The sequence below is a fragment of the Polychytrium aggregatum genome, assembly GCF_025602895.1.
Source record: "Polychytrium aggregatum strain JEL109 chromosome Unknown BJ171scaffold_61, whole genome shotgun sequence".
Classification (NCBI taxonomy): domain Eukaryota; kingdom Fungi; phylum Chytridiomycota; class Chytridiomycetes; order Polychytriales; genus Polychytrium; species Polychytrium aggregatum.
The window spans coordinates 1-50,482 of record NW_026516263.1 but is presented as its reverse complement, the minus strand read 5'-3'; the positions used below and the strand labels follow the sequence as shown (position 1 = coordinate 50,482).

The following is a 50,482-nucleotide window of genomic DNA, read 5'->3' as shown; positions in this document are numbered from 1 at the left end:
CTCAGAGGCTATTGCTTGGCATGCCAACACACCCACCAGCTCCGACCTATTATTTCTCCAAAGCCAAATCGTTTCGTTTGCGCACCGGCTTGCTCCCTATCCTCTGCTCTCTGTTTTTCTTTTCTGATCGCTTGTAACCACCAATCCAGCATGCCACTCAATACACAACTCACAGCCACACTCCATTCAATCGATCCTTGGTTCTTTCGTGAGTCGCCCTCGACACCGCGCTTGATGGTATCATGTGGCGCAGCCTGGTGTGACGCACGTGACTACACAAGCCACCTTCCATCACGGAAACGAGCAAGCCCTGTTTTGGGGAGGTTTGGTCTGTTCTGGATTGACTTTCCCGCCTCGTCGTTGTCAACCCTCCCCCTTCTTCTGGTGTTTGATTGCCCTCCGAGGTCCCTCGGTCAATCGCGCCATCATGTCGGCCGTCACCCCGATCGACCCCACCAATATCATGTGGATCACAACCCACAGCTCGGTCCGCATGAACCCGCAGTGCGCCACAGCCTCGATGTCTGGGCTGCAGGTTGTCACCCAGTCGGGAGACTGGGTCTATGCGACCAACCGCTGCATGTGTCTGCCCTCGACTTCGGGCGAAACTTGCTTCTATTTTTCGCTGTCGACGACCCTAAACACAGTCGATTACATCACCTGCGGCACCGACAACACATGCAAGAGCAACTGTCAAGCCAGCGAATTCTCCATCGCATCCGTCAACCCTTGCGCCAGCAACGGCTTCACGGGAACTTACAGCAAGAATGACTTTACGACATCCGAGTGAGTGCTTGCTCCGTTGAGCCGGATGGGTGAATGCAGAGGGTGCCCACCGCTTTTGGCATAAGCGACCAAGCGAGTGCACACGTCGTGAGTTACAGGGACGGGATATCCAGTCCAAACCATCCAAAGCACACATGGTCGTTGTTTCCCCCAGCCTCTGCCCCCTGGCTCAGCCAGAGACCACTCACCCGCTTTGAATCGGCCGTTTTCCTTGCACACAGCACCTGGGAGTCGGGCTTCAACACGCCGTATTTTTACTACTGGTCCTACAGCTACAATGACCCAACTTGCAAGAACCCTGCCTCTGGCACGAGAATCCCGATGTATCCGACCTGCACCCAGGTGCTGAATGGGGTGTATTCGATAACTATCAACAACACCTTGGGCGGGACCATCGATGCATACGAATGCACCGACTCGACCTGCAGCACCTGCCAATTAGCTTGGGCCCATACCCTCTTTGGAAACGTTTGTCAGTATGACTCGGGATCAAGCGGGACCAATTATTCGACTTATGAAGGGGGTGGAATGCCCAGCACACCCTCTCTGACCTTTAGAACTGCCTTGCCGAGCAAGGGTGCTCCTACCCCAGCCGTCACCGGCGCAAGCTCCACGCCTTCTCCATCCGATGTACAGCCAGCCCAGAGCGGAAGCAATATGCCGTTGATTGTTGGAATGGTTGGCGGGTTTATCGGTAAGCATCGAGGAGCTTAGATTGGACATCCATTGGGGCTCCGATAACACTTGGGTGGGCGATAATGAGTAGTGGGAGTGCGCACGGCCCAGCATATGCTGTGTATGCAGTAATCGAGTCGACCTTGAATAACCGCGACGTTACTTTGCTACCAAAGTTCTGCTCCTAGCGGTCGGCGGTGGTCTCGTCTTTTGGTATCGAGTCAAGATGGCCACCATCAAGAATCAAGCCCCTCCCGCTCCTCCTCCGCCTGATGTGACTCCTGTAGGACCGCCAACCCATTACCAAATCTCAACCGCCAGTAGCGCGGTTCCCGTGGCAGCCCTGACGGTGCCAACCATGCCAGTGTTTCCAGCAGCGGCTCAGGGAGGCAGCAGGGACAGTACTTTGACGGCGGTGCCTCCGCCATACTCAACCCTGTCATATAACACTGAGACTGCATCCTATGCGAACAATCCGAAATATCCACCACCAACCGAATATGGGCAAAAGGTCAATATCATTTGAAGGAACTGTTAAGTCAAGCCCAACCACGATGTCTGGGTAGAAGCTTGTCTGTCTAGTGCAGTTGTGGAAGCATCAGCCATGTCGGATAGAGCCCCCAACCCTACCAGCGATAGTCATTGGTACGGTGACGATCGGAGCAGGGCAGAGAGAGATGTATTCGAGAACAGCAGCGGTACAACTGTGGTGCAAAATAAACAAGGCACCCCCCATTTCAGTGAAATCATTGGGTCGTGAACGCTCGGTGCGGGGCGGACAAGCCACCTGCTCTGCGCAGTGTCCAGCGGAGGAGGCACCTGCATGAGAGGACAGCATCTTTTCGTCGGATCCAGGTCGTTCGCCGCCTTTGTCGTCCTGTTGTTGCACACACTCGGAGATCCACTCGGAGATCCACTCGGAGATCCACTCGGCCAGGCCACCTGTGCCTGAATGTAGGATCTCCTCGAGGTTGCGGGATGCCAAATTGGCTGGCGTCGAGCGACATCACTTGCGATGGGTGTGGGGTGCAGTATGCTGGCTGCTTGCATGTGTTCAGTCTTGCGGCTTGATCATGGAGAGTGGCACTCGGGCGGAACTCGAGGATCAAGGCCACTTGCCGAGATACCTGAGTCTGTTGATGGCCGGATTATATCCATTCTCGGCGGACTTGCGATACCAGAAGATGGCGGTGTCGATGCTCTTGGGGACACCATACCCATTTTGATAGCAGGTACCAAGATTATCCTGTCCGATCCGATTGCTCTGCTCGGCCGACTTGCGATACCACTCGACTGCCTTTGTATAATCCTTGGCGACTCCATATCCATAATAGTAGCACTGGCCAATCATCCACTGTCCATTTGAATTGCCCCGACTAGCCGATTTTCTGAACCACTCGAATGTCTTCGAAGGATCCTGCGATACTCCCCAGCCATAGTGGCAGTATCCGATCCACACCTGGCTGTCGCTGTGACCTTCGCTGGCGAGCTGCTCAAAGATACCGGCTGCTTTCGTCTGGTCCTGGGTGGTTCCGAATCCACGAAACAGACACACAGCCATCAAGTGGCTGCAGAGCCATTCTCGATCAGATCCCAGCTGGCATAGCTGGAAGAACTTGCAGGAGGCAGGCGAGTCGGATGGGGCTGAGTTCCATTGCGCTGCCAGACACTCGTCCTCTCCAAACTTGAAGTCATCCGATTTGTTGTCTCGGATGATCTTGATACCCTTCTGCTTGTCGAGGGGTGTGCCCCGGCCAAGATAGTGCATCCACCCGACCATGTGGGTGGCGATGGGCTTGAGGACCTTGTCATCCGACTTGGTGCTGACTTCCTGCCAGAACCAGAAGGCGCTGCGGTCGTTCTTGGCCATTCCCTCGCCCAGGAATGTGAGCCAGGCCATCTGGAAGGATGCTTCGAGGTTGCCGCGGTCGGCAGCGACCTTATAGAGCTGGATGGCGAGCTTCCAATCCTGGTGGCGGGCAGGGAGACCCTCCGAGACCATCTTGGCGACTTTGAGACAGGCATCGGGATCACCTTGCTTGGCGCGAGAGACGATGGGGCCACGGATGTGGACGACATCATCGATGCCGTCAAACTTGAGCTCGTCGGGTCGACTGGACTGGGGCGGGGGCTGGTTGTCCACGCTGAGAGTGGTGAGATGACCAACAACCTGACTGACGGAAGGGGACTTGGCGGCGGCGGGAGCGGCGAGAGCAGGGATGGCAGGGGCGGCGACACCGTTGTATGGCTGGAGGACGGCAAGGATGTCGGGGAAGGCAGGACGGGCGGCGGGATCTTGGGCCCAGCAGCGTTCGATGAGGGCCCAGATATCGTCGGGGATGCCATCGATCCGTTTGGGACGTCTGCCGTTGCATGAAATGCGTTCAATGGCACGGCCGAGCATGGCTTGTCCGTTGCTGGTGACCCAGACGGGTTTGGCATCGTTGAGTACTTCATACATTGTGATGGCGAAGGCGTAGACGTCGGTCTTCATGGTGGTACCGCTGGGATCATCGTCGTCCAGCATCTCGGGTGCAACATAGCCTTCGGTGCCGCCGGTGCCGCCCTTGGTTCGGTTGCGGTCCAGCGAGGCAGAGGTGTGCTTGGTGCGGGACATGCCAAAGTCGGTGACGATGGCGTTGTTCAAGCCGTCCAGGAGGATGTTCAGGGCCCTGAGATCGCCGTGGATGATGCGGCGGGAATGGAGGTATGCCAGAGCCGATGCAGCTTGGAAGAGGAGACGGAGCTTCTCCTCGAGTGGGACATTGTTGTTGGCAACATGGTTGCGAAGGGTGCCGTTGGGCATGAACGGCGACACCATGAAGGGAGGAATCGGGTTGCCGTCGTCGTCCTGGTCGCAAGCGCCGAGCAGAGGGAGGATGTTGGGGTGGCTGAGTTTCTGCCAGATATTGATTTCATGGTTGTAGTCAGCGAGCTCCCGGTTGTTGTAGTTTCCAAGGAGCTGCTTGATGGCGACCTTGGAGCCAAAGTATGTGCCAGTGAAGACCTCGCCAAAGCCACCGCGGCCGATGGGGTTGGCCGAGCGGTCGGTGATGTCCCTGGGCGAGATGTACCAGGACGGACGCTCGGGAGCGGGGCGGATGATGGCTCTGCTTGCCATGTTGCGAGAGATGGATGCTGGAAGGAATTGGTTGGTGATGACAAGGTCAAATGGACAAGAGACAGGGAGGGAAGCCAAACCCTGGTCAGCCATGCTCTGGCAAGCCAAACACTGGCCATTGTGCACACACACACACACAAGCCTGGCTCGATCCGATGGCTTGCTGGCTGGATTCGTTGTTGCCGCTTATACTGCCACATTCATCGAACATGGAATCGAACATGGAATCGAACATTGTATCGAGTCCCTCGGGCTCGCTATCCAAGCCAAGATGTAACAGCCATTCCATCCAGTTCCACATCGACTGCGACACCCTGGCTCCAGCTTGCTGCACCGAGCACCGCCAGTTCGCCTCCAAGCATCCGTTTCCTCATCGCAACATGCTGACCGTGAGAATCAAACAGGCCATCAGCGAAGATGTCTGCCTCTCCCAACGAATGTTACTTCCCACCCATTGCTTCCGCATACCTGCCGCTTCAGCGGACTGGTATCAGAAACAAAAGTTGAACAGCCATCGTATTGCATCACAAGGATTGGAAATAGTCTCAAATGGGTGTTTACCAGGCTACACCATGCTCCTACCAAGTATCTCCTCGGTGCTCACACTCTTCAACAGTATGGTGCGGGCCGTTAATGTCTCGATCATCAACTCACATTTGCCATTCGAAAGTTCTCAAGCTGGCCCATTCCGGTCTATCCAAGTCTGACAAGGACCAGTGGAAAGCCTTGGTCGATGCCATCCCGGTCCCGCGTCATGGCAAGTGCCCCTCCTTCTGCCACATGGTCCTGACCCAGCTCCGTCAGCGCTATGTCAATGTCGGCACCCGGGTCTTCTCCGACAAGCACTGCATCAGTACCGAGAAGTACGCCTACGACTTCCTCGACGGAATCATCAACGAGTTTGTCGAGAACCTGGCCTCCAATCTCGCCAAGTGCGCGGCCATGAAGGCCCGTGGCGAGAAGACCAAGCACTTCCGCCCCCGCTTTCTCAGCAAGAAGCGACCCACCTCCGAGTTCTGCTACATGAGGAAGCGACTCTGGGGCCCTGTCCAGTCCACCTCCAGCTTCTGGAACCGAGTCAACATTCGCGAGTTCCTCGGCATCGCTCCTCCTGGTGCACAAGACACTCCTGTGCAGCTTCTGCGTCCGCCTCTTCCACAGCCTGTGGATGCTGATGGCGACCCCATGCTGTCCAGAAGCATGAAGAGTGTCAAGAAGCCACCCAAGCACAGCCGGATGGAGAGGAGATTCCTTCCCGCCTCCGTGCCGACGGGACCATCGAGGATCGCCGACTGCAGCTTCCCTTCCTCTGCGAGACTCGCATCATGCGGACCAAGACCGGCAAGTTTTACATTGTGGTCTCGGAGCTACTTGTCCGTCCGGGCGAAAGCCAAGCCCAGGACACGGCCAAGAAAGTCGTCTCTATCGATCGTGGCGTCCGAGACTTCATCACCACATACGACCCTTCCGGCCTTGTCACCGCCTGGGGTGCCTCCAAATCTCACTCGACCAATGGTGGCAGGGACACCAAGAACATCGCTCGCATCTTCAGCCTCAAGAAGTGGTACGACGATCTCCAGTCCCGCATCTCGACCCCGGCGATGAAGGACGGAGAAACCCAATGCTCCTACCGATTCCGCAAGAACAGGATGCGTCGAGCAGCCCTCCGCATCCTCGAGCGCATCCGATGCCTTGTCAACGATCTCCACCGCAAGGCAGCCAACTGGCTCTGCTCGACGTACAACGTCATCTACATCCCCAAGCTCAACTTCCACCAGCTGGCAGCACACTGCTCTGGACGAGTGGTCAACGAGAAGATGGCCATGCTGGCCCACTGTCGCTTTGTCGACACCCTCGTCCACAAGCCCAGGGAGTATGCTGACTGCAGGGTGTGTATTGTTGGGGAAGAGTACACGAGCAAGACATGCACTCGGTGCGGGCACATCAAGCGGGACTTGGGAGCAGCCAAGGTGTATCATTGCAGGGAGTGTGGGTTGATGATAGATCGCGACATCAATGGGGCTCGTAACATTCTGTTGAAGAATGCGAGCTCGGAGGACATTCTTGGCGAGGGCATGGTGTAGCCTCGCAAACACCCCTTTGAAGCCTATTTCCACTTTGTGCATTACGGTGAGCTGTCTTACTTTGTCGCTTTCCCAGTTCGCTGGGGAGGCGGGTAAGGATGTTGTTATCATGAATTCAATATTGGCATATTTGGTACGAAGCGCAAGACCAACCCACGCGAGCGACTTGCACGAAGCAGGACATGATTTGGGGGTGTCGGGCCTGGTACTCCATCGTCCTCGACAGGGGTCATCAGTACTCTCACTTCTCTCGTAATGGCAGGCAAGTGATTGAATTCCCCATTGGGCTTGTACTGCTGGAGCAGCCTGTGTGTCGTCTTGAGCACCACCATGGGGCAGTCGCCGTGATCGGTCGTGAGAGCTGGGATCGCTTTCCTGGCCAATGCAAAGTGTGGGTTCATGCCACTCGGGTGGGCAGGTTGCTTCGAAAAGTCTGCCAGGAAACGATGCGACCATGCTGCCGAGGGCCTTCTTGATGAGACACAGCAGATCCTCCTTGCCACTGAGCATTTTGTCTCCCATCCAGAACAAAACGAATGTCAGGGTGCATGAGGCAAAGATCAAGCACAGGGCCAGGAAATCCAGCAGGTACTCGAGGACATCCATTACACCCCACATTCCCGGACAAGAAGTGCATCACTTTCACCGTGGATGCACAATCGGTATAGTCGTCCAAATATTCTGGCGAGAATGCAAAGGGAAGAGTGGAGGCAAATCTATCACCAGCACGAGCGGGACGGGTCTGCATGGTCATCAAGTCGAGCACGGTGCCATCTTGAATACCACTGAGTTAGTGGCGCTGTTGATCTTCTCCTGGAATCAGGCACTCTTGTGGGAAGGTGTGTTCATATGTCACCACTCATCTGCATGTGTCTTGACGAATCTGCGATACATCGTTGGAGCCAGCATCATCCCCGCACTGCACACCTCGGCAACATGGGGGAGCAACTCCAGGCGATCGCGATAGACTGCCAAGACAGAATGACCAATGCTCTGGAAGGAACGGCAGGGATCGACAAAGATGGCCGTGAATGTCTTGAGATGCGGGGCGATACGCCAAACTCCATTGAAGTGGCAGTACCAGGCACGCTTCTCATCGAGCCCAAAGAGGAGGGGACTTGATCATTGTCCAGCACAACCATGAAGACACTCTCTCGCATCTCGCAATGAAAGCCTCCTCCATTTGGGCGGCCTGGGACGGGGAAGCACCAAAGGGGACACCATCGCTATCGGCGCGGGCCCACAGCGCATAGAGACGTTCGAGCTCGGAGGACATGCTGAGGATGTGGGATGGGTTGGATCTCTGAGCACTGGTGGAGAGAGAGAATGAGATCTGGCCAGGGCATTCGAGGATGCTGCCGCGCCATGATCGATCAGCCCGAACGACCACGAAAGTCGCAGTTTCGAATGCTCAATCGGGGTGAACAGCCCGAAACAGCCCGAAACACTCCACATGGACAGCCGAGAACAACCGAGGAACAAGCTTCGACAGCCGAGCTCACCAACCACACCAGCACCATGAAGAGAGGATGGATGGCCCGTTACTGGCGACAACACATGGAGAGCGGGTATGGGCTGGAGGGTGATCGAAGAGGAATCGAACCTGCGACCACGCCATATCAATCCGGCACCATTGACACTGGCTGGATCCAATTCGATCCAGCACGAGAAACAAGGTTTGCCCAGCCCGATTTGGCATCCGCTGCGCTCGTGTGTCGCGCATCTGACACCTGTATCGCCACCGTGACCCGGGTGGCGAGGCATGTACAGCGCTTCTCCTCCGACTGCCAGGGTCTGGTTTGCTTTCCATAAATCCTCTCGCCGTCTCCCGCCGATCGCCATCGTCATCGCCCACCCGCTTCTCACCTATCCCTGCTGCCTCTCGTATTCAACATGACCAGCTTGAACGAACGTACTTCAACCACGGCATCATCAGCCACCCACCAAAGCCAAGCTGAAGCCAGAGCAACCTCGTCGATGCCCAATATCAACCAGCCCTCGCTCGACCACAGCCCTGACATCTTCACAATCATCTGCTGCAACGAGAGCTTCCAGATTGCCCTCGAACACAGCACCATCAAGACCCTCCTACGAGTGTGCAAACGAGTCCGCCCTCTCCTGAGCTCCAAGCTGGCTCGCTTCCAAAGCTGGTGCCATAAGGCAGGACTATGTCATCCAGACGGACAGCTGCGGATCGGCCTCACACCGAGCGACAAGATTGCCATCTCGCTGCATTTCAAGGATCAGGTCACAGCCGACCGGTCCTGGCTTGAAGATCAAGCCGAAAAGGGCAATGCCGCTGCTTCCTATTTCCTGGCTCGGATGTTGCAATCGGGGATCGACTCAGAAGCGGAAGACGACGATCAAACTGACGATCAAACTGACGATCAAACTGACGATCAAACTGACGATTGGGCTGACGATGACGATGAGCCAGAAGATAATACCAAGCATCAGCGGATATTCCACCATCTGACGAAAGCCGCTGAAGCCCAACATCCAATGGCACAGTTACGCCTGGCCGAGTGCTATCGCAACGGCCATGGTGTCGATCAAGACTTTACTATAGCTGTCGAGATGTATCGCAGGCTTGCAGATCGTGGGATCCCTCAGGCACAAATCTCTCTCGGAAGTTGCTATGAGAATGGCGAAGGTGTTGGACAAGACATTGACTCAGCCATCGAGTGGTACTCCAAGGCTGTAGATCAAGGCAGCGAAGATGGTCGACTCCATATCGTGTTCCTCTGTGGATGGTTCTCGTTCATCGGCCATGGCGTCGAGCAGAACGACACCGACGCCTTTGCTCGCTGGCGGGAGGTCAGCAGCAAGTCGACTGGCTCGGTCCTCAAACCCATCGCCACTCACTTGGTCGGATGGATGCACTACCTCGGCCGAGGTGTCCAGCAGGACAAACATAAGGGAATCAAGATCATCCGAGAAAACAGATCGGACGAGTTCCCACTCGGAGAGCTTGAGTGTCTGGCATCGTACAGATGGGGTGACTCATCCGACTCATCCTCATCTCGCAAGTTCTTCAATCTCTGCCAGCTGGGATCGGATCGAGACTGGTTGTGCAGACATCTCATGGCCGTATGTCTGTTCCATGGATTCGGAACAACAAAGGATCAGCAGAAAGCTGCGAGCATCTTTGAGGTGCTCGCCAACGAGGGCCACAGCGATAGCCAGTTATGGATTGGAGATTGCTACCACCATGGCGATGGAGTATCGGAGGACAACGAGAAGGCATTTGTGTGGTTCAGCAAGTCGGCTGACCAAGGCAACTCATATGGGCAGTGGATTGTTGGTGGGTGCCACTACTCTGGACACGGAGTCACCAAGGATTATACCAAGGCAGTCGAGTGGTATCGCAAGTCGGCCGAGCAGGGCAATCGATACGGACAGTCCAATCTCGGCTATTGCCACCAATATGGCCGTGGTACCCCCGAGGACATCGACACCGCTGTTTTCTGGTACCGCAAGTCTGCCGATCAGAATTCCTGGGCTGCCATCGACAGCCTCAAGTATCTCGGCAAGTGGCCCTGATCCTCGAGTTCCTCCGAGTTCCACTTCCAACCGCCAACCTCGGCAATGAAATGCAAGCAGATCAACCAAGCAAACCGCGCCGCCCACACCCACACCTAACACCGTGATACCAAAGAACGGACTTGCCAAGTGATTCCGATGTTGTGGCAATGGCCGAGTGGTGTTGTATTTGACATCCAATACATCCAATAAATCCAATATACAACAGTGCTGTCCCATATTCATCGTTGATGTTGATCGACCGAGAGAATATCCGATGACTCGATAACGACAGCTCTATCACAACATTCGATACTCGTTCTGCAGCCATAGATGGCGAGCACGACCCAGACCATCCCTCGCCACATGGTACCGAAGAAAGCAGGCAGCAAGCCACCAGCCTTCCCCGGCACCAATACCACCCTCCCTCGATCCGACACCAGGCAGCGTGCCCTGATCAGCATCGATGGACCGACAAATGGATGGCAAAGGCGACGAATGGCCTGGATCCAAATGGGCAGAGGTTCGCCTCTCCAGCCGCCAAAGGAAAGAAAATGGCCACACTGCATCTTGCTGGTCCACCCTCGATTCGACCCAGGGACGCCGGGGCACGCCGGCGTATGTGGTCAGACCATGAGAGGATGAAACCAGTCCACTGCAGTGCAGCCTGGCGACTGAGAGAGGACTCTTTGGGTCCAAGAGTGACAAGTACCACTCCCTCTCGATCCACATCTTCTGCCAGGATACGAGCGTCCTCACGAACGATCTCGTCCGTATCTATGCCCACCTCAATACAGGTGCCCATGACCTTGCCCAGTTCACTGACAAGGCCGATGCCACCATGGGCTATCTATTCGAGTTTCCGGTGTGGAAAGAGCTACGACTCTCAAACATCCTTGGCCGCCTCCTTCGGGACGAAAACCTGGCATTCACCGAGGCACTCCACGCCGCCAAGCGCTTCTACCAGGCCCAAATCGATGCGATCCCACACAGCAATCACTGCTGCCCAGATCGACAAGATCCACTGTGACGTGATCACCAAGGACGGTAGCGGACTCACCAACCACCACTCGTCGTTCAAGACCGTCTTCGCCAAGGATACAAGGCCTTTGTGGGCACCCTGGACACATCGACGGACAGCGTCGTGTTCAGTGATGGCACTCTCATCAACTCCTGGATGGCACACGGCGCATGGCCACGGCAGGGGAAATGTTCACGACGACGCTCGAGGTCCGATACGACCATGCGGCACTGACTGCCGAACGCAACGGCGAAATGATCACATTCCTTGTGGTTGACACCCAGGACGGCAAGTCAATGCGGCTCAATATCATCGAGACCATGCTCAAGGGTTGTTTGTCATTCGATGGCGACAAGCTCCGCAACAATGGAATCGGCTCCACTGGCGACGATGTAACTCACCTCTTCAACAAGCTGATCAGGGCACGCTGTGCGATTGCAAGTGAGATCAAGGGCAGCAGCACCCTGAACCACAAGGCCCTCAAGCAGCTCGCGAGCAACGATTCGATCGAGTATCGCACCCTCTATTCACCGATCTCGGACTACACGCCCATATTCAAGGCGATCGTGGCGACCAACACCATCCCAGAGTTCAGCGCGGAAGCAAAGGCATCGGCGGACATCAGCACCCTCTTTCGCAGGATGATCATCGTCAACTTCCCCATGAAAGTGGTCAATATCCCCGAAAGCCAGCCCTCCGCAAGCGCGAATTGCGCAACGATTCACCGCTGGCAAGGAAGATCAAGACCACGAACTGGATATATGCCATGCTCGGGCTCCTCGTCGACTCCTTCCCGGAAGCTGCCGACAAAACCAAGCCACTCAGCGCCCACGACGACCTCCAGACGCCATCCACAAGTGCACGCAATTCTGCCTCTGCAACTTTGACATTGTGGAGTACCTTGTCACCAAGTGCTTCGACGTGGACCCTGCACAGAAGCAAGGCCGGATGAAACTCAGCGATATCCACACGTGCTACGCCTGGTGTGGATATGAGAGTGCCCGTCGAAACAGGAATAGTTGCCAACACTTCGCTTGAGGTCATTGATCTTGATTGATCTTGGAGTATCCACTGACATTGGGACTCCAGGCTGTGACCAGCCCAGAGGGGTCAAAGGTGGTGATGAAATCGCGCACACCAGGATCGACAGAGACAACCCCGAGATCACCCTGAGGAGCTTGGCTTTCGCTCCTCTTTGGTAGTGGCTCGGCGACGACAATATACACCTTGTTGGTGCGTGTCTTGATCAGGCGGGTGTCATGGGCCAGGGGGAGAGTGAGTTGCTTGCCTCGCTCGACTCGGCCCTCGACATTGAGCTTGAAGGGATTGAGTCTGTTCCAGAAGCTGTCCTCCTTGACGATCTTGCCCCAGTGCTTCTTGAGCAGGACACAGGACTCTTGTTTGGCCCGTTTCTTGCTCGAGAAATGCATGTCGAATGGACTGGGGTTGTTGCCTTGGGCTTGCTGGGACAGGTATCGCTGCTGGTTCGAGAACCAGTTCTTGACAATGTCTCGGACTGCTTCATCGATGAAATCGGCAGCGACACCAGTCTGGCGGATCCAGTGGTCCTTGTCGTAGCAAGACAGGACACCGACGCGCTGTCTCAGGTGCTCCAGGGGGACTGCCTTCTTCTTCTTGGGTGGATGGGGTTTCGGTGGCTCTGGAACCAGGATCTCGCCAAGGCGATTCTTCCACTGCTTGGGATACTGCTTCTGGAGAGCCTTGCGGGCAGCCATGTATGGCTCTCGCTCTCGTTTCCAGACTTGGAGTCGCTCGAGGTCTGCTCGCTGGTGGGATGAACTGACTCTGGCATAGTAGACGACGATCCTGGTTGTGATGGGCTGGGTGAGGCAGAAGACTCGCTCAATGTCCCGCACGTTGTAGAGTCTGTGTCCATTCTCGTTGGGGTGGATGTATCGCACTTTCCCAGCATCGGCCCACTTGGACAGGGTGGATGGGACGAGGCCGAACTGCTTGGTGAGCTTGTGGATGGATATGTATTTTTCATCGCTCATGGCAGACAGGGTTGTTGTCGATGCTGGCCCGTTCTTACCCTTGCCCAAGGAAAAAACAGCCAGAATCAACGCACGTTTTGAACAGGTACTGGCCTGGACGACGAGGATATTCTGCCCCAATTCATGGTGGGCTCATCCTCGTCGTTTCCTCTTGAGCGGCAAGTACAACGGCATCAAGTTCAAGACACACCGCTTCCCCGCGAACCTGCCCCCTCGGTGATGGATGGAGAAACCACTCTGTCAACTATCGAATCAAAAGAATGAAGGAATAGGCATAGTGTGGTGGAAGAGGGCTTCTCACAAAAGGTCGCGAACAGCATCTTTCCACTTTCTCTCACAGACCTCGACCATCTCATGTGCTCTTGGATCTCCGAGCCGATCTGCCATCCTGAACATCATGTACGCCAGCCGGTGCCTGCAAATGGGCTTGGAGTACAATGACATTCCAGTGTCGAACAACGGGGTTGCCATCAGGGCATCATCGTCGCCCATTGAGACCATATTCTGGATGATGGCTTTGTACTCTTGCTCGAATTCAACACCATGCTTTTGAGGGTCCTTCTTGGTGGCTTGAGCCAGGAGCATGAGTCCCTCCTGTCGTTGTCGGACTGACGGATTACTGGCGTTCTTGGCGTCGAGCCAATATTCGTACTCACTCTTGTTGTGGCGAGAGCCTGCCTCTCCATCAATCGCAATCGACACAAGGGGCGAGACAATGAACGTGGTCTGGAGCATGTGAGCGATCGCTCTGCGCATTGGTCTTGGACACACTGACTGAATGGTACTGAACCATTTTCTTGCTTGGCCAGAACCAGTCACATCAAAGTATACTGGATGGCTCTGAAGCCTCCGGATGTGTGCCTCGGATTCTTGGCATCCCAAATCGAGGGCCTTCTTGAACCAGTAGAGGGCGAGAATGGGATTTCGTCGTTTGTTGTTCGGATTGAAGAATGTGACTCCAAGCTTCACCAAGAGATGTCCATTTTGGACCGAATCAAAGAAACGAACTGTGGTTTGCATGTTCTTTCCTAGGTCCAACAGATACATCCCGCAGTCATAGACCACAAAGGGGTCGAGACCTTCGAAGGACACGATAGATACGAGGAATCTCGTGGCGTGGGGGGCAAGTTTCGCATGCATGTACATCTGGGCGAGATCGAGGAGTGCCCTGGAATCGCCATTTGTAGCAGCTCTCCGCATAAAGTAGTGATATCGCAGTCGATCAGAGGCAGTGTAGCGACGTTTGCTCTTCTTGATGGTAAGAGCATGTGCATAGAAGTCGCCAGTGACATCGGGACCAATGTAGGTGGTGTGGTATGCTGGAAAGTGGCTGTGGATGTCCAAGTTGTTCTTGATGATCAAGTCAGATGTAGCGATGCACCCCGTGTCCTCCACTAGACGAACAAGCTCGCCTACTTGTGCCTTGCTGATATCGCCATTCCCATATCCCATACTGGCGTGCGCCATGGTGAGCGACGCAAAGGCGTCGCCTTCACGAGCGAGTTCTTGGATCTCGATACGAACATCGCGATCCTTGGACTGCTTGATGCGAGCAGCGACGCTCCTGGCAAGCAGGCGGAGCTCGGGGCTTTCTTGCTTCTGGATCCTGGTTTGAAGCCAGCGTGCGTTTTCGTGGGCTGGTGGCTTTTGGGGAAACAGGTGGGTGAGCACCTTCTTGGCCTCATGGTCGAACAGCCCAATCTCGAAGGGTTTCCCTACAATGCCAAGGGTGTGTGTCGTGGAAGACGAGGGGAGCACAGCCAGTCCGTTCTTGGCCATCCATCTGCGAAAGGCGATGGTCTTGAAGCTTGCCAGGAAGCAGAACATGTAGCGACAGGTGCGCATGAGCCTGATGATTTCGCGGGGCTCGAGAATCCAGAGCAGGTCTCCTTCCATGACACAGGCGTTCACGATTTCTGCCAGTTGGTCGATGTTGGGCTGGGTGGCCACGAGATCGCTCATGGAAACCTCAGAGCAGTCGAACCCATCGACGTAGCTGATCGTGCGCTTGAGACGCTTGGTGCCTCGGGGAGCAGGGGGCTGCGTGCTGGCTCGCTTGGGCATGGCTTGCTTGGATGTGGGCTGCGAGATGGAGGGGAAAGAGGAAAAGTCCAGCACCTCTCTGTTTGATTCATCCAGCACAGAAAATCCACACAGAACTCCAGACGCAGCGCCAACAAGATGCATCAACGCATTCCACCACCCCAACGCTCGCTCGTCGCAGACCTGATTTGCACTCCCCACAGGGATGGCCAAGCGACTCCATGACCCATTCTGGATCTTTGATCCCGCGATACTCCTGACGAGAGCCGACGAGTTTGTGCCGCGCGCCGAGTTCAACCTGGAAGAGAAGCGCAACTCGATCACCAGGTTTGTCGCCTATGTATGCCGGCCTGTTCCTGGCGACCTACAACCGAAACCTGGGCTATGGCTGTGTGGGCGTGATGGTCCTGATGCTGATCTGCGGAATGTACCTGCGGGTCTACAACATGGACCAGGCCAACGAAGAAGAGCAGCACAACGTCTCGCAGACCGCCCGACTCACATCCTCTGCCGCCGCATCCCAGACCGTCCTCAACATCAACGACCAGATCACGAGTAGTATAGGGGTATATCGGTAACTATACCGTTTTTGCGGGGATGAGGGTGATGACGGGAACGGGGGAAAACGGTATAGCTGGCTAACCTAAAGGAAGAGGGGGTAGACGAGGGGACGGTATAGTTGGCGTGGTAGGGGTAGCCGTGGGGTGGGGCGGTGGAGGACGGTAGGGTTGGCGTAACCTAAGGAAGAGGGGGTAGTCGTAGGGTAGGGTGTATTCGGTGTAGTTGGTGTAGTTGGTTGGGTTGGGGTATGTGGGGTAGCTGGGGTAGTTGGGGTAGTAGGGGTAGTTGGGCTTTATTGGTGTCGTTGGGGTGGTCGGGGTATTTGGGGTATTGGGTGCGGGTTTAGGTTAACTTAGGTTAGGTTAGGTTAGGGTTGTGAGGGGTGGGGTGGGCGTGGGAGTCGGGCTTGGTGGGGTACTTGGGAGTAGTCGGGGTAGTCGTGGGAATTGGAGTACTTGGGTGCACTTGGGGTATTGGGGTACTTGGGTACTTGGGGTACTTGGGGTACTTGGGGTACTTGGGTGTCGTCGGGGTAGGCGTTGTTCTTCGGGTGAGAGTGGGTTTGCTGATGGAGGCGGGGATGCTGCTGCTTTTTATGTTGCTGGGTGAGATGGGGTGTGGCTTGGTTTTCGGGTGCGCAGTGTGGCGGATTACATATCTGGGGTATTTTGGGTATCTGGGATATCTGGGGTGTTCGTTGGGGTTCGGTGTTGTTCGTTGGGTCGGGTGGTATGGTTGGGTTGGTTGGGTTGATGGATCTCGCGTATTCGTGTGGCCGTTGGTGCTGGGGGCTTGGTGGTATCCCTGGTTGCGATGCGCGGGTGGAGAGACTTGCGTTTTGGGTGGTTCGATGCAGGGGCTGGGTTTTGCGTTGTCTCTGTGTTCGCTACAGGCTTGTGGGTTTCCTGCAGTGGTATGGCGAGACTGGGCTCATTGTGTGTCCAGGTAGGCAGCCCTGGTGGTGTGTGTGTGTGTGTGTGTGTGTGGTAGGAATCTCGGCGGAATCTTTCTCATATGAAAAGGAATCTTTTCGGAATCTTTTATTATGTGTTTCATATCAAATGGGAATCTCTGGGGTAAAGTCCTCCCCGGGGAGCCAAATACAAAATGACAAAATGACAAACCGATGTCGTGGCCAATGCGTTGTGACGGGGTTAGGGGTTTTTGTCGTTTTGTCATTTTGTCGTTTTGTTTTTGCCCTCCCTAGGCTCGACTTTTGGTCTATAGATTCCTATTTGATATGAAATACACAATAAAAGATTCCTAAAAGATTCCTATTCATATATAAAAAGATTCCGAGGAGATTCCGTTCGCGTGTGTTGGAGGGCAGCCATGGTCTGGGCCATGGGTGATGGTGGGTTGGGGGTATGCCCCGGTCGCCATACGCGAGTGGCGAGACTCGCATTTTGGGTGGTTCGATGCAGGGGCTGGGTTTTGCGTTGTCTCTGTGATCGCTACAGGCTTGTGAGTATCCAGCAGTGGTATGGCGAGACCATGCTTCTCGCCGGCGTTCGTCGGCTCTTGCTGTGTCCAGGTATCCAGCGCAGCCAGGCGAGGCTCCGCTTTCCGTTTTCCATCTATGGAAGTCTGGTGGTTGTCGTTCGAGCGCGCAGCAAGCGAAGCCCGCATTGGTGTTGCTGTGTTTCACCCCCCATCTGTGTGTTTGTGTTGTCTGTAACCCCTTCATGGTTGGTCCTCGGCTGTTTCGGGCTGTTTCGGGCTGTTGTTTTGCTCCTTAAGTATGTAATCCGGCTGTCTATTATTGAAAAATGCCCTGTTTTCAAAACACCCGAAAAACACATTTTGTTTCTGAATCAAAATTTTGTTTTGCTATGCAAGGACAGCCCCAGGAAAATCCATAATAGACACCCCGGCTACACAAACAATGCGTTTGCAGCTCTATCTCACCTGAGTGGACAGCCCTCAACATCCCATTGGCCGGCTTGGCGCGTTTGTATCACTCGGTTGTGTGGCGGTGCATGGCGTGTGGTTGTTTGGCTTGTGGGCCGCCCACGCTCTCTGTGGTGGCGATTTGCTTACTGCCGTTTGGGGTTACACAAGACACGCCCATTCCGATGCACCGGGTTCGATTCCTGCCCTGCGCCGCTTGGCCCGCCTTGACCGGGATCGGGTGGTTAGCATGTCCCAGGTCGCAGGTTCGATTCCTGCCCCCGCGTGGTTTGGTTCTCATGGTGGTTCTCCCCCGGACTGGGTGGTCGGCGTGCCACAGGTCGTAGGTTCGACCCCTGGTTCCGCCGTTTGGCTCTTCCGTTGCCGCGCCCCCGTAGCCGGCTTCGTTGGGGTGTCGGGGTTGCAGGTTCGATCCCGATGATCTCGCGACCCAGCGCAAAAATGCCGCGGTCGTATGCGCCATAGACATATCGAAGTCCACTGCCTCGTCGGCCAAGATGATACCATTCGTCTGAGTCATGGATTACAGATGCCTTTATTATGGGAAAAGCGAGGTGCATTCGGGTGACGACCACATACAGAAAAATGTTTCCCTTTCGAACGACTACTCAAATCACATATTTTGTGGTGCTGACAAAGCCATCGTAGAAGAGATGAATTTCATGTAGGGGCTGGAGGTCGCGCGTGGAGGGGTCGAACGAGGGTTCCAGCAAAGTGGACAGAGTGTGGTAGAGCAAGTTGGTGCGCCTTTTCCATTCGCCCCGGTCTTGGATATCTTCACCGGTTTGCGAATCGTTCCGTTTGAAGCACCCACGATGCTTGGTCCCGGTCGAGTCGGTATACTGGTCGGGATTGAAGCGAACCATGATCACCTGGCCACAGCCACTATCGCCCCAGAGCTCCTCTTTTCGCTTGGCCTCGCAGGTGTAGCCACGGTGCTGTCTTTCATCGCACTCTAAAATGAGCTGGAATTGAGAGGTCTCATAGAGCCAGTCAGGACGGCGGGCGCTGCATGCACCAGGGAGGGTTTGGTCACGGACGAATGTCAGATGGGGAAATTTGGTCTCGAGGAAGGTGTTGACGTAGTCCTCTTTGAGCTTGAATCGCTTTGGTTTGGTGGAACCGGGGTTGGACGCACAATAGCAGCGGGTACACTGATTTCCGTACTTTTTTCTGTTCGCATAGGTGTCTTTGCACGTTATACATGTTTGCCCATTGACAAGGATCATCGTTTTCTCTGCGCATTTCGCACATGCGCGAGGGGTTATATCATCAACGTATCCGTAGCTGGCACCAGTCTGCAGGCATTTTTGACACGCCCTTGTTTTCAAAATCATTCCAACTTGTTTGCATTTCCCACAATGAGTGGACCCTTTAACCTTCGGGTCTCCAAATACCGCCGTTCGGGTCTCGCACACACAACAGAGGCGCCTTCTGAGGTTTTCCATACCCTTTTTTTTGCATACTTGACAAGCAACCTTCTTTCCTTTGGCTCGATAGCCATAGTACATTGGTTTGCCTGATCGGCACTTACAAAGTTTGACACCGAGATCGATCATCGCCGCTGTCTTGTGTTTCTTGCAAGCAACCATTTTTCCAACCCGGCGGTACCCAAAGGTTGCATAGGTTCCACAGGGACAGACCTTGGATGTACTCACATAGTGCGCCTCGGTGGGTTTGCATTGAAAGCAATGGGTGGCTAGAGGAGTGTTCTTCTTTTTGGTATTCTGGTTCTTTTTCTGGTTCTTTTTCTTCGCCTTCTTGTCATCCAGTAATCCCCACAACTTCATAGCACCGCTGCCACAGGGACACGGTTTGAATTCCCTCATGGCCGCGCTCTTGCAATCATGGCAATGGGTGCGATGTCCGTTATAGCCATAGAGTGCGATTTTTCCACAGACGCAACAATAACACGTCTCGGACTCAACGAACGAGCCCAGCGATTCGAATTCCTGGTCGGTAAGCATGCTGAATGTCCTTGCCGGCAGCTCTATGATACCTTGGTCGACATTATTTTCCTTCAAAATTCACGCAGATATTCCGACCACCCGAGCTTGTACGCCCAGCCCGGTAACCACGGAGCCATGAAGACGGTGGTGGCTGGTGGTGCCGCAGATCACCGTGGATATCCGCCAGAGGCATAGTTAGCCTATGCTTCTTGCGGACGTTGGTATTGCTCAGTTCCGCGGCTAGACCATGCCTCGGCGGTTACCAACAAGCCACAGTAATAACGGAAGCGTGGGAATCAACAACGTCCCTTGCAAAAAGCGAGTCTCGCCAGACACGCAAGGAGAACCAACCAACCCACCATCCACCACCCCATCTACGCCAGCACCTATGGCCCAGGTGGATGCGCGATTTTTGCGCTGGGGCGCGAGACCACGTGAATCGTCCACGTGACCACAGATCTGGTTGGATCCGATCCGATTCGAGCCAACGGGAGCAGGTGACCATGCGCAGCACACCAGGGCCAATCAGGATCCACAGCCAGACCAGATCTCCTCGGCCCATAAACCTCCTTCAACCGCACCCTCGCCCACCACGATCGACAAGCACCGAATCCTTGCCCTCGACACCATGATGCACACAGGTAAGCGGGTCGAGCCGTGTAAGTGGTGCGGGGCATCGCATCCCATCGCCGGCAGAGCCCACCGGCACCCAGCGAACCCGCCAGCGGCAGATCTCTGCTCGAAGATTCCAGATCGTTTAGCCCGCCATCCCACCATCCTCGGAGACCCTGTGGACCCTGAATTGTATGCCGATTCCCATCTCTCTCCCCAGCCTCTCGCTCCAGCAAGCAGCCAATCACGCATTCCCATTCTGCATCTCGCTTCTCGGACAGAGCCACGGACCATGAAGACGCAAGGATTTCCTCTGCGCTGGACCAAGTGGACCACCACCAATGCCAGGGTCTTCTTGCCCCGATCGCAAGATTCACATGTCTCTCCCTTCCATGCGATCTCCCTCAAAACCGCCTGCAAACCGCCCTCGCACTTTCGCTCTCCCTCCCTCTGATCTATCGATTTTACGATGACCGCCCGTTCCTCTGACTCCTTCTCTGACTCTGCCTATGCCACTGGCCATGCCCCCGGCTACGGCTCTGACTCCGAACCCGACTTTTCCCCTGATCCTGATCTCGAGCCCTGCACCGATCGGGACGACGACAGCATGTCGATCGATTTCGATCTCGATTCGATCGATTTCTTTGCCGAAGACACTGCGAATCGCAGCCCCACAGGTGTCGTTAATGGCTTTGTGTGCCTTGCTGACAGCTACATGGTCCATGCCCACTCTGGACACCGCCTTGTCCCCACTCGCTTTGCTGCCCGTCACTCTGGTCTCGCGAAGGACGACTTTGTCGCCCAGATCAACGCCGGCCCGCTCAAGAACGGCCAATGCATCCTCCAAGACCTGGGTGATGCCACCACCGTCGAGGACATCCTCAACGCCCGCAACATCGTCTTTGATCCAGCCATGGGCCTCTACCTGAACAAGCGCAACAAGAGCCCTTCCAGGCGCTTCGTCTGCTATGAGGCGATCCCTCCTGGTGCCCGCACCAAGCTGTACTTTGATGTGGACTGCCACCTCCGTGCACACCGCGATCCCGTCGATGTCCTCCAGTACTGCGACCGAGCCATCAAGGCCGCCTTCCCGCAGGTCCTCTCCATCAAGTATGCCATGTACTTTGGCCCCAAGAAGGGCAAGGATCGCTTCCTCTCGATCCACATCTTCTGTCAGGACACCAGCGTCGTCAAGAGCGACCTCGTCCGCATCTATGCCCACCTTAATGCCAGTGCCCATGACTTTGCCCAGTTCACCGACAAGGCCGATGCCACTATGGTCGACCCCAGTGCCAACACGCACTTCCGTGTGATCTTGTCGGCCAAGACCCTCCAGCGCAATGGAACCTCTGAAGACGACATCCGCCCCTTGGTCCCCGTCGATCCCGCAACCGGTCTTCCCTTGGAGGCCTTTGAGTTTACCGATTACCTCTGCCAGTACCTCACGGGCAACGAGTCCCCGCTTGCCTTCACCGATCCCGGTGTCTCCCCCGCCGCCGTTTCTGGCGCCTATTCCGCCTCTGCCTCGGGACCTGTCCCTCCTGAGCTCCAAGCGGCGATCATTGACATTCTCGCAAAGGAAAAGGGTGCAAACAACTCCTTCTCGCTCAGTGAACTGATCCGCGACCCCGCTTCGGATCTCGACTTCAGCGACTACAGCGTGGTCAGCGATGGACCCACCAGCCAAGGGTTCGTCCGAATCCGATTCGCCACGAAGCGCTGCATGTACAAGGCGATCCGCCTGAACGCGAACCACTATGTTGACCACCAGAGCAACACCAATTATCTCCTCGTCAGCCCCAAGAAGATCCTGGTCCGCTGCTTCGACTCTGAGTGCACAGAATTCTACCGCGAACACCCCAAGTTCTTGCTCCGACTCCAGCCACGCACTCCCCAGCGCCCCAACAAGTACTGGCGCGCTCTGGAGCTTGCTTTTCCGGGCAGCGTCAGTAGCAACACCAATTTGCACATGGCGACTCGTATGCTCCAGCAGCAGCAGGAAGCCACACCCATTCGCCCAGCTGGGCCCCGCGCCGACATTCATGCGGTCAAGCTCGAGTGGCGTGATTTCAAGCACCATCTGGGCCATGAAGCCGGCCACGCCCTTCTCAGATTCCTTTGGAATACGCCGCTGGCCATTCCCCGATTCGCCAGTGTCCCCGTCAAGATGACGATGACGACGGCAAGCATCCTCGAGATCGAGTGTGAGACGTGCACTCAATGCGACCCGGACTCGATGTGTTCCTCCAACAGCACCTTGTACAAGCTCGACTTTGCCACCACCATGAGCTACTCCATCACCTCGAGCTGTCTCCCGGGCCCATTGTGTGATGAGATTCCCGTGGAAATCGCCAATCTCCTCATGCAGCTGCACGAACGCGCCTCGGCCAGCAGCGACCCCGACTCCTCAGCCGCCAGAGCCCGCAACGCGGCCTTGGAGGAGGACTTGAAGCGGGTGGCGGCCCCCTACGCACCCAACGCCGTTATTGAGCGCTTCGGGGTCGAGAACAACACTGGATCAATCGTCGCTACCATTCAGCGCACCTGTCCCTTCTGTTGCTCGGAGGAAGAGCGGGCTCAGACCCAGCTCTCGATGAACCCTGTCGGCCTCACGTTCCAATGCCTTCGCTGTGGCAAGAGCGATCCCGTGCACAAGGGGGAAGCGTACCCGACTTCGACGTTCCTGGCACTAAACCCGCGGACCCCGCTTGCGCAGACGATCAACAACATCACGATCTACTATACGCAGCACATTCACCAGCACATCACTGTCCAAAACGGCGAAGTGAGCAGCAAGGATGCCCACATGCGCGATCCGACCCCGTATTTGGGCCCCATGCCTGCCGAGATTTCGACATCGTTCAAGGAGGCGATCACGAGTACCTACCCCCATACTGCCTGGCCCCAGGTGCTGTTCCATCTGCTCGGCGACAAGTGGATCGGTGAGAACACCACGGTCAACGACTGGTACCACTTCACTGGTGTCTACTGGAAATATCACAAGGGCAATCGCGAGTTCCATGTTGCCATCATCGAGCGAATGTGGGCTCTGATCGACTCGGCTATTGAGTGGTATTCCTTCAAAGGCGGCAAGGACTTGAAGCATGCGCAAAAGACGATCGATGCGCTCAAGACCCTCCGACAGAGGACCCAAGACGATGGCCATCTCAACAAGATCACCGCGATTGCGCACCTGCGCTTTTCGCGATGCCGGGAGGAGTTCGTGGAAAAGAAGGATCGCAAGTCGCACCTGAACGTCAACCGCAGCTGTGTGGTCGATCTCCGCACAATGGAATGCCGCCGCGGCTTCCCCGAGGACTACATGACCGTCTCCTGCAACGCCTTTTTGACGGACCCAGTGACGTCCGAGACCCTTCAAGCCATGGAAGAGATCGAGACGATGATTGGCGATATTTTCACGGATCCGGCGCAGCTCGACTGGAACCAGCGATTCATGGCCAGCCTCCTCGACGGCGACACCACGGAGCAGTTCATGGTGTTCTGCGTCGGTGGAGGATCGAATGGCAAGACGCTGCTTGCAAATCTCATCCAGCGCACCCTGGGCGAGTATTCAAAGAGTCTGCCAAATCGCTTCCTGTACTGCGCACCAGTCTCATCGAGTGCCCCATCCCCCGAGCTCGAGTTCATTGTGGGTGCTCGCTATGTCACCGTCGAGGAGCTTGACGGCTCTGACAACCACACCAAGCTTCGTATGAACGCGTCCCGCATCAAGATGCTGGTCGGTGCGGGCATGTCATCCTTCCGAGGCATGTATGGCAAGCAAACGCAGACGCGCTTCTCATGCAAGTTCATGGTACTGTGCAACTACGAGGACCTCGATTTGAAGGCCTTCAGTGGCTCGGACTCGATCGTTCGACGCATCGTGATCAATCCATTTGGGTCGCACTTCTTCGCCAAAATGGAGGACTACGAAAAGGCCCGTCGTATTGACCCCAACGCACCCAACTTCATGGCCAATGGCGAGTACCTGACCAAAGCCGAACACTCGCAGGCGTGGGTTGATGGTATGTATCGCCTGATGCTCAAGTGGTACCCCAAGTACAAGGAGGGTGGCAAACTGTGCGAGACCATCCCCGTGATCATGAAAGAAGCCACCCATGGGCAGCTCTCCCCTGTGACCTGCATCGACGAGTTCTTGGCAGCAACGTACAACTTGATCGACCCTGAGGACGAGGCCGATGCCTACAAGGACCCCATCAACATGGTCACGCAGCCAGCATTGGCCGAGGAATTCTACCACTGGTTCCAGCGGGCCCGCCCCACTGACATCCTGGCTCAGAAACTCCGCGAGGAGGTTTTTGTTGCACAGACCAGCCAGGAGCGCGCACTAGGCAGGATCCCTCACAAGTACAAGTACAACATCGGGCAGTATCTGCAGAGCAATATTTATCTGCGCTCGCGCCTGGTGATGCGCAAGGAAGGCACTCACGCCAACAACAAGTTCCAAGGCCTCTATCGTCGTTCTTTGAGCGACGAACGTGAATAGGGTGTTCGCAGGATGCTGTCTGGGGTGTTTTAGGCGAGACACGGAGTGTGTGTGTGCGGCGAGGAATCTCGGCGGAATGTTGGTGGCTGAATTATGGTGTGCGGCGGAATCTCCCCGGAATCTTTAATAGTGTGTTTTATATCAAATCGGAATCCTCAGGGTAAAGTCCTCCCCGGGGAGCCAAATACAAAATGACAAAATGACAAAATGACAAAACGATGTCGTGGCCAATGCGTTATGGTGGGGGTTGGGTGGGTTTTGTCGTTTTGTCGTTTTGTCGTTTTGTTTTTGCCCTCCCAAGGCTCGACTTTTGGTCGATAGATTCCGATTTATTATGAAAATACACTATAAAAGATTCCTAAAAGATTCCTATTCATATATAAAAAGATTCCGAGGACATTCCGCTCGCGTGTGTTGGAGGGCGGCCATGGTCTGGGCCATAGGTGCTGGGGGCTTGGGGAATCCCATCATAGACACCCCAAAACACCCCGACTACACAAACAATGCATTTCAGCATTATCTCGCCTGAGTGAACAGCCTCTGCATATCATTGGTCGGCTAAGCGCGTTTGTGTCACTCGGCTGTGTGGCAGTACATGGCGTGTGTGTTGGCTTGTGGGCCGCCCACGCTCCCTATGGTGGCGATTTGCTTACTGCCGTTTGGGGTTACACAAGGTATACCCATTCCGATGCACCCGGTTCGATTCCTGCCCGTGTCGTTTGCCCGGCGTGACCGGGATGGATGTGGCGATGCTGTACCCGGTTTCGATTCCCGGCCCCTGCTTTTTGGCTTTTCCGTTGGCCTCGGTGTGATCGTGGTGGATGATCATGCTGGGGTTGCGGGTTCGATCCTCGTCATGCCGCGCCACTGGGTCCGGGATGGGTCGGGGCCGTGTTGGGATCGTAGGTCGCAGGTTCGATTCCAGCCCCCGCGTCGTTCTCCGTTGCGGCACCCGGGATCGGGTGGTTAGCATGTCCCAGGTTGCAGGTTCGATTCTCATGGTTTCGCGCCCCAGCGCAAACATCCCGCATTCGTGCGGGCCATAGGTGCCGGGTGCTTGGTGGTATGCCCCAGTCGCAATGCGCGAGTGGCGAGATTCGCATTTTGGGTGGTTCGATGCAGGGGTGGTTGCGTTGTCTCTGACCGAGGCCCTTCGACGTGCGAGCATCACCACACCGCACAGCCAAAACGGAATATCGAGTTCAGGCGTGGGTGTGGTGGCCCTGCCGTCTCTCGGCGCTGGGTCGGTGGTGGGCGGATCGAGGCGCGCGCAGCATGGCCGGCGAGGTGACACAAAAGTCGCCCTAAACGTTTTTTCCTCTGTGATATCGTGGGCTGGCCTGGATGGGCAACGCGTCTCTGCGCAGCAGCCACACACGGACAGGCAGCACTTGGTTTCATGGCTCTTTCCCGCTCCTTGGCCGCCCACATGAGTCCCATTTGCTGCACTGGTCGAAGCATGCCTCCATGCCGATGGAGAGGTGAGGATTGTGAGGATTGAAGTGGGATTTTCGTGAGGATTTTTTATTAGTAATATAGTGGGGCGATGAGGGTTTGGAGGATCTTTGGGTCTTTTTGACCATCCGGCCGGAATCTTGTTTGCTAGCGACCGGCGAGAGGTCAGGCCTCTCTTGTCGGCATGAGGCAAGCAATGACGTTGCTTACCAAATCATCTGCACTGCCACACACCTTCCGATACGGGCTCCACACATATCCACTCACCAGGCCAATACAGAAAGGCGTGCTTTCTTCCTCCCCCGGTCGCAAGCTAGCAAGATTCCGGCCGGATGGTCAAAAAGACCCAAAGATCCTCCAAACCCTCATCGCCCCACTATATTACTAATAAAAAATCCTCACGAAAATCCCACTTCAATCCTCACAATCCTCACCTCTCCATCGGCATGGAGGCATGCGGTGGTGAAGTGACCGGGAGGCCATGGAGGAGGCGTGACTGATGGAGACTCCCGGTTGTCTCCTCCTGCCCGTGCTACTGGGCAGGGCATCGGCGAGCCAGCGGGTTTGGCGTCTCGGTGATGTCGGAATATCCTGGGCTCGGCGCGGATTCGACGACCATCTCTCCTCCGGCGGAGATCGTTGGCGGTTGGGCGAGCTGGATGTTCGCTCATGTTTCGCGTGCTCTGAGACACCGCTCCATCGTCATGGAGACGTGAGGAACTTGAGGATTGATGTGGGATTATCGTGAGGATCTTTATGGAGTGGCCATGGAGTGCCATGTGGGATAGAGCGGATTCCGGGGTCTTCGAAACCCTCTGCCGGATTTCTTGTTACTTTGGGTGCATGGCATATATTTTGGTATTCTGGGTCTCAACCACAACCCATATACCCGCGCACATACACAGGGAAAGGTCGGATATCTTTGGACCCGATTGTCCAGCCAACACACTCCATGCTCGGCGGGTTACGCTGTATGTAGATGGTGTGTGAGAAACGATGTGTACCTGGGCCCCCCAATCACTGGCACTGCCTCCCCCGGCTTTGGAGAGAGTGCCATTTTGGGGGCCCAGCACAGCATTGATGCGTTTCCACGGGATCGCGAGAGGCTCAATCCCAGGAGGAGTCTTGGATGACTCGAAGATCACAGCGACGTCATCGAGCATGGCGGCCCCTCCAGGGAGGGCGGATGCACCAGTGTAGCTGTAGAAGCTCATTATTGAACTTGTCCGAAAAAGCCCTCCATACCCCTACGATGCGCTTGGGTCGAAGTTGCGGCTGACAGCGCCAATAAACCCATCGAGTACGGGCATGAGGTCGTCGCTGAGTTGCTCGTCATCGTCGTCAATGGTCATTTGATCTGATGAGGTAGAATATCAGCAAACAAACAACTCAAAATCCGGCAGAGGGTTTCGAAGGCCCCGGAACCCTCGGGATCCCACCTGGCACTCCATGGCCACTCCATAAAGATCCTCACGAAAATCCCACACAGATCCTCAAGTTCCTCACGTCTCCATGACGATGGAGTGCCGGGATCAAGCGTCTACTCACCGTAACCAACGGGGTTGTCGTTGTCGTTGTCGTCGTCGACTGGGCTGCGGGCTGCAAGCAAAGAAATGGGTGAGATCGGGGGAGTTGCGATCGGCTCAGAGGGGTGGCTGGAGTGGTGGGAATGCATCGTACCTGTCAGCATCCTGGGCAGAGGAGGAGGGCTCCGTTCTTCGAGATGAGGAGGAAACGCTCTTGCCCTGCCGGACCGGGCGTATTTGAGGGAAGGCGAGTCAATCCTGGCATCGGGGAGGAGGGAGTACGCAGGACGGAGGGAGGAGGGCGGAGGATGGCGGAGATCTGGACATCGGACGGGGCGGAGGTTTGCGAGATGGCCGTGCTGGCCTCTCGTTGTCCGGCCTCGACCGGGATGGATGGCAGGGTCATGTGATCACGGCGTTCCTGGGGTGTGAATGGTCGATTGCCGCCAGAGCGAGGGGTTGGTTGGCTCTGTCGGGGATGATGGAGTGGTCAGGCTCTGCTGGCGATGCGATGTGATGCTATGGCGCACCACGTATACCCGACTCGACTGGCTTACCTGTGTGCATCATGGTGTCGAGGGCAGGAATTCGGTGCTTGTCGATCGTGGATGGTGAGGGTGTGGATGGAAGGGGGAGCTTATGTGCCGAGGAGGTTTGATTTGGTCGTGGGTCGCCCTTCCAAAAAGGGTTATATTGATTTTCCCATCCGAGATCAGCGTTTTGCTTTTGCTTTCCGGGGATGCCCTCTTGGGCTAATCTGCGATGCGGCGGGTCGCTATCGGGTCGATCCTCTTGTTCAGGTGAGTCAGGCCGGGTGCGTATCGCTTGCGCTCGCTGGTCGACCCGGTCGGGGATCGGGCTCGTCGGATCGCTCGATTTGATGATTGGATCTGGCTGGGTCGAGCGATGTGGTCGGTGAGTCAACGCAAGGGAGATTGCGAGCGACGATGGCATGGGAGAGGCCGGGAATCGATGCAGCTGATCGCCCCGGTTGTAACGTCCACTACTGGGACGTTGGGGCAAGACGGGGAGGGAGGGGGTACAAGACAAGACAGGACGGGGCAGAACAGGGCGGTGCTAGGCTACTCTAGCGGACGGGTGAGCTCGGGGAGCACTTACGTTTATTCACGATAAAACCGAACTCCAGACAAACGGGGGGAACGGGGGCAACCCGCAGGTATACCCTGCGGTGGCCTGCCTGCGGTGCGTGAAAACGCAAAGCGCAGCACAGGTCACGACCCACTGCGCCGCGCAGTACGCGCAGTACGCGCAGCACAGCGTCGGAGATACCATCTCCTACACTCCCACACTTAAGAAGGCTTCCTGCGAGGAGCCCTGCGTGTGCTCTTTATTTGGGGCTCCTCGAGGTGTTTACCGTATTTACTCAGCTCCTCGGGTGCATGGGACAAGTCCTCCAGTGTTTGCCATGTGTTGCCCGAGTGTGGGTAACCAACCCACTTGACATAAAACCGAAGTGACCCATCAGCCACTTTCTTGTGCCTCACGATCCTTTCGACTTCATATTCTTGAGTATAGTATTGTCCGAGGTCGTCTTCCAGTGGTGCGTCGTCCGGGACACCTTCGTCGGCGTCGGGGAACTGTGCTTGTGAGGACCACGACAAGCAACGACACTGGACGACCAGGTGCTTGGCGAACAACGATAAGCTATATTACGACTTATCAGATAACAACAAGTGTTGTTCGAACTGAAGATACAAAATGGGTGCAAGAAAGGAGGGGCTTTATAGCCAAGAGGGAAACCGAAGGGCGAAAGTGGGCGAGAAGGGTGGAGCGACAAACGAGGGACGAGAAGGGGGTGCGAGGGAGGCGGAGCATCCAGCGAGAGGGGCGAAGCACAGCGCAGTCGGAGGCGAAGTAAGAGTCATCGGCGCCAGCCAATCAGGGAATACACGCCAAGACAAACAAACATGACTCACGGTGCATCACGCGCAGCAGTCCACACGTGTTCCCAACGTGCATGATCATCACATCATCCCCTCCCCAAACTACGGCCACTCCTACGAACAATAAGTCCAGGCTTGTCGGGGTACCGGCGGTGGAAGTCGGCTATCTTGTCGGGAGCGTTAACGTAGTTGGCGGGCTCCCAGCTGCGATGATCAGTCGAGTAGCCCTTCCAATCAACGAAATAGCTCAACTTACCGCGGACCAGCTTGGAGTCGAGGATCTCCTGAACTTCATACTCCAAGTGGTCGTCGACGCGGACTGGCGGAGGAGGGTCTTGGATGCGGCCGGGGAGGGTGTTCGACTTGTGGGGCTCGAGGAGGGAGACATGGAACACCGGATGGATCTTGAGATCCTTGGGAAGGTCGAGGCGGAAGGCGAGGGAACCGATGGCTTCGACGATCTTGTAGGGTCCGATGCGCTGGTAGTCCAACTTCTTGCTTGGACGGGTGGTCTTGATGTTGCGTGTTAGGACCCAGACTTGATCGCCAGGAGCGAACTTGGGAGCGTCGGACTTGTGGGCATCCGCAAAGCGCTTGTAGTCCGCCTTGGCCTTCTCGAGGTTCTCCTTCAGCAACGCCAAGTTGTGCTGAAGGTGTTCGACTCGGTCGGTCGCGGAGGGGACATCGAGACTGGAAGGAAGGACCGGAGACTCGAATCGAGGGTTGAAGCCGTAAGTCGCCAGGAACGGGGAGGCCTTGGTCGAGGTGTGCTCGAGGTTGTTGTATGAGAACTCGGCGAGCGGGAGCAGCATCGCCCAGTCATCCTGCTGGTACGAGGTGTAGCAGCGGAGATGCTGGTTGATGACTTGGTTGACCCGCTCAGTCTGTCCATCGGTTTGGGGATGGAACGCCGTGGACAGACTGGTCTTGATGCCGAGTTCCGAGCACAGGGCCTGCCAGAACCGCGAGGTGAACTGGCTTCCTCGGTCCGAGACGATGTTGTCCGGGAGACCGTGGAGGCGGAAGATGTTGTCGAGGAACAGCGACGCTGTTTCCTCGGCACTTGGGAGGGACCGACAGGGAAGGAAGTGGGCCATCTTGGTCAGGCTATCGACGACGACAAAGATGCAAGTCTTGCCGTTGGACTCGGGGAGGTCGGTGATAAAGTCCATCGTCACCAGAGACCAGGGTCGCGATGCCGTCGGGAGGGGCTGCAAGTATCCAAACGGCTTATGTCGAGGGACTTTCGAGCGTGCACAAGTGTCGCACGTCGAGACATAAGCCTGGACATCCTTGCGGATCGAGGGCCACCAGAACTGCCTCGAGATCAGTGCTCGGGTCCGCCGAATGCCAGGATGTCCAACAGCGACAGGGTCGTGGCATGACTTGAGGACGGGGACTCGACACGACTCTGGCACAACGATCTTGTCCATGAAGGTGAGGAGATCATCCTTCAGGACATACTTGGGATCGTTGCGGAGCTGGTCCAGGGACGGGTCCTTTGGTTGCTCCTCGGCAATGAGCTTGAGCAAGTCCACAGGGCGAGTGGAACTTGCATCCGAGGAGCGACGGACGGCACAGGCGAACGCCGAAGGTGGCAGCAACGGGGGAGGCTCCTTGGACACAGGTGCGGACGGAGGGACGTAGTCCGGGCGGCGGGAGAGAGCGTCGGCCTTGCCGTTCTTTGGACCGGGGAGGTATTGAATCCGGAGGTCGAACCGAGACAGGAACTGCGACCACCGGGCGTGTCGCTGGTTGAGGATGCGGGCCGACGCCAGGTATTCCAAGTTCTTGTGGTCGGTAAGGACTTGGACTGGGTGTTGGGCGCCTTCGAGGTAGTGTCGCCAGACCTCGAATGCCTCCTTGATGGCCAAGAGCTCCTTCTCATAGATGCTGTAGTTGCGTTCAGCATCCATGAGCGTGCGGGAGTGAAAGGAGCACGGGTGCAGGTGGCCATCGGAGCCGCGCTGGGACAGGACGCATCCGATCGCAAAGTCTGAGGCATCAGACTCCACGACAAAGGGCTTGGATGGGTCGGGGTGCGCAAGGACGGGCTCGGAGACGAAGGCTTCCTTGAGGGACTGGAAAGCCTTGTGGGCGTCGGGGGACCAGCGGAAGACCTGGGACTTCTTGAACAGGAGCGTGAGCGGACCGGCGATCTTGGCATATCCGTCAATGAAGCGACGGTAAAAGTTCGAGAACCCAATGAAGGAGCGAAGGTCGGAGACATTGCGGGGGACGGGCCAGTCGACAATGGCGGAGAGCTTTGCTCGTTCCATCTCGATACCCTTGGGCGAGATGACGTAGCCGAGGAACGAGACCTTGTCCTTGGAGAACTCGCACTTCTCCAGCTTGCAGTACAACTTTGCAGCCTGGAGCTTGGCCAGGACCTGCTTGACGTGATTTGCATGCTGAGTGGGGTCAGCGCTGTAAATCAAGATGTCGTCAAGGTAGGCAATCGCAAAGTTGTCCAGCTCCTCACGAAGGACATCGTTGATGAAGTGCTGGAAGGTGGCCGGAGCATTGGTGAGTCCAAAGGGCATCACCAAGTACTCGAACTGGCCGTAACGAGTGCGGAAGGCCGTCTTCCACTCGTCGCCTGCGCGGATACGCAGCAGGTTGTAGGCCCCGCGGAGGTCCAGCTTCGTGAACACCTTCGCGTCCCGGACTCGGTCCAGCATCTCGTTGATCAACGGTAAGGGATAACGATTCTTGACCGTGATCGTGTTCAATGCGCGATAGTCCACGCAGAGACGCAGAGAGCCGTCCTTCTTCTTGACGAAGAGGATCGGGGAACCGGCGGGAGAGGACGAAGGACGGATGAACCCTTTGACGAGGTTGTCGTCGAGGTATTCACGAAGGGCCTTGAGTTCGGGCTCTGACAGGGAGTAGAGTGGTCCGAACTTGGGGGTCTTGCCGGGCTCCAGGTCGATCGGGCAGTCGTACGTCCGGTGCGGGGGCAACGAGTCGGCTTCCTGCTTCGAGAAGACTGAGCCAAACGACTTGTACTCCTCTGGGATCGACGTCGAGAGGGGCGTCGGATCCGGATCGGTGGCAGGAAGGACGAGGACTTGGAACACAGTCAGGGGGTCGGGGCTAGACTGTGTGTCGAGGACGGACTGCTCCAACGACTTGTACCTGATCGCTTGGACACGGACAGGAGCGGGGCTGGGAGCAACGGGACCGGGGAGACCAGGACGGACGGAGACGAGACCGGAGGGACCAGGACGAGCAGCACAGGAACAGGGCACCTCACTCGGAACACAATCAGAATAACGTTGAGCGATCACTTTATTCTGATCATCTTCGCGAGTACAAACGGTGCGAGGCGAAGAAGCGAGCACCACAGTGGTGTCGGTAGAGGCACGAGGGAAAACATTGGGTGTGTCGCCAACAAGAGGAAGGGGAGAAGGAGAAACGGAAGAAACGGAAGGGAGGGAAGAGGCATCCACAACCTTGAGGATGTGGTTTGCAGGACGGGGAAGGCAAAGGAGTCCACGAGCCCAGTGGAACCTGGGTTCGATGGACTGCAGCCAGGGATAGCCAAGGATAACAGGTTGGTGGGGAGACTTAATGACATCAAAGGAAAGGTGTTGAGTGTAGTCCCCAAGAACAATCTTGAGGGGTTCCGTCTCAAAAGTGATGGGGCCGGAAGAAAGTGGCTGGCCATCGACACCTTGGACAGGGAGGGGAGTGGATTTGGAAACGAGGGGGACCGAGAAGCGGTCAACAAAGCTCTCGTCGATGAAGTTGCCGGAGGCACCAGAATCGACGAGAAGTTGGCAAGAGAGGGAGCGACCAGAAGGGAGAACAAGAGAAGCGGAAAAAACGGGAGAAGACGAAGAAATCGACGAGACGCACGAAGAAGGCTCGGAGCAGAGATCAGTGTCGGCAGCATGGTTCGAGCAGATGACCAAGTTCGCAGGTGGTGTGGAGATCGGGAGCTCTGTCAAAGACATCTGGGAGCCAGATGTGCCCTTAGAAGAGGCGGGTTTGACAGAGTGCGATCCACCACCGACTACATTGATCATTCCACACATAGCCATGCGTTCGACACTTACCTCATGCTCCTTACCATCGACGCTTGCTTCTGGAGGAAGGGGAGACGGCTCCAGATCTAAGCCTCCACTTAGATCTGGGCCTGGTCGTTTCCCGACTCGAAGTGTTCCTCCTCACCATCATCGTAGACGATGGTTCGGACAACCTTCGAACGGGGACGGGAGCCGGGAGCCTGAGGACGGGAGCCGGGGAAGCGGGAACCAGAGGCGGGAGCACGGGAGCCGGACTTGAGGGGGCAGGACTTGGCGACGTGGCCGGGCTTGCCACAGCGGAAGCAGAGGCGCTCCTGGAAGCGGCGGTTCTTCTCCTCGGGGGTCAGGCGGCTGACGACGGCGGCGTCGATCTGCATCGGCTCGGAGTAGAGAACCGGAGGCTCCTGGGCGGGCGGCTGGAAGGACGGGGTGCGGGAGTTGAAGGCCTGGGTGCCGAAGGAAACAGGGCCAGTGTTTCGGAGCTCGTTGTTGAGCTCGATGATGCGTGCATCGATCTTGAGGCAACGCTCGACGAACGGGACCAAGCGGAGAGGGAGAGGGTCGATGAAGGAGAGGCGCTGCTTGATCTCCCTCGACAGGCCACGGCGGAAGGCGGAGATCTTGGCTTCGTCGTTCCAGGGAAGGTCGGCGGCAACGCGGAGGAACTCTGAGGCATAATCCATGCACGAGCGGTTGCCCTGTGCCATGGAGGAAAGGAGCAGCTCGGCAGTGTGGGTGCGGTCGGGATCGTCAAACGCTTGGCGAAAGCGTTCCATGAACGAGTCGAACGAGTGCAGGATTTGATCGTTCGACTCGATCAAGGGAGTCGCCCACTGGAGGGCCGGACCAGTGAGCAAACTCAAGACGTAACCCACCTTGACTTGCTCGGACGGGAACCTGGATGCCTGGAGCATCATGAGCAGGCGGCACTGGTTGACGAAGGGGCGGAACTTTGACCTGGTGCCGTCGAACTTGTCCGGGGTCGGCATGTGCGGGAGCTGTGGGGCGGCGGAAGAATGTGTGGTCCGGAGGAGAACCAGTTCCTCCTGGAGGGCAACGATTTGGGCCTGGAGTTGGTCCATGTGGGCTTTGAAAGTGGGGAGCGAGGATGCAGGGAAGACAACAGAGAATAGAAGGATGAGGGCAGCAACGAAGCCTCAGCCAAGCAGGTGGTCAGACAGAGAGAGGGAGTTCGAACAATATGTGAGGACCACGACAAGCAACGACACTGGACGACCAGGTGCTTGGCGAACAACGATAAGCTATATTACGACTTATCAGATAACAACAAGTGTTGTTCGAACTGAAGATACAAAATGGGTGCAAGAAAGGAGGGGCTTTATAGCCAAGAGGGAAACCGAAGGGCGAAAGTGGGCGAGAAGGGTGGAGCGACAAACGAGGGACGAGAAGGGGGTGCGAGGGAGGCGGAGCATCCAGCGAGAGGGGCGAAGCACAGCGCAGTCGGAGGCGAAGTAAGAGTCATCGGCGCCAGCCAATCAGGGAATACACGCCAAGACAAACAAACATGACTCACGGTGCATCACGCGCAGCAGTCCACACGTGTTCCCAACGTGCATGATCATCACAGTGCTGGACTGCGGGTCGTGTGGCGACGCAGCTTGGACACATGGAAGACAGGATGGAGCTTGCTTCCAGGTGGCAAGTCCAACAGGTAGTTGAGGGGACTGGGTCGGGCCGCTATCTTGAACGGTCCTCGGTACTTGGGCAACAACTTCTTTGACTGGGCTTCGGGGACCTTGATGTTGTCGGCGTCCAGGTAGACAAGGTCTCCAACTTCAAAGGAGACATCCTGGTGTCGGCGGTCGTAGTACTTCGCCATCACTTGTTGCGCATCCGTGAGCGCGTCGGCGATCATCTTGTGTCGGACTTGATGATCTTTGACAAAGGCACTTGGTTTGGGAGGCAATCCAGCCGTGGACTCGGTCAGTGTCAAGGAGGTGGGAACATCAGGCTGGAATCCGTAGAGCGCCTCAAAGGGGCTCAAGCCAGTTGTGCTCGACTTGGCGGTGTTGTATGCAAACTCTGCATGACTCAGCTGTATGTCCCAGTCGTCTTGGCTGGTCGAGGCGTATGTCCTCAGGTATTGCTCGAGGGTGCGGATCGTCCGCTCGGACTGTCCATCCGTTTGTTGGTGGTGCGAGGTTGACATGTTCAGCTTGGTGCCGAGATGGTCGAACAGACTTGTCCAAAACAAGGAGGTGAATCGGGGGTCTCGATCACTGACGATGGACTTTGGGAGGCCGTGGTGCTTGAACACATGCTTGAAGAACAGCAGTGCAAGGTCAGGCGCGGAGCATGTCGTCTGGCACGGCACAAAGTGTGCCATCTTGCTGAACCTGTCGACAAAGACAGCGATTGCATCGTGGTCCAACTTGGTCGTCGGTAGATGCGTGATGAGATCCATGGACATGCTGGTCCAGGGGCGGTCGGGAACAGGCAGGGGTTGCAGCAATCCTTGCTCTCGGGTCGTGCGTGACTTGACCATCTTGCAGGTATGGCAGGACTCGATGTACTTCTCGACGGTGCGCTTCATTCCAGGCCAGTATGCGACTTTGGCCAGTCGGTCGTATGTCTTCTCGACTCCAAAGTGTCCAGCGAGGGGCGAGTCGTGGACCTCTTGGAGCAACTTGGTCTTCAACGACGGAATGTCCGGCACACAGACACGGCTGTCCTTCTTCAGGAGGAGCAGGCCATCACGCACTGTGTACTCGGATGATTCGTCGTCCTTGGGGAGCTTAGACACCTTTCGGAACAGTTCTCCGAACTGTTTGTCGTTGGCGATGTTGTCTCGGACAACATCCAGCATCGTGTTGTCGACACTGACAGTCGACTCGTACAGTGACGCCAATTGGTAGTCGGGGCGTCGGGACAGTGCGTCAGGCACCACATTGAGTTTGCCTTTCTGGTATACAACCTCGTAGTTGTACTCGGCGAGGAACTCCATCCATCGCGCTTGGCGTCGGCTCAGGTTCTTCTTGGTGTCGAGGTAACGCAGTGACTGGTGGTCCGTCACAATCTTGAAGGGCTTGGCGGTACCGTGGAGGTACACTCGGAACTTCTGCAGCGCGTAGATGATCGCAAGCTGCTCCTTCTCGTGCACGGGATAGTTGATCTCGTGTTGGGACAGTTTGCGCGACTCGAAGGCAACGGGCTGTAAGGAGTGAACAAGCGCAAGGACGAAGACCAAGTGCTTGGTATGAGCTTTATTAGCTTTTAGCCCCGAACACCAAAGAACAAGTTTTGTTCGAACTGGTGTTCAACATAGGCTCAGACATGCAGGGCTATTTATAGACCGGGAGAAGGTCGAGGGGCAAAAGTGGGCGAGAAGGGTGGAGCATCACAGAGAAGCGAGAAGGGGGTGCGAGAGTGGCTGGTGTGCAAGCGAGAGAGGCTTGGCACAGCCCGGGGACATGTGCCGAGCGGTGGGGGAGGCAGGAAACCAGTAGACGCGGGTGGCAACGGCGCGTGCTCATGCATGGGGGCAAACAAACACGTGGGGACTCATGATTGGTGCGGAGGGCGAGAGCATGCGGGACAATCTCATTGGTCCGTTGTGATGCTGGTCATCACACTATCTCCTCCTTAAACTACGGCGTGTTCCATCTTGAGTTCTCCTGGGGCCAGGCTTGTCTGGGTAGCGTCGGTGGTACTCCGCGGCCACCGTTGGGGCAAAGACAATGTCGGCGGGCTCCCAACTTCGATCGGTGACCGGGTAGCCTTTCCAATCGATGAGATAGTGCAGCTTTCCGCGCACGAACTTGGAGTCTAAGATCTCTTCGACCTCCCACTCCAAGTTCCCATCGATGACCACCGCAGGGGGCGGCGCTTGCACCCGACCCGGAAGCGAGTTCTTCTTGTAGGGCTCAAGAAGAGACACATGGAACACCGGGTGCACCTTTATGTCCTTTGGCAAGTCCAGGCGGAAAGCCAATGTCCCGACGGCCTCGAGGATGGTGAATGGTCCAATCCTCTGGTAATCCAGCTTCTTGCTTGGGCGAGTGGTGCTGATGTTACGAGTCAGCACCCAGACTTGATCGCCCGGACGCAAGTCGGGAGCCTGGGACCTCCGGAGATCTGAGAAGTGCTTGTAGTCAGACTTTGCCTTCTCAAGATTCTCCTTCAACAGTGCCAGGTTCCGCTGGAGATGTTCAACCCTCTCCGTGGCAGAGGGAACATCAGGGCCGCCAGCGACAACGGGGACTTCGAACCTTGGGTGGAACCCATAGGTTGCCAAGAATGGCGAGGCATGTGTTGACGAGTTCTCGAGGTTATTGTAAGAGAACTCGGCCAACGGCAGCAGCTCGGCCCAGTCATCTTGCTGATACGACGTGTAACAGCGCAGGTATTGGTTGATGACCTGGTTGACCCTCTCAGTCTGTCCATCGGTCTGGGGATGGAAGGCCGTGGACAGACTGGTTTGGATCCCGAGCTGCGTGCAGAGTGCCTTCCAGAACCGAGAGGTGAACTGACTTCCTCGGTCTGAAACCACTGTGTCGGGGAGGCCATGGAGACGAAAGACATTGTCGAGGAACAGTGACGCAGTCTCCTCCGCCGACGGCAGTGAACGCCAGGACATAAAGTGTGCCATCTTTGTGAGGCTGCATACCACCACAAAGATGCAGGTGTGACCCTTGGACTTTGGCAGATCAGTGATAAAGTCCATGGTCAGTGTCCCCCAGGGTCGATCGGCTGTCTGGAGTGGCAACAGGAACCCAAACGGCTTGTGTCGCGGAGCTTTCGAGCGTGCACAGGTGTCGCACGTCGAGACGTACTCTTTGACATCTTTCCGATAGGTTTGCCACCAAAACTGTCGCGATACCAGAGCCAGAGTCCGTCGGATGCCTGGATGACCCACAGCGACTGGGTCATGGCACGACTTGAGCGCCGGAACTCGGCACGACTCTGGGACCACAATCCTGTTCTGGAAGGTGAGGTACTGGCCATTCCAGACGAACTTCGGGTCACGACGGTATTTGTCTAGACCGGGATCCCGAGCCTGCTCTTCGGCTATGAGCTGCAGCAAATCCACAGGGTCACTGCGACTTGCAACCGAAGAGCGGGCGTCTCTGCTTCGGAGCACGCGTATCACCGCGGCAGGATCGAGAAGCAGAGGCGGATCCCTCGACACGGAGGCCGACGAAGGGATGTAGTCCGAGCGACGAGACAGGGCATCGGCCTTGCCGTTCCTCGCACCAGGACGGTACTGGATGCGGATGTCGAACCGAGACAAGAACTGGGACCACCGTGCATGACGCTGGTTTAGGATGCGAGCCGTTGCCAGGTACTCCAAGTTCTTGTGATCGGTCAGAACGGCAACGGGATGCTGGGCGCCTTCGAGGTAGTGTCGCCACGCCTCGAAAGCCTCCTTGATCGCCAACAGCTCTTTCTCGTATATGCTGTAGTTACGTTCAGCATTCGAGAGTGTCCGCGAATGGAACGAGCAAGGATGAAGGCGATCATCAGCACCTGTTAGAGTCCAAAGGGGACTCAACGGCAAAAGAAGAAGTGAGCTCGAAGTGAGCTCAGGGAAAGCAAGGGTAGAGTCCGAAGTGGACTCGGAGAGGGAGCGAGGGAAGCAAAGATCCGTTCAAGATAAGACTTGTCTCGAAATGAGACGTGAGGAACACTCAGAGAATAAAGTAGAAGGCACTTTATTTAGTCCTATTTTGAACGCTAAGGTTCGACTACACATCGCGGGGGTCAGGCTATTTATAGACAAGTCCGGACTTGGCAGCGAAGGGCGGCCAAGGGAGGGAAAAGTGGGCGATCGAGCAGGGCGAAGGGGGCGATGCACGAACGAGGGCCGAGAAGGACCACCGAGACAGGCAGAGAACCAAAGCGAGAGAGGCGCAAGCAAAAGCGAAGCACCTGGCAGGAGAAACGTGCAAAGGCGAAGCAATGTGACTCAACGTCCAAGAAGCGGATTGGTCAAGTATAAGGTTGGGGCAAATGCATGCGAGATGAACAAGAGATCGGGGCGGTCAGGCAGGTCATGAGTCACCGGTGGGGGGACACATGACCGGCAGCCGAATTGCAACCAATCGCAGCAAGGCGCGTGCACAAACAAACCGGCGCGTGCGAAGAAGACAAAGGAAGCGGAGCAGCGCGGGAAAACGGAAGTGCGGAAGGAGCGGAAAAGACAGGCAAAAGGCGGAAAATCGGAGGGGAACTGCAAGGCTACACACAAACAAACAGAAAGGCAAAAGAATAGCCAAGTGTGCAGTCAAAGTGGAGAACAAGCAGGAGCTATCCCTAACATCATCCCCTTCCTTAGCGACGAACTCCGGACGTCGCCTTCGGCTTTGAGGGATAGCGAAGGTGGAAGTCAGCAACAAGATCAGTGGCGTGGGAAACATTGGCAGCGGGCTCCCAAGACCGGTCAGTCTCGGAATAGCCCTTCCACTGAACCAAGTACTGTAAGCGACCACGGAAGAGCCGAGAATCGAGAACAGTCTCGACCTCAAACTCTTCCTGGGAGTTAACAAGAATGGGAGGTGGTTCTGGTTGGGTGAACTCGGGAACAATGTCCTTCGTTCGGGGTTCAAGGAGGGATACATGGAAAACGGGGTGAACTTTAAGTGTGGAAGGGAGTTTAAGCTCAAAGGCAACGGGGTTGATGCGGCGAAGAACTTTAAAGGGGCCAAGCTTTTTCTGGTCAAGCTTGTTGGAGGGACGAAGGGTGCGAATGTGGCGACGATCCAGAAAAACGAGGTCGCCAACGGAGATGTCGGGAGTGGGGAGACGGGATTTGTTGGCCTGCACAGTGTAGGACTCTTGGGCAACCCGGAGGTTGGCCTTGAGATCCTCGAGAACGGTCTGAAGTCGGTCGACACGTTCTTCGGCAGAGGGCACAACAGAGGGATCACGAATGATAGAGGGATCGAAAATGGGGTGATGGCCATGGACTGCAAAGAAGGGAGTCATGCCAGTGGAGGTGTTTTCCGAGTTGTTGTAAGTGAACTCGGCAAGGGGAAGGTGAAGGGTCCAGTCGTCTTGCAGGTAATTGCAATGGATACGCAAATACTGCTCGATGACCTGGTTGAGAACCTCGGTCGAACCGTCGGTCTCGGGGTGGAAGGCAGAAGAAAGGGAAATCTTCGTCTTCAGAAGCTCATTGAAGCGCCTCCAGAAGGCCGAAGTAAACTGAGTTCCTCGGTCCGAAACAATAGACCGGGGACAACCATGCAAGCGGAAGATGTGGGAGAGGAAGAGTTCGGCGGTTTGCTCGCCTGTAACCGTCTTCGTGGTGGGCACAAAGTGTGCTTGTTTGGACAGGCGGTCCTTAACCACGAAGATCGAGTCAAAACCGTTCGAAGGTGGGAGATCCGTGATGAAGTCCATCGACAGGTCCCACCAACGTTCGGAAGGAACGGGGAGAGGATGAAGTAAACCATAAGGGGAGTGACGGGACGGCTTGGCTCGCTGGCACGCTTCACAATTAGCAATGAAGCGACGCACAGACTTACGAAGCCGGGGCCAGTGAAAGTCCCGGGAGACGAGCTCAACGGTCTTGGCAAGACCAAAGTGACCAGCGGCAGCGGAGCAGTGACGTTGCTCAAACACTTTGAGCTGGAGCTCGGGGGAAGGGACAACGATCAGGTCTTTAAAGTAAAGGAGACCGTCACGGAAGGAGTAATCGCCATCAAGACGTTTGGCGTTAAAGTCAGAAAGGAGGGAACAAGAAAGGGTGGCAGCTCGAATCTCGGAAAGAAAGTCGGGATTCGAGCCGATAACAGTGATGCTGTCGAGAGAAATAGACTCGAACAGCTGAAGGAAGTTGGTGGAGTGGAGGGAGTCACCAGGCTTTATCTCAAAGTCAGAACGGCGACTGAGAGCATCGGCTTTGGTGTTGAGACGACCAGGGCGGTGGTAAATGCGAAAAGCAAAGTCAGAAAGGAATTGGGCCCACCGGAACTGGCGGCGAGAAAGTTGAGAAGCGGCAGTGAACCGGGTAAGGTTCTGATGATCAGAGAAAACAAGAGTGGGAATATCAGGGTCGGCAGCCATCAAGTAATGACGCCAGGCGGTAAAGGAATCGACAATGGCGAGGAGCTCTTTGTCGTGAGTGTCATAATTCACCTCGGCGGGACGGAATTGCCGAGAGTGAAAAGCAACGGGGTGAAGAGCGCCGTCAGGGTCAAACTGAGAAAGGACGGCACCCAAAGCAAAGTCAGAAGCATCGGGCTCGATGACAGCGGGTTTAGAGAAATCAAAGTATCGAAGAATAGGTGCGGAAGTGAAGGAAAGTTTAAGAGAATCAAAAGCCTCTTGGGCCTCGGGAGACCAAGAGAAGGTGGAGGATTTGGTAGTGAGGGAAGTCAAAGGACGAGCAAGTGCGGAAAAGTCCTTGACGAAGCGGCGGTAAAAGTTTGCGAAACCAATAAAGACTTGGATATCGCGAGCAGAAGAGGGAACAGGCCAAAGGGAAACGGCCTCGACCTTGGCAGGGTCCATTTTGATGCCATCGGCAGAAATGATCATGCCGAGAAAGTCAACTTCAGAAAGGTCAAAAGAACACTTGGCCGGATTGACCTTAAGGGAGTGTTCACGAAGGCGAGAGAGAACAAGCTTAACATGCTCCTCATGCTCCTGGGGATCTTTTGAGAAGATCAGGATGTCGTCAAGATAAATGACAACACAGACACCAAGGAGGTCCGAGAAGATGTCGTTCATAAAAAACTGAAAAGCAGCGGGGGCATTCGAAAGACCAAAGGGGATAACATTGTACTCAAATGAGCCAGATTTGCAAACAAAAGCAGTCTTCCACTCATCGCCCTTCTTGACACGAACCAAGTGGTAAGCATCAGGAAGGTCGAGGTGTGAGAAGACGCGGGCAGAAGAAAGTTTATCCAGAAGATCCTGGAAGAGGGGAAGTGGGTAACGGTTCTTCTTCGTGATGGCATTGAGGCCTCGGTAGTCGACGCAAAGGCGAAGACCACCATTGGGCTTCTTCACGAAGAAGCAGGGAGCACCAACGGGAGAAGAGGATTTGGAGATCCAACCACGTGCGAGGGCGTTGGTCAGATACTCCGAAAGAGCAGATTCCTCGGCCGGGGACAAAGGATAGACTTTCCCCGGCTTTGGCAAACGAGGTTCCTTTCCATCCTCGGTCCGTACAAACTCAATGGACAAGTCATACGGACGATGAGGAGGCAAGGAAGAAGGAGGGTCAGACTTGAGGCTGAAAACGTCGCCAAACTCATTGTATGTGATGATCATGCACGTTGGGAACACGTGTGGACTGCTGCGCGTGATGCACCGTGAGTCATGTTTGTTTGTCTTGGCGTGTATTCCCTGATTGGCTGGCGCCGATGACTCTTACTTCGCCTCCGACTGCGCTGTGCTTCGCCCCTCTCTCTAGCAGCTCCGCCTCCCTCGCACCCCCATCTCGTCCCTCGTTTGTCGCTCCACCCCTCTCGCCCACTTTCGCCCTTCGGTTTCCCTCTTGGCTATAAAGCCCCTCCTTTCTTGCACCCATTTTGTATCTGCAGTTCGAACAACACTTGTTGTTATCTGATAAGTCGTAATATAGCTTATCGTTGTTCGCCAAGCACCTGGTCGTCCAGTGTCGTTGCTTGTCGTGGTCCTCACATATTGTTCGAACTCCCTCTCTCTGTCTGACCACCTGCTTGGCTGAGGCTTCGTTGCTGCCCTCATCCTTCTATTCTCTGTTGTCTTCCCTGCATCCTCGCTCCCCACTTTCAAAGCCCACATGGACCAACTCCAGGCCCAAATCGTTGCCCTCCAGGAGGAACTGGTTCTCCTCCGGACCACACATTCTTCCGCCGCCCCACAGCTCCCGCACATGCCGACCCCGGACAAGTTCGACGGCACCAGGTCAAAGTTCCGCCCCTTCGTCAACCAGTGCCGCCTGCTCATGATGCTCCAGGCATCCAGGTTCCCGTCCGAGCAAGTCAAGGTGGGTTACGTCTTGAGTTTGCTCACTGGTCCGGCCCTCCAGTGGGCGACTCCCTTGATCGAGTCGAACGATCAAATCCTGCACTCGTTCGACTCGTTCATGGAACGCTTTCGCCAAGCGTTTGACGATCCCGACCGCACCCACACTGCCGAGCTGCTCCTTTCCTCCATGGCACAGGGCAACCGCTCGTGCATGGATTATGCCTCAGAGTTCCTCCGCGTTGCCGCCGACCTTCCCTGGAACGACGAAGCCAAGATCTCCGCCTTCCGCCGTGGCCTGTCGAGGGAGATCAAGCAGCGCCTCTCCTTCATCGACCCTCTCCCTCTCCGCTTGGTCCCGTTCGTCGAGCGTTGCCTCAAGATCGATGCACGCATCATCGAGCTCAACAACGAGCTCCGAAACACTGGCCCTGTTTCCTTCGGCACCCAGGCCTTCAACTCCCGCACCCCGTCCTTCCAGCCGCCCGCCCAGGAGCCTCCGGTTCTCTACTCCGAGCCGATGCAGATCGACGCCGCCGTCGTCAGCCGCCTGACCCCCGAGGAGAAGAACCGCCGCTTCCAGGAGCGCCTCTGCTTCCGCTGTGGCAAGCCCGGCCACGTCGCCAAGTCCTGCCCCCTCAAGTCCGGCTCCCGTGCTCCCGCCTCTGGTTCCCGCTTCCCCGGCTCCCGTCCTCAGGCTCCCGGCTCCCGTCCCCGTTCGAAGGTTGTCCGAACCATCGTCTACGATGATGGTGAGGAGGAACACTTCGAGTCGGGAAACGACCAGGCCCAGATCTAAGTGGAGGCTTAGATCTGGAGCCGTCTCCCCTTCCTCCAGAAGCAAGCGTCGATGGTAAGGAGCATGAGGTAAGTGTCGAACGCATGGCTATGTGTGGAATGATCAATGTAGTCGGTGGTGGATCGCACTCTGTCAAACCCGCCTCTTCTAAGGGCACATCTGGCTCCCAGATGTCTTTGACAGAGCTCCCGATCTCCACACCACCTGCGAACTTGGTCATCTGCTCGAACCATGCTGCCGACACTGATCTCTGCTCCGAGCCTTCTTCGTGCGTCTCGTCGATTTCTTCGTCTTCTCCCGTTTTCTCCGCTTCTCTTGTTCTCCCTTCTGGTCGCTCCCTCTCTTGCCAACTTCTCGTCGATTCTGGTGCCTCCGGCAACTTCATCGACGAGAGCTTTGTTGACCGCTTCTCGGTCCCCCTCGTTTCCAAATCCACTCCCCTCCCTGTCCAAGGTGTCGATGGCCAGCCACTTTCTTCCGGCCCCATCACTTTTGAGACGGAACCCCTCAAGATTGTTCTTGGGGACTACACTCAACACCTTTCCTTTGATGTCATTAAGTCTCCCCACCAACCTGTTATCCTTGGCTATCCCTGGCTGCAGTCCATCGAACCCAGGTTCCACTGGGCTCGTGGACTCCTTTGCCTTCCCCGTCCTGCAAACCACATCCTCAAGGTTGTGGATGCCTCTTCCCTCCCTTCCGTTTCTTCCGTTTCTCCTTCTCCCCTTCCTCTTGTTGGCGACACACCCAATGTTTTCCCTCGTGCCTCTACCGACACCACTGTGGTGCTCGCTTCTTCGCCTCGCACCGTTTGTACTCGCGAAGATGATCAGAATAAAGTGATCGCTCAACGTTATTCTGATTGTGTTCCGAGTGAGGTGCCCTGTTCCTGTGCTGCTCGTCCTGGTCCCTCCGGTCTCGTCTCCGTCCGTCCTGGTCTCCCCGGTCCCGTTGCTCCCAGCCCCGCTCCTGTCCGTGTCCAAGCGATCAGGTACAAGTCGTTGGAGCAGTCCGTCCTCGACACACAGTCTAGCCCCGACCCCCTGACTGTGTTCCAAGTCCTCGTCCTTCCTGCCACCGATCCGGATCCGACGCCCCTCTCGACGTCGATCCCCGAGGAGTACAAGTCGTTTGGCTCAGTCTTCTCGAAGCAGGAAGCCGATTCGTTGCCCCCGCACCGGACGTACGACTGCCCGATCGACCTGGAGCCCGGCAAGACCCCCAAGTTCGGACCGCTCTACTCCCTGTCAGAGCCCGAACTCAAGGCCCTTCGTGAATACCTCGACGACAACCTCGTCAAAGGGTTCATCCGTCCTTCGTCCTCTCCCGCCGGTTCTCCGATCCTTTTCGTCAAGAAGAAGGACGGCTCTCTGCGTCTCTGCGTGGACTATCGCGCATTGAACACGATCACGGTCAAGAATCGTTACCCCTTACCGTTGATCAATGAGATGCTGGACCGAGTCCGGGACGCGAAGGTGTTCACGAAGCTGGACCTCCGCGGGGCCTACAACCTGCTGCGTATCCGCGCAGGCGACGAGTGGAAGACGGCCTTTCGCACTCGTTACGGCCAGTTCGAGTACTTGGTGATGCCCTTTGGACTCACCAATGCTCCGGCCACCTTCCAGCACTTCATCAACGATGTCCTTCGTGATGAACTGGACAACTTTGCGATTGCCTACCTTGACGACATTTTGATTTACAGCGCTGACCCCACTCAGCATGCAAATCACGTCAAGCAGGTCCTGGCCAAGCTCCAGGCTGCAAAGTTGTACTGCAAGCTGGAGAAGTGCGAGTTCTCCAAGGACAAGGTCTCATTCCTCGGCTACGTCATCTCGCCCAAGGGTATCGAGATGGAACGAGCAAAGCTCTCCGCCATTGTCGACTGGCCCGTCCCCCGCAATGTCTCCGACCTTCGCTCCTTCATTGGGTTCTCGAACTTTTACCGTCGCTTCATTGACGGATATGCCAAGATCGCCGGTCCGCTCACGCTCCTGTTCAAGAAGTCCCAGGTCTTCCGCTGGTCCCCCGACGCCCACAAGGCTTTCCAGTCCCTCAAGGAAGCCTTCGTCTCCGAGCCCGTCCTTGCGCACCCCGACCCATCCAAGCCCTTTGTCGTGGAGTCTGATGCCTCAGACTTTGCGATCGGATGCGTCCTGTCCCAGCGCGGCTCCGATGGCCACCTGCACCCGTGCTCCTTCCACTCCCGCACGCTCATGGATGCTGAACGCAACTACAGCATCTATGAGAAGGAGCTCTTGGCCATCAAGGAGGCTTTCGAGGTCTGGCGACACTACCTCGAAGGTGCCCAACACCCAGTCCAAGTCCTTACCGACCACAAGAACTTGGAATACCTGGCGTCGGCCCGCATCCTCAACCAGCGACACGCCCGGTGGTCGCAGTTCCTGTCTCGGTTCGACCTCCGGATCCAGTACCTCCCCGGTCCAAAGAACGGCAAGGCCGACGCTCTCTCCCGCCGCCCGGACTACGTCCCTCCGTCCGCACCTGTGTCCAAGGAGCCTCCCCCGTTGCTGCCACCTTCGTCGTTCGCCTGTGCCGTCCGTCGCTCCTCGGATGCAAGTTCCACTCGCCCTGTGGACTTGCTCAAGCTCATTGCCGAGGAGCAACCCAAGGACCCGTCCCTGGACCAGCTCCGCAACGATCCCAAGTATGTCCTGAAGGATGGTCTCCTCACCTTCATGGACAAGATCGTTGTGCCCGAGTCGTGTCGAGTCCCCGTCCTCAAGTCATGCCACGATCCTGTCGCTGTTGGACATCCTGGCATTCGGCGGACTCGGGCACTGATCTCGAGGCAGTTCTGGTGGCCCTCAATCCGCAAGGATGTCCAGGCTTATGTCTCGACGTGCGACACTTGTGCACGCTCGAAAGTCCCTCGACATAAGCCGTTTGGATACTTGCAGCCCCTCCCGACGGCATCGCGACCCTGGTCTCTGGTGACGATGGACTTTATCACCGACCTCCCCGAGTCCAACGGCAAGACTTGCATCTTTGTCGTCGTCGATAGCCTGACCAAGATGGCCCACTTCCTTCCCTGTCGGTCCCTCCCAAGTGCCGAGGAAACAGCGTCGCTGTTCCTCGACAACATCTTCCGTCTCCACGGTCTCCCGGACAACATCGTCTCGGACCGAGGAAGCCAGTTCACCTCGCGGTTCTGGCAGGCCCTGTGCTCAGAACTCGGCATCAAGACCAGTCTGTCCACGGCGTTCCACCCCCAAACCGATGGACAGACTGAGCGGGTCAACCAAGTCATCAACCAGCATCTCCGCTGCTACACCTCGTACCAGCAGGATGACTGGGCGATGCTGCTCCCGCTCGCCGAGTTCTCATACAACAACCTCGAGCACACCTCGACCAAGGCCTCCCCGTTCCTGGCGACTTACGGCTTCAACCCTCGATTCGAGTCTCCGGTCCTTCCTTCCAGCCTCGATGTCCCCTCCGCGACCGACCGAGTCGAACACCTTCAGCACAACTTGGCGTTGCTGAAGGAGAACCTCGAGAAGGCCAAGGCGGACTACAAGCGCTTTGCGGATGCCCACAAGTCCGACGCTCCCAAGTTCGCTCCTGGCGATCAAGTCTGGGTCCTAACACGCAACATCAAGACCACCCGTCCAAGCAAGAAGTTGGACTACCAGCGCATCGGACCCTACAAGATCGTCGAAGCCATCGGTTCCCTCGCCTTCCGCCTCGACCTTCCCAAGGATCTCAAGATCCATCCGGTGTTCCATGTCTCCCTCCTTGAGCCCCACAAGTCGAACACCCTCCCCGGCCGCATCCAAGACCCTCCTCCGCCAGTCCGCGTCGACGACCACTTGGAGTATGAAGTCCAGGAGATCCTCGACTCCAAGCTGGTCCGCGGTAAGTTGAGCTATTTCGTTGATTGGAAGGGCTACTCGACTGATCATCGCAGCTGGGAGCCCGCCAACTACGTTAACGCTCCCGACAAGATAGCCGACTTCCACCGCCGGTACCCCGACAAGCCTGGACTTATTGTTCGCAGGAGTGGCCGTAGTTTGGGGAGGGGATGATGTGATGATCATGCACGTTGGGAACACGTGTGGACTGCTGCGCGTGATGCACCGTGAGTCATGTTTGTTTGTCTTGGCGTGTATTCCCTGATTGGCTGGCGCCGATGACTCTTACTTCGCCTCCGACTGCGCTGTGCTTCGCCCCTCTCTCTAGCAGCTCCGCCTCCCTCGCACCCCCATCTCGTCCCTCGTTTGTCGCTCCACCCCTCTCGCCCACTTTCGCCCTTCGGTTTCCCTCTTGGCTATAAAGCCCCTCCTTTCTTGCACCCATTTTGTATCTGCAGTTCGAACAACACTTGTTGTTATCTGATAAGTCGTAATATAGCTTATCGTTGTTCGCCAAGCACCTGGTCGTCCAGTGTCGTTGCTTGTCGTGGTCCTCACATTGTATTTGAGTGGGACGCCTCGAGAGTCAACAGGGGTGCCAGACTCGGCATACACCTTCGTCGTGAGCACGGACCTTATCGACACCGTAGGATACGTCTCCGGCGAAGGAGGACGGATATCCATTTGGGCAGCGAAAATGTCGAGCTTGTCTTCCCGTGCAAGACGGAGAAGACTCGCCGCATTAACGAGCTCAATGTCGGGTGAAGATAAAGCCGTTGGCTCTTCAGAAAGCGAAGCAGAGTCAAGGCGGGAAGAAAGGGAAGGCGAAGTGCCAAAGGAGGGAACCGGTGTAAGGGAAGGACCGGAGGGAGGAGGAGTCAAAGGCGAAGTGCCCGAAGGGGGAGGCGAGGAGCCGGAAGCGGACGGAGTGTCCAAGGAAGAAGCAGAGACATCCGCGAGGATGTGTCCATCAGCAAGGCAAGAGGGATCGGAGAATGAAAGGGAGAGGGACTTCCAATTAACAACTGGATTATGCAAGCGCATCCAGGGAAGACCAAGAGTGATGGGAGTGGTGGAGAGTCGAGTCACAAGAAAAGAAATCGACTCGGTGTGGGAACCAATGGTCAGAGTCAAAGGCGCGGTTTGGAAACGAATGAAACCGGCCGAAGAACCATCAGCAAGGGAAACGGAGTAAGGAGTAGAAAGAGGGATAAGAGAGAGTTTATGGAGATCGGCAAAGGCAGGATCAATGAGGGCAAGAGCGGAACATCCATCATCAATAAAAACAGAAAGGGAGATGGAGACCGGGCCAGAAAGACTCATGACGATAAGAGTGGCCGGAAGAAGAAGCTTATCGTCCGATAGTGACGAGTCAGAGGGGGAAGATGTTCGTATCGCCGAACAGACCACCTCGCTTACTTGCGAGGTGCTGCTCGGCTGTGAGCATTTCCCGAGTTCCGTTTGACCAGAACCGGGCACTGCTGAACATCGCGACTGCCGGGACAAGACTTTTCCCCGCAGTACCAAGCAGAGACCCTGCTCACGACGTCGCTTTTTCTCGACGTCGGAGAGCTTAGCAGGGCGGACGCGACAGAGTCAAGGTCCATGGGAGTGGTGCAGAAGAGGAGGAAGAAGAAACATGCGCGGGAGAATGGTGGTGATGGGGAGCAGAGCGAGAAGAAGGAGGAGGAGGTTGGGAACGGGAGGAGACCTTGAGACGATGGAGGGCATCGTCGTACTCGACCGCTGCCTTGATCAACTCGGGCAAGGAAGCGGGAGCGGGGCGGAGACCGATTGAGGTGGAAACTTGACCTCAGACTTCAAACCCTCCTTGAAGAAGTGCATCTTGGGTGGTTCGTCAGTCTGGGACGCGGGCGGCGAGCTGGACGAAGCGGGGTGGCGAAGGCTTGGCAGGACTTGAGCTGGACAAGCGTTTGAGGTCGTTCAAGGCCTTATCTTGCGAGGAGGCCGTGTCCTCACCGAAGGTCGACTTGAGGGGCAACTTCAAAATCCGCGAAGGAAGCCGGGAAGCGGTTGGCCATATAAAGGCGGCCTCGTACCATTTGAAAGCTTCGCCGCGGAGGAAGGAGGTGGCATAAAGGACCTTCTGGCGCTCGGGCGCAAAGAAGGCAGGATCGGCGAGGAAGACGAGGGCTTGGCATGGGCGAGGGAA

The 50,482-nt window shown here is 56.3% G+C and overlaps 12 protein-coding genes across 12 annotated transcripts; 6 read left to right on the top strand and 6 right to left on the bottom strand.

Annotated features, from left to right (window-relative positions):
* The first annotated feature begins 219 nt into the window (after positions 1-219).
* Positions 220-2,375, top strand: BJ171DRAFT_526677 (uncharacterized protein). Its single transcript, XM_053112673.1, has 4 exons — positions 220-786; positions 1,008-1,480; positions 1,638-1,922; positions 2,091-2,375. The coding sequence occupies exons 1-4, from the start codon at positions 428-430 to the stop codon at positions 2,219-2,221; spliced, it is 1,248 nt and encodes a 415-aa protein (XP_052962396.1). The 5' UTR covers positions 220-427; the 3' UTR covers positions 2,222-2,375.
* Positions 2,371-3,051, bottom strand: BJ171DRAFT_526675 (uncharacterized protein). Its single transcript, XM_053112672.1, has one exon. It carries the CDS (start codon positions 3,020-3,022, stop codon positions 2,567-2,569), a length of 456 nt encoding a protein of 151 aa, XP_052962395.1. The 5' UTR covers positions 3,023-3,051; the 3' UTR covers positions 2,371-2,566.
* Positions 3,052-3,696: 645 nt separating this feature from the next.
* Positions 3,697-4,583, bottom strand: BJ171DRAFT_447437 (kinase-like domain-containing protein; the record flags this gene model as incomplete). Its single annotated transcript, XM_053108197.1, has 1 exon — positions 3,697-4,583. A coding segment is annotated over one exon (886 nt), but the record flags the coding sequence as incomplete, so codon positions are not given.
* A 571-nt stretch (positions 4,584-5,154) lies between these two features.
* On the top strand, positions 5,155-6,698 carry BJ171DRAFT_603357 (uncharacterized protein; the record flags this gene model as incomplete). Its single annotated transcript, XM_053115170.1, has 4 exons — positions 5,155-5,197; positions 5,253-5,713; positions 5,779-6,455; positions 6,567-6,698. The coding sequence occupies 4 exons, from the start codon at positions 5,155-5,157 to the stop codon at positions 6,664-6,666; spliced, it is 1,281 nt and encodes a 426-aa protein (XP_052962393.1). The 3' UTR covers positions 6,667-6,698.
* Positions 6,699-8,988: 2,290 nt separating this feature from the next.
* On the top strand, positions 8,989-10,209 carry BJ171DRAFT_464316 (uncharacterized protein; the record flags this gene model as incomplete). The annotated part of the gene is made up of 2 exons (XM_053108541.1): positions 8,989-9,366; positions 9,820-10,209. The coding sequence occupies 2 exons, from the start codon at positions 8,989-8,991 to the stop codon at positions 10,207-10,209; spliced, it is 768 nt and encodes a 255-aa protein (XP_052962392.1).
* A 341-nt stretch (positions 10,210-10,550) lies between these two features.
* On the top strand, positions 10,551-12,252 carry BJ171DRAFT_603355 (uncharacterized protein). Its single transcript, XM_053115169.1, has 5 exons — positions 10,551-10,711; positions 10,931-11,053; positions 11,199-11,235; positions 11,393-11,877; positions 11,949-12,252. Exons 1-5 carry the CDS (start codon positions 10,655-10,657, stop codon positions 12,159-12,161), a joined length of 915 nt encoding a protein of 304 aa, XP_052962391.1. The 5' UTR covers positions 10,551-10,654; the 3' UTR covers positions 12,162-12,252.
* Positions 12,174-13,483, bottom strand: BJ171DRAFT_636789 (uncharacterized protein). Its single transcript, XM_053115723.1, has one exon. The coding sequence runs from the start codon at positions 13,222-13,224 to the stop codon at positions 12,250-12,252; it is 975 nt and encodes a 324-aa protein (XP_052962390.1). The 5' UTR covers positions 13,225-13,483; the 3' UTR covers positions 12,174-12,249.
* On the bottom strand, positions 13,310-15,821 carry BJ171DRAFT_526638 (uncharacterized protein). The gene is made up of 2 exons (XM_053112671.1): positions 15,792-15,821; positions 13,310-15,607 (listed from the first exon to the last, which is right to left on the bottom strand). The coding sequence occupies exon 2, from the start codon at positions 15,409-15,411 to the stop codon at positions 13,522-13,524; it is 1,890 nt and encodes a 629-aa protein (XP_052962389.1). The 5' UTR covers positions 15,412-15,607; positions 15,792-15,821; the 3' UTR covers positions 13,310-13,521.
* BJ171DRAFT_587154 (uncharacterized protein) lies at positions 15,473-15,845 on the top strand (the record flags this gene model as incomplete). The annotated part of the gene is made up of 2 exons (XM_053114419.1): positions 15,473-15,607; positions 15,723-15,845. The coding sequence occupies 2 exons, from the start codon at positions 15,473-15,475 to the stop codon at positions 15,843-15,845; spliced, it is 258 nt and encodes an 85-aa protein (XP_052962388.1).
* A 2,097-nt stretch (positions 15,846-17,942) lies between these two features.
* BJ171DRAFT_636770 (uncharacterized protein) lies at positions 17,943-19,568 on the bottom strand (the record flags this gene model as incomplete). The annotated part of the gene is made up of 4 exons (XM_053115722.1): positions 17,943-18,912; positions 19,160-19,190; positions 19,274-19,307; positions 19,398-19,568. 4 exons carry the CDS (start codon positions 19,566-19,568, stop codon positions 18,348-18,350), a joined length of 801 nt encoding a protein of 266 aa, XP_052962387.1. The 3' UTR covers positions 17,943-18,347.
* Positions 19,569-20,309: 741 nt separating this feature from the next.
* BJ171DRAFT_262337 (uncharacterized protein) lies at positions 20,310-24,974 on the top strand. The gene has a single exon (XM_053106774.1). The coding sequence runs from the start codon at positions 20,770-20,772 to the stop codon at positions 24,805-24,807; it is 4,038 nt and encodes a 1,345-aa protein (XP_052962386.1). The 5' UTR covers positions 20,310-20,769; the 3' UTR covers positions 24,808-24,974.
* A 2,535-nt stretch (positions 24,975-27,509) lies between these two features.
* Positions 27,510-28,358, bottom strand: BJ171DRAFT_479034 (uncharacterized protein; the record flags this gene model as incomplete). The annotated part of the gene is made up of 4 exons (XM_053108919.1): positions 27,510-27,619; positions 27,811-27,861; positions 27,943-28,167; positions 28,346-28,358. The coding sequence occupies 4 exons, from the start codon at positions 28,356-28,358 to the stop codon at positions 27,510-27,512; spliced, it is 399 nt and encodes a 132-aa protein (XP_052962385.1).
* Between the last annotated feature and the right edge of the window lie 22,124 nt (positions 28,359-50,482).

Excerpts from the sequence above, each read along its gene's own strand:
- BJ171DRAFT_526638 (XM_053112671.1), bottom strand. The coding sequence starts at position 15,411 with ATGCATCTTGTTGGCGCTGCGTCTGGAGTTCTGTGTGGATTTTCTGTG.
- BJ171DRAFT_526677 (XM_053112673.1), top strand. The coding sequence starts at position 428 with ATGTCGGCCGTCACCCCGATCGACCCCACCAATATCATGTGGATCACA. Across the intron at positions 787-1,007 it reads AATGACTTTACGACATCCGA|CACCTGGGAGTCGGGCTTCA; the intron begins GTGAGTGCTTGC and ends CCTTGCACACAG. Across the intron at positions 1,923-2,090 it reads ATATAACACTGAGACTGCAT|CCAGCGATAGTCATTGGTAC; the intron begins CCTATGCGAACA and ends CCCCCAACCCTA.
- BJ171DRAFT_636789 (XM_053115723.1), bottom strand. The coding sequence starts at position 13,224 with ATGAGCGATGAAAAATACATATCCATCCACAAGCTCACCAAGCAGTTC.
- BJ171DRAFT_603355 (XM_053115169.1), top strand. The coding sequence starts at position 10,655 with ATGGACCGACAAATGGATGGCAAAGGCGACGAATGGCCTGGATCCAAA. Across the intron at positions 10,712-10,930 it reads CTGGATCCAAATGGGCAGAG|GATACGAGCGTCCTCACGAA; the intron begins GTTCGCCTCTCC and ends ATCTTCTGCCAG. Across the intron at positions 11,054-11,198 it reads GCTATCTATTCGAGTTTCCG|ATCGACAAGATCCACTGTGA; the intron begins GTGTGGAAAGAG and ends ACTGCTGCCCAG.
- BJ171DRAFT_526675 (XM_053112672.1), bottom strand. The coding sequence starts at position 3,022 with ATGGCTGTGTGTCTGTTTCGTGGATTCGGAACCACCCAGGACCAGACG.
- BJ171DRAFT_262337 (XM_053106774.1), top strand. The coding sequence starts at position 20,770 with ATGACCGCCCGTTCCTCTGACTCCTTCTCTGACTCTGCCTATGCCACT.